Source organism: Astatotilapia calliptera, chromosome 19 (assembly GCF_964374335.1).
Source record: "Astatotilapia calliptera chromosome 19, fAstCal68.1, whole genome shotgun sequence".
NCBI lineage: Eukaryota > Metazoa > Chordata > Actinopteri > Cichliformes > Cichlidae > Astatotilapia > Astatotilapia calliptera.
In genome coordinates this window covers 7073120-7131122 of record NC_137440.1, presented here as the reverse complement: position 1 = coordinate 7131122, position 58003 = coordinate 7073120, and the positions used below count along the sequence as shown (strand labels likewise).

At 40.0% G+C, this 58003-nt stretch overlaps 2 protein-coding genes across 2 annotated transcripts; both read left to right on the top strand.

Annotated features, from left to right (window-relative positions):
• The first annotated feature begins 17168 nt into the window (after window positions 1-17168).
• On the top strand, window positions 17169-41672 carry LOC113012138 (uncharacterized). Its single transcript, XM_026152149.2, has 7 exons — window positions 17169-17523; window positions 23277-23323; window positions 24933-25043; window positions 25790-25903; window positions 26024-26177; window positions 27186-27346; window positions 27440-41672. Exons 1-7 carry the CDS (start codon window positions 17466-17468, stop codon window positions 41522-41524), a joined length of 14730 nt encoding a protein of 4909 aa, XP_026007934.2. The 5' UTR covers window positions 17169-17465; the 3' UTR covers window positions 41525-41672.
• A 2282-nt stretch (window positions 41673-43954) lies between these two features.
• On the top strand, window positions 43955-55874 carry LOC113012538 (protein LBH). The gene is made up of 4 exons (XM_026152808.2): window positions 43955-44158; window positions 51657-51735; window positions 53627-53801; window positions 54822-55874. Exons 2-4 carry the CDS (start codon window positions 51658-51660, stop codon window positions 54887-54889), a joined length of 321 nt encoding a protein of 106 aa, XP_026008593.1. The 5' UTR covers window positions 43955-44158; window position 51657; the 3' UTR covers window positions 54890-55874.
• Window positions 55875-58003: the final 2129 nt, after the last annotated feature.

Here is a 58003-nt window from a genome sequence, read left to right as displayed (position 1 = left end):
GACTCAGCACAAACGCACACACACTTACACACATTTGCACAATAAACCGCCTGTTCTGCTACAAAACAATGGGATGGACCAAAGAGCGATGGGCAGATAGAGCCAGTAGCACTTCATAATCTATTTTATTTTCTTTAATGCAAAAAAAAAAAAAAAAAAAAAAAAAAAAATCAACAATTTATGTGAGGTATGAGGTGCACAGTGGGACTGCATCTACAGTCTTCTCTTTTATTCTCCGCGCTTAAAATGCATAATGGAAAATGACTCAACCAGCAAAAGGCTGTAAGTTGTCCAAAAAGCTGTTAATGCTTGTATGTTAATTAGTTTATACTATCAACACAGCAAAACAGTAAGCTAATAAATAATTATTATTCAGTGACATTCAGATATTTTTTCAGAAAGAATGCGGTGTCTAGCGGTACATTCCTCATATTGTAATTTTACAGACGTATTAGTCCTATATGTTTTCACTGACTGCACATGCTCACTCTAGCAGAATATTATTATGAAGCTAACTGACTGCTATTTTTTACATCAAAGCTCATACACCAGATGATAACTTCAAAAGAAAAAAGTTCTCTATTCTACTTTGTGAATTATACTTTGTATCTAATATGTGAAAAAAGCTTTATTTTTCTCCAGGAGTCACATGGATCAGGACAATTTCAAATCATTTTATTTATACAGCACCCAATCACAACAACAGTCAAAGTGCTTTATATTGTAGGATAGACCCTACAATAATACGTACATAGAAAAACTCAACAATTATATGACCCCCTATGAGCAAGCACTTTGGTGACAGTGGGAAGGAAAAACTCCCCTTTAACAGGAAAAAGCCTCCAGCAGAACCAGGCTCAGGTTCAGACAATATAGTAAACATAAAAATGAAATTTAACTCTTTACAGAAGAAATGTAGGCTATCAGTTCTAAATGACATAAGCTGTGAAACAAAAACACGTGTGCCTTGCATATAATTTGGCCCCAAAATTCTCATCAACCACACGTTCCCTCTGGGAATAAGTGAAATAACTAGCACGTATGCTGCATCAGTCCTCTGCACTCTTGTGCACCGTCACGTTCTTTTGCCTTCTCCTTGCTACACCACCGCACATGGTTATTCCCCTTACTCTTCCATCAGCAGACCACTCTTCCAGTTTTGGGGTTACACTTCCTCCTGCTGCTGTGACTACTGGGATCACTGGGACCGCCCACCTCTGCTTTTCTATTTTCTTGTGCTCCTTCTAACTAATGTTGGTATTCCCTGGGGTCTTCCTTGTCAACCACCACTATGTCTGGTTTGTTGGCCAGCAGCTGCTTGTTTGTCTGGAACTCTCTCATTGTGTCTCCCATTGGTACTTGGGACCTTCTAGTCTATTTCTACCACAGATGCACCTGTGCACTACCTCAGCCACTTGGTTGGTTCTTTTAGTGTGTACAGTCCTAGCTTGTATCTTACATCCTACTACTTTGTACTGCATAGTCTCTGGGGCACCAACTTGGGTCCTGTTGGCTGTGGTAGACTCCTGTCTCTATGGATCTGGGGCTTACGGCCTGTTCTTGTGCTTTCATGATCAGAGTCTCTGTGCTGTCCTTTATACTGGCCTCTAGCAACTTCCTATATCTGTTAAATGTACATCCCATGCAGGGGCTTGGTCATAATGATAATTCTTTAAGCTTCTGTGTTCTTGGAGGAGCTCATTTTGGTGGGAGGGGGGATCTGTTAATATTTTCTTGATAAATTTATTGTTTAAAGCATAAAATGCCAGGAAGCAGTGAAAACACTTTGTTTTGACTAATAAACATTCGTAAATCACGTAACTGAAAGCAAAACAGCTAACTCTTAAGAATGGATAATGGAAAATGGATAGTTCTTTTGTTTGCAAAGTGACTTAAACATCCATACACATATTCAAAGACACACAATATGCATGCTTACACATAACACTGCATATTCTTAAACATATTTTTATTTTGGGTAGGAATGTGGGGGATCAGAGTAAATAAGTGATTCGTGTGCTCTGCTTGAGCAATACTTGTTTTGATTCAGCCTTAGTGTTCAGCAGAAGGGACAGACCCAAGTAAGTAAAGTAGTTACACAGGCTAAAGACCAGCCTGCTAAAACTGTATCAAAAAGCTCTTTTATTCAGCTCTAAGGATGTAAAGTAGGTTTGTTAGTCAAAGAAAATATTAGTACAATATTACTACAGCAATTGTTAGCAACTATTAACATTTAGCTACAAGCACCATTGTGCTTACAAAATCAGAGATGTGTGTTACATTGTTAAACCCATTAATAATTATCTCTAAGCAGTTTCAGAGAGTCGGTACTGTTGAACTAACGACTACCTTTTTTCAATAAGACCTTGATTTGGCTCAATACTTAAAGGGATACAGCTGCACATTACACATCTCTACTGCTCAGTCTAATCAGTGCAATGCATTCCACTGAGCAGGAAATGAATTATTTCTTAATGCACACGACATGACTTCATTCTCCAAACACATAAAATCTTAACTGTGGAAAGAAACATGGTCAAACTCCTGCTGTGTCATGCATGATATGGATTGGTATGGCGGTGAAAAAAAGTCAGATGGTTTCCTTTAAGTATTGTTATTTATAATATGATTTGTAATTAATTAGCAAATAGGATTTCTAGTATCTCAAAATATTATATATTGTCCTAATTTAGTATAATAATCAATGATTTAAAGTTCTATAATAGACTTTTAGCCAAGTCAACATTTTTATCTGTATCAAAGGTGAGCTGGCCACGACCATTTTATACAGATTTGCATTCTGAGAGCAGCATCTTAACTTTTCTAAAAGGAAAACAGTGACTGACATCTTTTTACTTGCCATTACCTCTGCAGGCGATTTGAAAAGGTTAAGCATTTTATGCCGTTATTGTTGACTGCATTCAGGTTTTATTGACAAAGAAAGCTAGACAGGTGCACAGAAAATGGTCCAAATAACTCTTTAACCGCCCCCTAAAGGGTGTAATGACTTCATTTTAACGAGTATAGTCTGAAAAATACTCAACCTGCAGTCACTTTTGTCACCATCTCTCACGTGCCTACTTTATGTTGGTCGGTGACACATGCTGGTAAAACCCCCCAAACATCTGTTATTTGAATGTGTCTCATCTACATGCGACCACTGGCAGACATGGTAATAGCTTCTACTCTGCCTTTAATTACCCACATTTATAATTCATTTGCAGCTAATTAAATTGAACTGAGTAGCGAGTAGCAGGCATGCATGCAGCACAGTATCACTCTTGTTCATAGACTTTGGTTGGTTTCCAGTCAAGACCTTCCATCTTCATCATTATTACTGTCATCATGTGAAAACCATGTAACTTGATTCTTATGGATTCTTATGTTGTAAATTTGAGAAATCCTACAGCTGTTGGTTTAATTAAAATTAAAATATCACAAGTTAAGCGGAAAACAAGTCAATTTAGAGCAAATAATCAAATAAGCGAGTCGCTGACTGAAAGAACATTAACTGGAAACTATTTAATTAACCCTTGAAAATACATCTTCAAACAAAATTACCCCAAATTTGCTTGATAATTTGATTTTTATTTTATTACTTTATAATTAAAAATGAAATAAAACAGCTGACTTGTGAGTTTGTAGTCTTGTAATCATGTTTGAACCTCAGGGCTTTCATGTTGTAGCAACAGTATTGATCAGGGCTTAAAGTAGTTTATGTTGGTTTATATTAACTAACCTCAAAAGGACTTCTGTCCGTGCTATTAACACAAAACTAATGAGATCTTTTACCTAGATTGTGGTAACAGTATGTCAAGTTTAATTTACTTCATTGTGAGTGTAAGTCATACATTTAAAAAAAAAAGTCAAACATAATTAATGACACTTAATGACACAACTCTTAAAAAATATAAATGTACACAATATCCAGTTACTACAACCAATACAGTTAGTAGAGACAAAAAGCAAATATTTCCATTTTAACCCTGGAGAACCCATGGGGTCAGATCCGACCCCATGGGTTCTCCAGGGTTAAATGTAAAACAAGTATAAGTATAATCACCTACAATTAACGTAAATAGTTGGGTAAATGTAAAACATCATAAACTGAAAATCCAACAATAAAGCTGTATTTCTTGATTTTTGTTTGTCGAAATGTAAATACTTTCTGGCAGGAGTCTTAGTGACTGACCGGGTCACTAACTTCTCCTTATTTCCCGCTTTTCAATTAGCTGGTCCACATGGTCTGAGGTCAAAACCTTTCCAAAAATGCCCTGTTACAAATCACCACAATCTGTGCTCTGTCTTACAGTCAGTATGTACTGGTAGTCTAGAAAAACAACATACCAGCAGCTAATTTGTTTCCCCGTGAAAAATGAATGGGGGTCTATTTATTGGGACGATACCCTTTCAAATGAATTTCTACTTAAACAGGAAAGGTCATGTTGCATCTTGGGCCTATGCTTGAATCAGCGCACTGTCCAGAGGACCTTGGCGAATAAGCAAACAAAGCGGAGTTTATCCTTCAGGGACATGAGGTTTGTGGACACATTCACATCGGTCTTCATCTGGAAAGAAGTCAAAAGTGAGGCATTACCAAGCGGGTCACAAGATTTCCGCTGTCACATACGGATACACTTGTTTCATCTCAGACTGGTCACCTGATTAGGTTTTAATGCTTTCCTGTTTTTGATTTTCTGTGATCGTTCAGTGAGTCGCTTTATTCATGTCACATTTGAAACCTTATGTATGTGTGTAAATGGATTTAAACCACATTTAAAAAAGAAAGTGGGGGAACGTTTCTTGAACAATGCATTTCAAAGGTACAGGTGCAAATAAAGGACAACGGGATGAAAACATCTGGAAAACAATTAGTCAATCAACAAACTAAAAGCAAACAAACAAACAAACTACTACATGTGATGCTGGCTTTCTCTGGTATCATCAGGTCTGCATTTCACACTAGCAACATGTTCTTCTCTGGGAACTGAAATGCACTCAGCTTTTCACAAAATTGCTCATTAACTGCATCAAATCCATAAGCACGGCTTCAAAACAAGAATTTGGCATCTTGAATGTGTCATGAGCCCAACAGAATGTGCTATTTTTATTTGTTTTAAATGTTTAAGATTCTAAAGTTGGTACATTTTCAACATTATCGCTTGAGTTTACTTGGAAATACTCTTTTAACTTGCACTTTAAAGCAGCCACAGTCATCAGCATATTAAGCTTATACTATACAAACAAATTTTGGGCCACTGTAACAAGGGCGGCTTTTTACGGCAGGATTTACAGTGAGGCATTTATTTGCCCATATAACTCTACAGCTATGACAATGACTCACACGTCAAGCCTTCTCACAGCACAAACAATCACTCCTTCTAATGACAATTGGCAGCCTTAAATACTCTCAGCTGTTAAGGACTAACCCATTATTTTACTGTCAGGTGAGTTCACCAAATTCTAACCTTCCACCAACATTCTACATCACACCATTTTATTAAATAAATATATACATGCACTTGACCATTTTCATATGATTAAATATTTTACATTTAAACTTACACCTTAACAATTATTTTAAAAACACCAACAACCCCATGCACAGAGATTCCCCCACACTCCCTTAACCCGTGGTTCTCCTGGAACCTTTAAATGGTGTCTGGATCCCTGGGGGGAAGCATTTGCCCAAACACCCTGGAGAGGGCACAGAAACAACAGGTGAGTAATCACATTTCAACGGCCACTTCTTTGCACCACCTTTACCTCTCGACTTTGCACACTTTCTCCCTAATGGTAAACCTTATTTGCTCCCAGTGTGGAGGTAAGCATCAACGACACAGCTCTCAGTTCTCACTCCTTCTTTATTCGTCTCCAACATCAACTGCGCATATCGCGCCACAAAACACAGGAACACACTTCCTCTACACTGGGTGTGAGTGGAGCCCTCTAGTGGTCCACCACACATGCCCCCCCCCGAACACCCAGCAGAACTAGTCCAGGACCCGGGGCTTAAGCAAACGGCCGGAGCGGCTGAACTGGGCGGGTGGGGAACTGACAGAGGGCAACCCAGCCCGGGAGCGAGGCTGGCACTGGCGGTCAGAAAAAGCTGAAGACGACTCGGACTCCGTTGATTTTGGGTCGCTCCTGGGGGAAAAAACAGAATCCATCAGCCCGGTGGCAGGTGGGCGGCCGCGGCGAGGGGCCTGGGCCGGGACCACCTGATCCTCTTGCATAACATGTGCAGGCTTAAGTCTGTCAACAGAGACAACTTCCTGCCGACCGCCAAAGTCCAAAACGAAATGTTTGTTGCCTGGTTTAAGAACCCTGTATGGCCCGTCATATGGTGGACGCAGCGGAGTCCTATGGGCATCGTGCCTGACGAAAACGAAACGAGCAGAGTCCAATGAACTCGGAACAAAGGTGTCAGGCAGGCAGTGGTGCACAGGACCAGGAACAGGAAATGAGTTTCTTGGGGGGCGAAAAGGCAACAAAGAGGTATCGAAACATGGGGGAGGGCTCTCAGGTAAGAATTCCCCGGGGACCCGGAGAGGCTGGCCGAGGACCAGTTCAGCCGGGGAAACCCCGAGGTCTTCTTTAACCGCGCTACGCAAACCCAGCAAAACCCACGGAAGACGGTCGACCCAGTCGCCACTTGTCAAGGAAGCACGGAGCGCGGCCTTAAGTGACCGGTGAAACCGTTCGCACATCCCATTAGCTTGCGGGTGGTATGCTGTGGTGCGGTGGACCTTGACTCCCAGGCCGTCAGCCATAGCAGACCAAAGCTCGGAAACAAACTGGGGGCCCCTGTCCGAGGTAATGTCAGCAGGGGGGCCGAAACGTGAAACCCACGTTGACAAAAATGCCCTGGCCACCGTCGCCGCTGTCGTGGACGCCAGGGGTACCGCCTCCGGCCACCTGGTTGTGCGGTCCACCACAGTCAAAAGGTGCGTGAAACCCTGTGACTGCGGCAAGGGACCAACCAGGTCCACATGAACGTGATCGAAACGCCTACCCGGGACACGGAAAGGTTCGAGGGGTGCCTGTGTGTGCCGGTGGATTTTCGAGCGTTGGCTTGGGATACAAACTGCCGCCCATTCTTTCACCGTCTTGCGAAGGCCCGGCCAAACAAACGTGGCGCTGACCAGCTTGACCGAGGCCCGGACGCCGGGATGAGAGAGGGCATGCACCGAGTCAAAAACACGACGACGCCACGAAAGGGGAACCACCGGGCGGGGGCGGCCGGTGGAAACGTCGCAAAGAAGGTGCGGACCGCCGTTCCACACCGGGGTGTCCTCCAGCACGAGGCCCGTTTTTGTTGACTGAAGGGCAAGGACGTCCGGGTCAGCACGTTGCTCGGCGGCCATGGCAGCGTAGTCGATGCCGACATACACCGGAGAAACCAACACACGTGAGAGACAGTCAGCGACGTGATTGGACTTACCAGCCACATGCTGAATGTCTGTGGTAAACTCAGAAATGGCCGCCAACTGGCGCTGCTGGCGTGCGCTCCATGGGTCAGAGACCTTGGACATCGCAAACGTCAAAGGTTTGTGGTCAACGTACGCAGCAAAGTTGCGACCCTCGAGGAAAAAACGAAAATGCCGTGTCGCGAGGTGCAGGGCCAGCAACTCCCTGTCAAAAACACTGTACTTGCGTTCAGCATCCCGGAGCGTACGACTGAAAAAGGCGAGCGGTTGCCAGAGACCTGAAACCCGCTGTTCCAACACTCCGCCCACTGCCACGTCCGAGGCGTCGGTGGTCAACGCGATCTCCGCCGACGGAAGCGGGTGGGCCAGCAGGGCGGCGTCAGCCAGCGCAGACTTGGCTGCGGAAAACGCACGGACGCGTTCAGGCAGCCAGTCAACCGGATCTTTGGCTGTTTTACCTTTTAAGGCAGCATAGAGTGGCTGTAGCAGGTGGGCAGCTCTGGGGAGAAAGCGGTTGTAAAAATTTATCATCCCCAAGAACTCCTGCAACGCTTTAACCGACGTGGGACGCGGGAAAGCCGAAACGGCCTGGACTCTGTCGGGCAACGGAACCACACCTTCAGCGGAAATGCGGTGCCCGAGGAAATCCAGAACAGGCAACCCAAACTGGCACTTGGAAGGATTGATGATCAGGCCGTGCGCTTCCAAACGCTGGAAAACCTGGCGCAGATGGGACTCGTGCTGGCTCACTGAGCAGCTGGCCACCAATATATCGTCCAGATAAACAAAAACGAACGGCAGCCCACGCAAAACGGAGTCCATCAGCCGCTGAAAGGTCTGGGCGGCACCTTTCAGGCCAAACGGCATGCGCAAAAACTCGAACAAGCCGAAGGGGGTAATGACAGCGGTTTTAGGAACGTCTTCGGGGCGCACGGGAACCTGGTGATACCCCCGCACCAAGTCAATTTTAGAAAAAATCGACGTTCCGGCGAGATTGGCAGAAAAATCCTGAATGTGGGGGATGGGGTAACGGTCATTCTCCGTGGCATTATTTAAACGGCGGAAATCTCCGCATGGCCGCCACCGACCGTCCGATTTGGGCACCATGTGAAGCGGAGAGGCCCATGCACTGTTCGAACGCTGTACAATGCCAAGGCGCTCCATGGCTGCAAACTCTTCCCGAGCGACGGACAGTTTCGCGGGGTCGAGGCGGCGCGCGCGCGCGCGAACACCGGGGGCCCGACCGTGGGAATATAATGCAGAGGTACAGGTACAGAGCTAGCAGCAACAACAAAGTTCCACTGGAAATCCTGGCCATGAAAACAAACAGTCACCAACCTTTCCCCAAACGTTTTGATGGGAGAGCCGTTAGCTGCAATGAGCTGCGGCCCACAGTTCGCTGCTAGTCCATCGGCAGCGGTAGGGGGAAGGAGGCTCTTCTGGGAGCCGGAGTCCACGAGAAAACGTCTCCCGGAGTGCGAGTCCTCTATGAAGAGCAGCCTTTCTGTATTGCCAGCGGTCGCGGCTGCTACGGCGCGCTGGCGGGTCCGTTTCCCTGGGCCGTGAAAGCGCAAGGCGGCAGGCAGCGACGCGCTCTGTCGCCAAAACGCTGATGGTAGAAACAGATGCTCTTTCCGCGGTGCCGGCGTGTAGCAATCCCTGCCGTCAGCAAGGGGGCGGATGCTCCGGGGGAGGCAGGTGGAGGCGTGGAAGGTGCCGCCGGCGTGTCCGTAGCCAGGGCGTGAACGTCGAAAGTGCGGCTAGCCAGGAGAATACGATCCGCTTCTTCAGCCAGGGAGCGATAATCCTTCGCAGGCAGAAGCGGAGAGTTCGCGAGGACAGCTCTCACGGCGGCCGGTAGTTGGCGAAGGAAGAGGTGCACGAAGAGGAAACCACCGTCATCCGGCCCGAGCAACGATAGCATGTTCTCCATTTGTGAACAAGGACTGGTAGTTTAGAGAAGTCCCAGTAAATGTAATTTGTTTTGCTTTTTTAAATGTATTTTTGCTGACCTACAGCTTCAGGCTGTTTACATAAAATCAATACTGAGTGTGAATGCTGAAGAGATTTCCAATAAAGTTGAATACTACAATCTGAGTGGTTCATCAGGTAGGGGTTCCTGCAGTTTGCCTGAACAGACAGTTAAACTGTACAGTGCGTAACAAATTTATTAGACTATAATCCAATAAAGCCACAGCTGCCCCAAATTAGCAGCACTGATAATTAGCAAAACCATGTTTATGCTTCTGTGATTATTAGTCCAGCAGTATGCATAAGGACTAAAATATATTCAGTGCTAAAGTATAACCATTGTTGTAATGCACTTATTTTAATAATAATAATAATGATAGTCATGACATTTACTTGCAGTCTTGAACAGGAAAAATAGTTTTAGTGGTCGGGCGTTATGGTTGATTAATTTATGACCAGTGTTGGTCAAGTTACTTGAAAAAAGTAATCAGTAACTAATTACTGATTACTTGAAAAAAGTAATCAGTAACTAATTACTGATTACTTCCCCCAAAAAGTAATCCCGTTACTTTACTGATTACTTATTTTCAAAAGTAATTAATTACTTAGTTACTTAGTTACTTTTAAAAACACGATTTACAACCTGAGCAGGTGATAAAGCGATAGAGCTTTCAGCCCAGTTCTACTTTTTCTACATAATCCATCATACAAAATGTAATCAAATGGAAAAGTCTTTTTAAAACTTGTTTTATTAGTTTTAATCTTTTAACTTTATGCATCAAGCAAAAATTTAATTCAACATTCTCTGAGTTGAATAAATTAGTTTAACATTTAAACCTATTTTCTGCACATTCCAGCACATAAAATAAAATATTTTTTGTCTTTACACTCACTCTTTCAAATAGATGCAAGTAAAACACAGCAGAAAAGAAATAAAGTCAAAGACTCAGCGGTCCTGTTGCTCTATTTTCACCTGTAAAGCAGGAGCAGGGTAGGCGGAGGTTTACCCTGGTGCAGGTGTGCCGCGGTCAGTTGAAGAATCCGCGAGTTTCTCTGTGAGTTTCCCATTACGTCTTAGCGCACTCGGTGCTTGTTTGGAAGTTTAGGGTTTTTTTCGCTGTAAAAAGAAGTTTTCTTCCCACACACGATGGACGCTAATGTTTTTGTCACTTTTTATGGAATCAAACTCAAAGTAAGGTCAGTACTTCCACGCTTTAAACGCTGCACGCTCATACTCTCTCCCACAATCGATATATGATCCATTGTTGATCTGCACACAGCTGTTGTCACTAACGTCGCACTCGCTTATGTCACTGTCGTGAGACATTCTCACAAAAAAATCACGGTTTTAGTAACGTGGTAACGCAGCGTTCCTACGGGAAAGTAACGGTAATCTAATTACCGTTTTTGCAATAGTAATCCCTTACTTTACTCGTTACTCGAAAAAAGTAATCAGATTACGCGTTACTGCCCATCTCTGTTGTTGACTAATTTATCGTTCCGTCTTTTGCTGCTAAAACCTGGCTGTCCTGTTGACCCCTGAAGATGTGCTGTGGTATCAACACCAAGATGCTAGCAACAGATCCTTTAAGTCCTGTAAGTTGTGAGATGAGCCTCCGTGGATCAGACTTGTTTGTCCAGCACGTCCCACAGATGCTTGCTTGGACTGAGATTTGGGGAATTCAGAGACCAAGTCAACACCGTGATTCATCAGACCAGACAATGGTCTGATCCCCTTATATTGGGAGTCAGCTGAAAAAAATGCAACACAAAAAATCAGCTGGACCAGGAATCAATGAGTCCCCTTGTACATTATAATGTTATGCTTAAAATAAGAATTGGGATGAATTGTAAAGGTGATTACCTGATGTGTTATGTAAAAAATGACATGGTCTGACTCTCATCTTTATGTCTCATGTAGCATACTTGAGATGTATACTAATACATATCTAGAAAATAGACAATAATCCTGAATGTGGGGGCTCATTTTCTTGGAAATGACAAAGAAGACTGCAGCTGTTTAGCTTGTGGTGAAGTTTTTTTTTCATCTTCTCTGCAACCAGAAATTGATTTAGGTTTGGAAATGTTTTTTTGAACCTGAGCCAAAGCTAAATGCTGTGTCATTTTGGCTGCTCATAGCCAAGAACACAGACTCGACTGTAGATTCAGATTTAAAGAATAAAAAAAAAGATAAAATGATGAAATAAAAAGAAACCTAAGCTACAATCAGGAAAGGGGAACTGTATCAGATACTTCCCTATTAAATTAGTTTTAGTGACCAGTGCTAAGTGGGATAAATTAATGGCAATTATTGTTGCTCAATCGATTCATTGCCATGTGAAGTAAATGCTTTCAAAGTGAGCAAAGATTAAGTCTGCACCTAAAAATATTTGTCCTGATACCTGATATCTTTGTTCCTTTGCTGGAGGAGACATGCCTATCCAGACCTGTAGACACTGGAAGCATGATCTGGAAAAATTACTGCAGTCTTCGTTTTCTACTTGTTTTTTCAAACTATTCCTTTTCAGCTATTTTGCACATATGTAAAGCTGAGTTCTTTGGCAATGCACATGAAAAATCACATATCTGACACAGGACCCGGACAACCTAAGAAACCTGATACCTGCACTGCCAGTCACACAATAGTGCTGCCTTGCATTTCTGTAATATTGATCTGACTGCTTGTTCCAACAAGGCTAATGCACCACTACCTTCACTCTCAGGTCCAAATGTCACTTAGTGTTGACGATCAAGCACAAAAGCACCCAAGCAAGGGGTAAACGCAGAAGTCCTTTGGTCATATTTGTATGATACTGGCCAGCAGGCAGGTGAAACGTCCAAAGAGTCCTCGTAAAAACCTGATGCTGACACAGGGGATGTGTGCAAATTGAGGGATGTCAACCTCTGACGCACTACCTGGGAAAATATATGACCACATTAGCAACAACCTCCTTCTCCTAAGGGTAAGGGTTTCTGGACAGCAGCCATGTCTTAATTGCCTCGTTTTAAAAAGCTCTTAACCTGTGTCTTCTACTGATGTAATATCTCAATCTTAATCACAAAAGGGACTCCTGTTTCAGTCTATATCAGGGTGCGACTTTGTGCTCTAATGGTTAACTGAACATCTGTCCTATGCTACAACCCCTCCCCAAAACAATGCAACACTAGCAAAAAACCAGGAAGTGTTTCTGCTATCTGATTTGTTCTATACAGTGGATAAGTGACATTAAATAACATCTTCATTATTTATTAATCTGGTGATTGTTTTCCAAATTTAATGACATAAGATGGTATGAAAAAGTGATAATGCCAAACTTTCCTTCAGCCTAAGGTGATTTATTACAACCTGCTATGAGCCACCAATCCAACATTTTTCACCTCAAAAAATGAATTATACCAGCGATAAAAATGCCATGATAGCATAACATCACAAAGTTGTTTAATAGCAACTGTGGACAAAGTAAGCAACTTAAAATTCAAACTACAGTTAGTTTTGTAAGAGTGAGATGTTTTTATATTGTCATTGATGCTTAGAAACATATAATCATGAGGGTCCAGTATAAAACGCTGCAATTGAAAAAAGAGAAGGGAGGGAGAGCTTTGCCGTGCTTACAAGATTACTACTACGCCGCACAACTGAAGCCCCTGGTAAACTGGTGTTCCCCAAACTATGAAGCTATATGGAAAAATATGGAAATTACACAATTAGACTTCCCATTACAGTCTCTTTTAGGAAATAAGAACCAAGCTGAAAAATTTTACAAAGATTTGAACCATTTGACCCGGTTCACCCTGAAACTATGGTTCAGGGTTGTGGGGAAACTACAAATAGAAAAGCAGGCTAAGACCTTGAATTGGATAGCTTATGACCCGGAGTTTGTACCTGCCAGGCTGGATGGGACCTTTAAACAGTGGACTCTGAGAGGAATTACTTCTTTTTGTTCACTAGCAACAAATGGGGGATTCCAAAGCTATAAAACCATCTCAGATACATACGGATTGGCAAAGCACGACTTCTTTAGATACTTGCAGGTCAGAGACTATTACAACAAGACGTTGCTAATCAGAGATGAAAACGAATACAACCTAATTCATATCTTTCAAGAGGCATACAAGAGAAATGACTCTAAAAAGATGGTCTCGAAAATATATGGTAGTATACAAACCATTTTCATGTCTTCTGGGCCTGCCCAAGGATTCAGCCATATTGGGGGGAGGTGGCCCTTGAGATAAACAAAATAATTGGGATTAAAATAGACTATTCATTTGATACGTTGTATCTTGGCAAATTGCCTACGGCACTCCCACATAAAGATATTTATTTATTGAAAATACTTTTGGCTGGCTGCATGAAGGCCATAACCCGTAGGTGGCTAAAGGCAGACCCTCCAACTCAGGCCCAATGGCGTGGGATAGTGGAAGAAATTTTTGGAATGGAAAGGCTTACCTTTGTCCTTAGACTCGAGCTCGAGAAATTTAAGAAGCTCTGGGAAAAATGGGTTGTGTACTCCCCTTTGTACTGAATAAATGAATATTACCATGATGTAAGTAGATGCTATTACTGGGGCGATCGTGGCTCAAGAGTTGGGAGTTCGTCTTGTAATCGGAAGGTTGCCGGTTCGAGCCCTGGCTTGGACAGTCTCGGTCGTTGTGTCCTTGGGCAAGACACTTCACCCGTTGCCTACTGGTGGCCCGGTGGCGCCAGTGTCCGGCAGCCTCGCCTCTGTCAGTGCGCCCCAGGGTGGCTGTGGCTACAATGTAGCTTGCCATCACCAGTGTGTGAATGTGTGTGTGAATGGGTGGATGACTGGATATGTAAAGCGCTTTGGGGTCCTTAGGGACTAGTTAGGCGCTATATAAATACAGGCCATTACTGGAACTGTGAATGTCTCCCATGCTGACCTTAAGTTTTGTATTCCCATACTGTAAAATGATAAATAAAAAGTTATAAAAAAAAGAAAAAAGAAACATATAATCATTGATGCTTAGAAACATAGAATCATTGATGCTTAGAAATATATAATCATCTGTATGCTGATAAAAAATCATATCCTTATTAGGTCTGATAAGATTCTGTGTGCACTTGTGTACCATGAGGTGAGAGGAAGCAGCCTCGACGTTATAATTTCCATTATAGCTTTAGGAAATACACTGCTCTGTTCTAAAAGCGCAGTTTCACAACATTAAATGTTCGACTGAGACATGACCTATTGCAAGTTCCTGTTCTTATCATTTAGCGAGACGCTTACTTCTGGTTTTCTGCATACCTCATACACACAGTTTAAGTTCATTGAAAGGTTGTATGTCTATGTATGGTATAGCTGGAAATACACACACACACATGCACCTGCACACACACCCCCGCACACAGAATATAGACACTGATGTTGTTCAGATATGCCTGCTTAAGAATGTCACATGTATTTGTAATTGCATATTGATGAATGATTGCTTGCTGACAATAAAAAGGGCTGTAGCGTAGGAATCAGTCGAAGTTGGCTAAGTACAGGTGAAGGCCTGGGCTGACTTCCCTCACGAGCCACAAAGCTCTTTGTCTTTGTGGCTCGCGAGGGAAGTCAGCCCGTGCAGTTATTGAGTGTCTCGTGTTCCAGCGGGGTTTGTCCCTAGATAAACCCAACAAGTTTCCTTCCTAATTTATGTAATTCTCATGCTTTTGCACTGTCATCCTTATAATTAATAACATGACAAATGATAAAGGGGGGCTTTATATTTCCAGAGCTCACATTTTTCAATCTTAAAACATTTTAGAAACATCAATCAGAGGATGCTCAAAGTCCTCCAAGAACAAGTTTTACATTGGTAGTTATTTTGAAGCATGAACCTCATTAGGTGCAATTCCAGTAGTCACCAGGACATAAGCGCTGCATGTATAGCATCACCAGTCTGATAAGAACTGGTTCAAAGGTTTGCCAGTTTGGCTCAAGATAAGGTTTTAAAAAGGATTTTCTCCTTTTCACTCTGCTTTTGTTTCCATGCATTTCAATTCCAGATTCTTACAGCCACATCTCATTCCTATCATTTCTGGAATGTGTGCTTAGTTATTATTATAAGTTGACTAGGGACTCGATGTTGTACAAAAATAAAATACAGAAAAGGTCTTGAGCCAATCCTTATTTATTTTCTAGAAAAATGGGAAACAGATGCAGCAGTTTATTGAAACGTGAAAATATACATGCAAATACAGTATGAAAGGCAAAAACAGAGTTTGTGAAATTCTAACGATCATGAAAGTGAATATTAGGTATGAGCAGCTTTATTTTTAGGCAGCTTTCTTGTCATTTCTTCTCATTTTCTTTTCAGCATGATACTTTTTTGCATTCATGATTTCATAAATTTTGACAAGATCCCAAACACCAAAATTTCAAGTTTGGATTTATCACTCCATAAGACCCGTTGTCACTGGTTTTCAGTGATTTACAGTTCTTGTATAATTTTGCATACCTTAGCCTTTTCTCAGTGTTTCCCTTCCTTTAAGACTGGCCTCATTTGAAGCTACACTTCAACTGAGGCCATTTCTGATGAGGCTTTAGTAAACAGTGGCTCGATCAACTACAGGTCCTGTGTCAGTGCTTTCCTGGATTTCTTTCCTTATATTGTTTTTCTAGGTGTCCTCTGTTTTTCTAGATTCCTCAGGACACACTGCACATAATGCCAAGTTTCCAGCTAATAGCTTTTTGGGAAAACTGTGTTACCTTTGATATCCTTCACAGATTCTACTAAAGAAATGGGAACAAATTGTGTTTTTATGACAGGCTGCAAGTAACAAAGTGTTTAAAGATACAATTTAAAATTGTTTCTTTGCTAAGTTGTCTGGCTAAAGGAGTGAGCCGAACAACAAGGAGTGCCATTAGGTGCCAGTTTTTATGCTCGAATGACTCATGGGTCAGTGCTAAGTGGCTTAATAAAAAAAATCCCCAAAACATTAATCTGAAAATAGTCAGTTACAATGAGTGGAAAGTATTTATAAAACCTTGAAAAAGATCAGAGAACTATTACTCAAGACCAGTGGAAAATATAAGAAATAAATTTAGATGTTTTTTATAATCGCTTTGTTGTTTGAATCAATTAAAGTCACACTACACAAACCAAGCCTCCGTATTTATTTGTGTTTGGATGTTCTGAGCAGACAGCTGGGACTTCCACTCAGCCTGACCCCTAGTGGTTGAACGATTTCTCAAGACCACTTTTAAAAAATAAGAAATAAAGTCTGTCTCCTTATAAGCAAAATATAAAGAAATGAGGTTTGACTCAGTGCTTTTGCACAATATTATACTAAGAAATCACAAGAAAAAAATAGCAGCTGCACAGCTAGTGATTGAATTTGTCTCATATTCAATTCTTAATTGAATTTATCACTTGAATAATCAGTCCTGTAAATGCCTCCTGTGATCTATTTACAGCTTGTTCCGACCTCTCATCCACAGTTTATCAGCCTGGCAGACCAACATGACAGACTTTGGCTACATGCTACTATGTTCTGCTTTAAACTCTACAGTTTCCTGTCCACAAAAAGGGGTTTTAATTCAGTTATGGCTTCCTGGCAACTGTATGACCCCCCCTGTTATTGCTGGAACCAGAAACTAACATCGTGATGGTCCTTGTCAGATTAGGCCAATCAATGACACACTGACCAGAGGACAGCGGAAAAAGAGAAAGAGGAAGAGGAGGAGTAGAAGGAGAAGGAGAACCGAGGGATGCGTGTGGATGTGTGTTTGTTGAGGGAGGGGGGCAGCTCCTCCCATAATTAAGTTAGTGTGCTGCGCTGGAGGTCCATGTTTACGGGGCAGACGAAGTAGTTTCCTTCACTCTGTGGAGACTGCAGGAGAAGCTCTCTCACTCTCTTCTGTCTCTGGTTATTTCTGCAACTCATCCCTCACTGCGCTGCGACTGGCTGACCTACACGAGGACAAGACGGGGGGTGAAGAAGCAGCAGCAACACCTGCCTAATCCTTCACTGCTGCCGCCATCCCTCCGTCCGTTCCCGCCTCCTGCCCAGTCTTGGACCTCGTCTCCGCCGATCTCTCCGCCACCCCCGCTGCCATCATGTGCGACTGTTTCCACCTGGCCTTTCCCAACTGGCACGCTGCCTCCTCTGGGACGAGTGGGTATCGTTATCTTTACGCTCTCTGCTCTCCTCCCCCCCTTGTTTTTTCTCCGTATGACTTAGCCCGTTCTCCCCAGAGCAATTCGCCGATTGAGCAGCAGGGTTCAGTAGTGCAGTGGGAGAGATTTTGTTTGCGTGCGTGCGTGTGATGGAGAGAGGCAGTGAGCGAGTGTAAGGCGGTTGGTGCTGATGCTGAGCTGTGTTGCTGACCTGCAGTGAGTGCTGGGTGTGTCTGCAGAGCGCAGGGGAGTGTTTGAAGATGTCATCATCGAGAGGATGTCAGGCAGCTCTGCGTTTCTCTCCTGCTCTGTTTGAAGCGCAGCCTGAAAGGCAAACAGACCTGATATTTTTACCGTGGCAGTTCAGCAAATCAGGGTTAAAAATAGAAACATGACAACTTAGACTGAAATAAAAAAACGAACAAACACTGAAATGTGTACAAAAAACATGCCCAAAATTCCCAGGAATATCTGTGATGAAAAATGAATCCAACAGCTCTGTATAATTTAATCTTGCATCCTTTTTCCTACTAACTTTGTTACCATTTGGAGTTTAAATGAACCAGATATAAATTTGTTTGGGTCAGGGTTAGTGGGCTTGGACCATATATAGTTTATGTGCACATGTGAAATATTTTTAAATTAACATTTTGTAGGAAATAACCCTGTTACACATTTGCAACATGTATGAGTCATTCTGTGTTTTGAGTTGAGTGGATGTTTTCTGGTGCACGGACTTTCTTCTTAAAATGTGCCTTACAAGCATAATTAGGGAAGGTGTTCTTACCAAGGCTGCAAAAAGTCAAACAGTGTAATGAGTTTCAGCAACATAAAAGGCTGATCAGATATTCAGGGTCAGGAGAAAACGATAAGCACGCTTATCTGAAGTTTCTATCGGCCTAATTATGAAAAATGTGTTTATAATAAACAGGAAATCTGTGTTTTTCATTAGTGGACATCCACGATTACACGGTGAAGACATTCCTTACTGTCTTGAAAAATGATGAGTTAAGGGCTCAGCTGATGCTTGCTGTAAAAAGGAGCATGAAACATCACATTACTGCTCCCCCTTTCTATTTCCCACAGTTCTCCTCATTTACTTCCATCTCTACTCTGAATTAAATCTCCCTCAAAATGATGCGAGGTTTGTTTTGCTTTGAGAAGCTTCAGGCAACGCTCAAGGTCAAAGAGAGAGAGAAATAAAAAAAGAGAGACAGGGAGGAAGTTATCCGGATAAGTGGCTGATCAACAAGACACTGGAAGCCAAAACGAACAATCCTGATCCATTATGGAGTATCACGCCTGAGTTGGACAAATTCATTTTTAATATGTGTGGACTGTTCCCATGTTTATTTTTGTTTAACAGCATGTCGTGGGAACACGGGCAGATTAGGATGCAAATTCCAGAGCTGTGACGAAACTCGCTGTAAGTTTGAAGCAGATTAATAGATTGAAAGCATGCGCTTTGGAGTCTCATGTTAATATAATCCATGCAGAAAATCTAATTCAGCTTTTTTTCCCTCCCTTGACTAAAATCCTATTATATTTTGGATCCCAGCAAACTGCTTCCAACTAAAAGGAGCTTGTGTCTGACTGTTGCACAGGAAAAAAACAAACAAAAACGGAGAGGAATCCAAATCCACGAGCACAAATAATGAGCTGTATTACTTTATATTAGTTTACTGAAGACTTCAGGGAGCTTTTAAAACAGGAAACACAAAGTAGAGCAGAGGGTGGTTATGTAAGAGATGAGCTGAGGACAATACAACACGATACAGTTAGGATTTGCAATGCAATTCTACAGTTTAGATTTTTGTTTACGATCTTATTTGAATCTTTACCCACATAAACAAGAATATGTAGGTTTATATGCCATTGCATTGCATTATTTAGTTTAAGTGCTCACACATCAGTGTTGCTTGAAAGCAGACACGCCGGCCTGAGCCCGCAGAGATCAGCCACACCCAAATCCAGCACCAAATCATGCAGGTTCTGCACCACAAACGGCTTACTCATCTATGGAGGGTGCTTTGAATCTGAAAAATATAATAGAAAGTCAGATTGAAACATTAGGCTTTGCTTTCCTCTAACTTCTGATAAGTCAAACAAAAAATAAAAACTGTGCTCTCTGATTTTATTTTGACATGTTTAGTTGCAAATGTTCGGTGAATATGTGGGAAAGGAGTTTCTAAGAGTGCAGTGCCCGTAGCAGAGGCGGGAATAAAGAACATCCACCTTAAGTGGTGAATAACATAAGGAATGTATCAATCTGTCATTTCAGTCCCCCCGTAGTGTACAATGCACAAACACATCGCACACCATCCACAGTGAGTTACAGTTTTAACTGTGGATGAAAATCCAGATCAAATACTCCACAACACCATCACTGTGTTTCTGTATAATAACAGCACCAGGGTCTAGCCATGCTGGCACCTAAAGGCTGTATATTAAGGATGTAAGTTAAGGATGTGTATAAAGCTTACTTCTAGTGTAACACATGATGCTCACAAAGACAATTAGATGATGATGCTAAGCAAGCATCCTCTGTTTACCATCCCAGTTTTACATGTTTGTGTGCTATCATCTGTTGATTAGCACTACAATCAAACTGCAGTCAAGGTTAAAAGGCAGTCCTTCTATTAGCTGTTCAGAAAGTATCAGACCTAAACTGGTTGCCCGATGATGGATGGCACTAGATGGAAACTTCAGGTACTGCAAAACTTAAAATTAGCTGTGCCACAGCAATGGGAGCTCTTTTATGTCTTTACCCAAAAATCTGTTTACAGAGGCTTCAGTGATTAATGGATCTTTAATGTGTTTGTGCTTAGGTTTGTTTACAGAAAAGACTCAATAAGAACTTATCAAGAATCTACTTAGTAACTCTTTTAACTACTTTAACTAATTCTTCTGATTTGTCAGTTTTTTTTTTAACCCACAGCTCTGACCAAACTGAACTTACACCTTGCAGTTTAATACTTATCACTGTTATTAATTTATTTACAATTTCTACCTGCGTAATGTGCTCTTACATATTTACAGAATTGTGATTTTTTTGTATACATCATGCAGTGTCAATAAACAAATCTTAATCTTCAGTATCTATTTCGTAGCTCTTCGATGATTAGCAATGAAACGTAAATTAAGTTTATTAAAGTACAAATGGTCTACATAGAGTTAGTGCATTACATATTCTCAAAATCTCCTTTTTTCTCTGAGTAACATGCAAAGAGTTAAATCTCTGAACCAAAGTTGTCTTGGGGGTTCTTGGAAAACAATATAGAGTGACACAACTTGAGGAAAGGTGTGACTGCGACCTTAAAGTGTCCCGCCTCCTTTGTCCGTCTTAGGCTGAAGAAATCATTTTATCCACTTCAGCAGCCACACTCACACCAGGAATGGTTAAGAGCAGTTTGGAGCTTTTCTTACTGACACAGTTTACGTTCAGGAGTTCAGCAAACAGCAGCTTAAGGTAGGTCAGCTGCTTGCTGTAACATCATGGGAAAATCTTTACTATTTTTGCCAGTCAGACCTGGTCTGAAAGAGAAGGATGTTGATGAGTGCATGAGAAGGATTCTTCTCTTTCACTCGCTATTTCAGGTAATGGTGTAGGCGGCTGTAAGGACTCTCACATTTTTATGTTTTTTAACATGTCTAGACTGTGTTGTGCTCACTCACTGAGTTCACAGAGAAAATCTTTTGAGATGAATAGATATATGTTGATAAATGTCCTCTTATGCTATTTCTAATCACATGAATCCACAATGACTTTATCAGACGTGAAAAAAAGCTGAGCTGGATTGTCTTTTCATTGCTCTTAAACTGTCTTGAAGGCTTAACCTTGAGGCAGCAACACATCCTGATGCAGTAAGAGGTTTTTAAACCATCACTCTCTTGCCCGAACTTTCTTCTAATGCACTTACACAGGCTGTGAGAGCTCTTCACATGACATACATTACTGTAATGCAGCGGGTGGGGTGTCAGTGTGATGGTGAGTTGAGAAACTATATGGATCTACCATATACACAGGCCAAATGTTGCACATATTTCTGTTATTTTAAGTCATTCTGTTTTTCATTGATGGCTTTAAAAGAAAACTTACTACAATAATTTGTTTTTGCTTCAAATAAGACTTTTGCTTGTAAATTACGATGCGGTGTTTGCACTAATGAAGTTGACACTTTCATTATGGTTTTTTGAGCTCCAAATTTAGCCACAGTTTAGTGTTTTTTGAGGTTTTGTCCTGCAACATATCAGCTATGCCCAAATAAAACACCTAAAGCACCTAGACCAGCGTTATTCCTGCAATGAAAATGATTTGTTTGTCCATGTAGCATTAATTTATTCAACTTTAAGTTCTACTGACAGTACTTTTTTTTTATCAGTACTTATATTTTTTAGTCAACAATACTATAAAACTACAGAAATCATACTGTATGCCTGTGTAATTCTCCACTCGACAAGCCTTGTTTTAAATGTACAACATCCCTGAAACAAAGGAACTCTCAAAATAACGTTAACGAATGGTTTATTTAAAAAGGAATTAACTTGAATAGAGCAGGTAATAATTATAATCTGGTAACTTGATTAATTTGGAGTCAGACTTTCCCTTTTTGGCAGCCTTGATGGGCTAAGCTGAGAGGTTGCAAAGTCCAATCTGTGGGTCAATACAGTGGATCACTTAACAGAGGCAGCAGCTCCCTGGAGGGAATTATTGCCAGGAAGAACTCTAAATAGTCTAATCATCGGCTCCAGAGTCTCCGAGCCTCAAAACAACTGCCAGGGGTCAGACTGGGTGGAAGTCTTATGCTTTGTCTTTGTGCAAATCATTTCTGTATTTTTTTTTATTCATACAACAAAAGGATTATAAAACACAAGTGTGAGCTACTTTTACATGGTGTCGTTTTCATACGAATAGAGGACAGAGGACAAAGGACAGTGATCCCTCTTGAATCATCCCTATTTTTTTATATTTTTCATTTTTATGTTTTTATATCTGAACATTTTCAGGGGCGTGTCTTTTAATTGTCTTTTAACATGTCTTTTAAAGCCACTTAACACTGACCTATGACTTATTCAATTATGAAAAGGGACCCAACTCAAGAGATGAACCAGTGTCTTGATACTTAGCAAAGAATCAGTTCTTTAGGCACTTTGTTACAAAAACACATCATGTTTTTCTGACACCTGTCAGAGGATATTTCAAGCTATGTTTAAGAGTAAAGGTGGTCATCCCAAATATTCATATGCATTAGGATTGTACACACATCTGTTTTTTCCTTTTATACTGTATTTCCAATATATGTTTATACAAGTTTCAATGGATCTCTGCAGCTATTTCACATGTTCCTATCAAAATGTAAAGAAATGAAAGGTGGCTCAAGACTTTTGCACATTACTGTATAATCTGCTACAATTAAATAAATTTCAATATCATGAATCGTGTTCAGTGCATTTTATTTGCTGTTTTTGTAAACGGAGGAGTGTGATTTTTTTGCCAGGTGCCTTTTTGCATGACATATTTGAGGTTTTGTAGTAACAGGACAGACTTTGTTTAGCTGCTGTGTGACCGGACTAAAATCACTTAATGCGATTTTCTATTTATTTAGGGATTAATATGCAAAATATTTACGCAATAAACTTGTGCATGCAGAAAATGAAGCATTAGAGGTCAACAGTTTACGTTTAAAGTATTGCAATACACAGATGTCATATCAGATACTATGTTGTTGTGGTTTTTTTTTTTCTGAACAGGACCTGGGCGACGGTTGCAAGGCCCAGAGCCTGCCACAGAGGACTCAGTAAGTGAATTTACTGTGACACAAAGTGACATGCTTGTTTTTTCTTCATTTCATTTCTTTGTTAGTTACTGTAAGTTTTGTGCTGTGACTTCATTTCATTCATTATTAATTTGAGCCATCTGCAGCTGGTGATATTGTCCACTTTAGTGCAGCTTTATATAATGATGTTGATTTTTTCAACATGAATACCGACATCTTTCCATGTGTCAGTATTCCTTCAAATTTTTGAAACCGGAGGGAAAAACTGTCACAACATAACATAACATAACATAACATAACATAACATAACATAACATAACATAACATAACATGAGGGCATTATATTGTGTAAGTAAATGTGTCACTGTGAATGAGTGACAAGGGAGTAGGTGGTCCTACTGGGTCATCAACACTGTGGAATAATAACATTAAAGCTGTTAAATCAATAGTTCATATACTTCAGACTATAAAATTTTACATTTACAGATGTGTGTATTATGTCCTTACTGTTTTTGTCCTGTTTTTATATTTTTCTTTTCATTTTAATCCCCTTTTCCATATTTAGCACATTTTCACCAACAAACAGCTGAAATGTTTCATTCCATAGAAGGAAATCTACTGTACGTTCTCAACGTTGTCATATGTTTTTAGGATTTTGTATTATACAGTGACAACAGACTGTATGAAGTAACGCGTCTAGATCACCAAAGTGATCAACAGTTCAGTTTCTGTTTGAAGGCGGTCACATATTCCTGTGCCTTAAAACTGGATCCACCATGTTTGATTGATAGATTATGATGTTGATGTTGGAGTCTGAGCTAATAAATACTGAACAACAGTTATTTTAACTTTACAGCAAAGCAAATAGAGACAAGACTTAGTGCTAATGGAGACTTTGCACAGATAGGCAAATAACAACAACCCATTACAACTTACACTTTTTATCAGAGAAGAAATTTGTACAAATCAGTGTATAGTATTTATACAGATTGGCTGACTAATATTTGTGCTGCACTGAAAAATGATCACATCAGTCTAATATAAACAAGGCTGTCACCGATCATGGGCTAGCAGCTGAAAAACAACAACTTTTGGTTAATTCTGGTTTGGATGATGGATGATGAAAATGAGAATCTACACTTCATTCTCACACACACACACACACACACACACACACACACACACACACACACACACACACACACACACACACACACACACACACACACACACACACACACACACACACACACACAAGTACACATGCACACAGTATTTTGCTCAAAGTGTTGGCCTGACAGACTAGCCAACGCTGCCATCTCAGGAAACACACCAATAATGTGACAGTTTTTAAATGCCAAATAGCTAAACACCCAGTCAGTGATGCTTTTGGCTAAACAAGGTGCTATCGCACTATCTGGGATCCAATTTTCCTCCATATCTTTTTTTTTTGTTGTTTATGCTGCAGGTGCAGCTGCATGAGTTTTAATAAGAAAACATTTTATATGCAGCTCAAGAAAATAGATGCTTTCTAGGCTTGATAATATCCAAATGAAATGATATGAAATTTCTTAGGGGTGATGATGAAAACAGGTTTGTTTTCATGTTTACTGACCTTATGTCCATGCAGATGTGTGATGAGCCATCTCAGTTCGCAGAGAGTGAGAGACCACGCCCACAAGGGTCATCTCCAGTTGAGGAGTATCCTGAGACTGAAAAATACAGTGACAGTGATAAAGAGGTACAGAGAAACACCACACATATTTTAAGTTACGTGTGCGCTTCATGTTTTAAGGTCCTACAACATCACTCGATCCCATATGAGTAAGCACTTGGCATGAACCAAGCTCAGCCCCCCCCCCCCCCCCCCCCCCAAACTTTTAGCTTGTTTAGTCTTGAAAATCCAGTTAAGACAATAGAACAGAACATTGTTTACAATACAACCATGTCCAAAAAAATCAGGCTTCTCTGGCAGAAATAACTGGCTTTCTTTTAATTCTTCACCTCAGCTGGGAAATTATAACGCTGCTACTTCACTGCATGTAAACTCACAGTTATTGAATAGTCTGCGTGTAAGTCAACGGTCTATTTTTCAGGCCAAAAAATAAATGAAGTTAGAAAAACAAACTTGTGACTGAAAGAAAGAAGTTTGTGTATTCGACTCAGTTATACTCACACGGCTGCATGTCCTGAAATGACAAAAAAAAAAGGTGAAACTGAAGAAGACTGTTTCTGGACAGCATCCACATGAAAATGTAGAAACTGTGAAAGATAACATTGTGTTTTTATTAGTTGTTCTATTACTTACTTTCTATTACTTATTTCTCTTTACAGATTTGTGTGCTAATGTGTGGTCCAAGATGAGCTCTGCATTGTATAATATTGCAATAACTTGGCTACTCCCCTGTATAAATGAATGTACCCCCCTGATCTGAGTATTATAAGATTACTTTTTAAACCCCTTTGCTCCTCTTAAACTCCTTTTAGTGTGAAGCAGAGCATGACCCACGCCACAAAGGTGGGACTGGAAAGAAAACTAAAAAGTCTGGGCTTGGGTCCATGTTTGAAAAGCGCTCTACTCCAAAGATGAGTAAACTCAAGGTGAGACATTTCTAGCTTTTCCTCTGTGTACTGCATTTGTAAATCCTTTCAAGCTATGCAACTGCAGAAAAAAAAATCAGTGCTAAAGGTAAAATGACTGTCCTTTTTTTGCACTGGCAGGAAGCTGAGAGCCCTGAATCTGAGGTGATAGTGAAAACGGCCAAAGATGGATGTGCAGAGGGTCTCATTTATGGTGGAGGGGGAAAAGAAGGGATTTTCATTAAGGAAGTAGTGCCAGAGTCACCAGCCTCCAAAAATCTAAAACTGAAAGAAGGTAAACCTGCGGCTAAAAATTTGTCTCATTAAAATTATTATAGGTTTAAAGTCTCTATATTATTACATTACATTACTATGTATTATTACATTCTGTATTCTACTTGATTTTATGTTATGCTATTGTAGAATTTTTAATTTGCAATATTCAATTGACAATTACACTGCTCAAAAAATTAAAGGAACACTTTTAATAAGAGTAAAACATCAAGTCAGTCAAACTGCTGGGATACTGACGTGGTCAGATATGTAGCAGAGGGGCTTGCTAATCAGTTTCAGCTGCTTTGGTGCTAATGAAATCAACAACAGGTACACTAGAAGGGCAATGGTGCGACAAAACAGGAATGTTTTACAGGTTGAGGCAACCGAGATCCTGGGTTCCTCCTTGTAGGCAATGGTACCTGGAGGATGAATGAATTGATACCATTGACTGGTTCCTACACTCATCTGACCTAAATTCAACAGAACACCTCTGGGATGTTATGTTTCGGTCCATACAATGCTACCCCGTTGTAGGAACCTGGTAATGCCTTGGTCCAGATTTGGAAGGAGATCCCCCAGGACACCATCTGTTGTCTCACTGGAAGCATTGCCTGAATTTGTCATGCATGAATTCAAGCACAAAATGACACCCAACTACAACTGGCTGTCATTTTGAGCTGCTGCAATGAAATTTTGGCAAAATGGACTAGTCTGCTTTTTGAATTCAGCCCCCTGTAAGTTGATAATTTTTATTTCAATCAAATGATGAGGCCATTCATTCCTAACACATTACCCAGTTCTTATCAGCGTCGATATCCAGCATGATTTTTTTCCTCCCATTGAGATCTTATGTGTTTTCAAAGTGTTACTATAATTTTTTTAGCACTGTACGTTGAACACAAGCAAATGTTAATGTTATTCTTTATTTGATTTTTTTATTGAACACTTCAATTTTTATCAACTAAAAATGGGACTTAAAAGTCTGCTCATCAAAGTCCTTTTGAAATATTTTGTCTTGTCTACACAGGTGATCAGATTTTGAGTGCCACTGTGTATTTTGACAACATGTCATATGAGGATGCCATTCAGATTCTGGAGCATGCTCAGGCATATAAACTGAAGCTTTGCTTGAAGCGCAAGCCAGAGATCACAGAGACCGAACCAGCCATCGAATCTGACGTTATACCTGTAACTATTCTCAAAGTTGTCTGCTCAAACTCTTTGTTAGTTATTTTTATTTGTTAGTAACGACTTACCTTTAATTTTTATGCTTCTTAACAGGAAGAAGACCTCCACACTCCACAGATGAGAGAACAAGGAAAAACTAAAAGACGCGGAGAAGCTCGCATTTCGTGGCCCAAGTTTTCATCCTTTGGAAAAGGGCGAAAATCACGTTTTACAAGGTCTCACAGTTCCTCAGAGGCTGAGGAACAAAGAAAGCTTGAACTCAGCCCAACAACAAGCGACACAGAGTCACCAATAAAAACTCAGGATGCTCTCAAATACAAGAAAAAGCATAAAATAAAACTACCTGGTCTGACAAAGAGAGGCCGGATAAGTTCATCTGAGGAGCAGGACACAGATGTGCAAACTGGACAGATCAGTGGTGACACTCACCACACACAAGAATCTGATATGCTTTCACCTGAGTGCCTTGAAAGCCCCTCAGGAGAAATGCCTGAAGCCTATGTGAAAAAAGATCTGAAAGTAATGAAAGATGTGCAACTTGAAGAAACCAATCTAACGGTCCGTGAAGCTCAACCTATTCAACATAAGGTGGAACTTATCAGTATAGATAGCACTTTGAAAACAGCAGATTTAACTGTGGCTCTAGCAGATCAAGAAAGCCGCTCTCTTATCAAGTCCCCTGAGGGGAAAAAAAAGAAGAAAGAAAGGTCTGAATTAAAAATGAAAATTCTGGGGAAGGATAAATCACACAAGAAAGAAGCAAAAGCAAAATCGTCACCAAAAAGGCTAAAAACACTAGGGGCAAGTTTTGACTTAGCTGATCATCCTGAAAATGAAAAATCTGACTTAATCCCAAACTTTGAGTCACACACAGAAGAAATCCAAGAAAAACACGAAGACAGAAGAACAGGGGAAACTGTCAAACTGACGAAACTCAGTTTGGGTGACGTTGGTGCTGAGGAAATCACAGATGATCCTTATAAGAGACTGGCAAAAAGCAGTGATTTCAGAACCCAACTTCCCAAACGGGAAGAGATTGAGATACCAGGTATGGAGGATAAGTCTGTGAAGACGAGAGCAAAAAGAATTAAAGAACCTAAGGTAAATTATACAGGACAGAATGGAGAATTTCAAGCGGAAACTGTGCAACTGTCAATTGATGTTGACAGTGTGAAAGAGGCAGTTTCTAAATTGCCTGGATATAAGCTGCCTAAAGTTGATACATCTGGCATGCCTATTCCAGAAGAAATTACTGTGATAGATGCAAATGCTCAAAGAATATCAGTGAAAACGCCTACAAAAGTGGTAGACACCAAAACAAAGCATGGAGCAAGTCTTACAAAGTTTGACACAACTTCTTCTCTAGAAATTTCCAAGACTACAGTTAAGCTGTCACAGATCACAACCGGGCAATTAACCTCAGAGGATCTTTTAACTGAAACAACAGTAAAAACTTATAAGGAACATGAAACTAAGAAAAAACAAAGCAGCAAAGAGATTAAAACTGGGACCTATAAAAGAGAAGATATTATAATACCAGGAAAGGAAAGTTTAGAGAAAGTATCTAGTCTTCAGGCACATGTGGCTGATGAAACACGAGGAACAGAGGGTATCAACTCTGAATATGAATCAGATAAGAAATCAAAGAAGGCAAAGATGACAGTGCCTAGCTTTGGGATAGCAAAGCCAGACATAAGAATCCCTAATATTGGAATTGTCTTGCCAAAACAAAATATCTTTCAGCAAAAAGGGGACACAACAAAAGGAGAAAAAGCTGAATTCCTCCGAGAAGTAACGACATCAAAAGATGAAATTAAAAAAGAAAAGGGGCAGAGTGAAGGAGTTGTATGTGAGGTTGTGATTCCTGAACTCGATAGCATTGAATACATTGACTCAGTAGATGGTTCACCAGCCAAAAAGGACAATGGCATTAGGCTTACAGGTTTTGATGTAAATCTTGAGTCAAAAACAAACGTGGATATTTCCCTGGCAAAAAGTGCAGAAACTGAAGAGCATGCAGTTAAATTGCCTCAATTTGGAGCTATTACTACATACATCAGTGTAAATGTGCCCGATGGAGATAAGCCTATAAACACTGATGAAGCTGAGACAAAAACTCTTGAAAGAGAGGGAAAGGGTAGCAAGTTTAAAGTGCCAAATGTTGGTATCTCCATGCCAAGGGCGAAAGGAATAAAAACGGATTCAAGTCTATCAAAGAAAGGTGTAGCTGTGACACCACCGCCTGAGACCGACGTTACACTTGGAAGTGTAGATGTTTGTATTGCAGAACGAATAATGGAGGCAGAAAAATATGACCAGGAAATAAAACATCCTCGGGCAGAAGGTGATTTTGATAGGCAAGGAGGCAAGTTCAAGATGCCAAAGTTAGGAATTGCAATGCCGAAAATAAAAGGGTCTGAATTTGACTTCAGTGCATCAGAGAAAAATGAAGATATGAAACTGTCAGAAACAAAACGGAAGGTGAAACCCTCTGATGCCGAAATTAGAGCTCCTGAAATGAAAGTTGTAGAAAAGTATGTAGACGAATCACCATCAAAATTTAAGATGCCAACGTTCAAGCTACCTAAATTTGGATCTCCTGTGGCCAACACCAGTCATGAAGTACATGATAAATTAAAAGACATTGAAATTTGTGAAACACAGCTGAAATCAACTGAAGGTGTCAATGTTAACATTCCAACACCAAATACTGATATTGTGGGATCATCTATTGATGTGAAAACAGTTGATGTCAAACCACAGACTGGAATTAAAACTAAAATCGATGTAAGTCTTGGGAGTGCAGAAGCTTTCTTTCCCCAGGAAAAGACTGGAGATGAAACCGAAGTACATGAAAGCAAGTTCAAATTGCCAAAATTTGGAATAACAATGCCAAAAGTAAAAGGACCAGAAGTTGATTTTAACTTATTGAAGAGAGATGTAGATGAAACACTTGAAGAAGCCAAAACTGATGCTGAACGTAAAAAACCCTCTGCTCAAATGGAAACCGAAGATCCTGATATTGAAGATCTGACAAAGGACAATGAGAACTCACTTTCAAAATTTAAGATGCCCACATTCAAACTACCAAAATTTGGAGTTGGTATCCCAAGTGCCACAACAGAAATACCTGATTTGGACACAGGTATCAAAATAGAAGGTGCTGATATTAGTATCCCTGAACAGGTTCTTGAAGTTAACATAGCAGCACCCAGCATTGAATTAAAAGAACATGAAGGCAAAGGAAGTAAGTTCAAATTGCCAAGTCTTGGATTTTCTGTCCCTCAAACAAAAGGACCGGACTTTGATTTAAATTCTTCAAAGAAAAGCATAGATATTACTCTTCCAGAAGCTGAAGTCAAACTCCCTGATGTTGAAGTTGAAAAAAATTCTGCTGAGGTTGAAATGAAAATTGAGACTAAGGAAAAAAAAGAATCACTATCAAAGGTTAAGATGCCAACATTCCACTTACCAAAACTTGGCATTGGTATCACAAGTGCAACAGCAAAAGTACCGGATATGGACAAATGTATCAAAATAGATGGTGCTGATATTAGTATCCCCGAAGAGGTTCTTGAAGTTAACATAGCAGCACCCAGCACTGAATTGAAAGAGCCTTCAATCTCCTTGAAAACCAGTGGATATGAACATGAAGTAAAAGGAAGTAAGTTCAAACTGCCAAGTCTTGGATTTTCTGTCCATCAAGACAAAGCGCCTGACATTGATTTAAGCTCATCAAAGCAAGACGTACATATTACACTTCCAGAAGCTACAGCTGAAGTCAAGCTCCATGATGTTGAAGTAGAGAAACCTTCTGTTGAAACTGAAATTGAAGCTCCTGAGTTCAAAGTTGAGACAAAAGACAAGAAAGGATCACCATCAAAGTTTAAGATGCCAACATTCCAATTACCCAAATTTGGCATTGGTATCACAAGTGCAACAGCAGAGGTACCGGATATGGAGAAAGGTATCAAAATAGAAGGTGCTGATATTGAGATTCCTGAAGAGGTTCTTGAAGTTAACATTGCAGCACCCAGCACTGAATTGAAAGAACTTCCAATCTCCTTGGAAACCAGTGAATCTGAATATGATGGAAAAGGAAGTAAGTTCAAGCTGCCAAGTCTTGGATTGTCTGTCCCAAAAAGAAAAGGGCCTGACACTGATTTAAGCTTATCAAAGAAAGATGTAGATGTTACACTTCCAGAAGCTAAAGCTAAAGTCACACTCCCTGATATGGAAGTGGAAACTGAAGCTCCTGAGTTCAAAGTTGAGACAAAAGACAAAAAAGGATCACCATCAAAGTTTAAGATGCCAACATTCAAATTACCCAAATTTGGTGCCCGTGACACAAGTGCAACAGCAGAGGTACCGGATATGGACAAAGGCATAAAAATAGATGGTGGTGATATTAGTATCCCTGAAGAGGTTCTTGAAGTTAACATAGCAGCACCCAGCACTGAATTCAAAGAACCTTCACTCACCCTGAAAACTACAGGAGCTGAACGTGAAGGCAAAGGAAGTAAGTTCAAACTGCCAAGTCTTGGATTGTCTGTCCCTGAAACCAAAGTACCTGACATTGATTTAAGCTTATCGAAGAAAGACGTAGATGTTACATATCCAGAAGCCAAAGCTGAAGCCAAACTCCCTGATTTTGAAGTAGAGAAACCTTCTGTTGAAGTGGAAACTGAAGCTCCTGAGTTCAAAGTTGAGACAAAAGATAAAAAAGGATCACCATCAAAATTTAAGATGCCTACATTCAAATTACCCAAATTTGGCATTGGTATCCCAAGTGCCACAGCAAAAGTACCTGATTTGGACACAGATGTTAAAGTAGATGGTGGTGATATTAGTATCCCTGAGGAGGTTCTTGAAGTCAACATTGCAGCACCCAGCACTGAATTCAAAGAACCTTCACTCACCCTGAAAACTGCAGGAGCTGAACATGAAGGCAAAGGAAGTAAGTTCAAACTGCCAAGTCTTGGATTGTCTGTCCCTCAAGCCAAGGGACCTGACATTGATTTAAGTTTATCAGAGAAAGACGTAGAAGTTACACTTCCAGAAGCCAACGCTGAAGTCAAACTCCGTGATGTTGAAATTGAAAAATCTTCTGTTGAAGTGGAAATTGAAGCCCCTGAGATAAAGATTGAAACAAAGGGAAAGAAAGGATCACCATCAAAGTTTAAGATGCCAACATTCCAACTGCCAAAATTTGGAGTGGGTATCACAAGTACAACAGCAGAGGTACCGGATATGGACAAAGGCATAAAAATAGATGGTGCTGATATTGAGATTCCTGAAGAGGTTCTTGAAGTTAACATAGCAGCACCCAGCACTGAATTCAAAGAACCTTCACTCACCCTGAAAACTACAGGAGCTGAACATGAAGGAAAAGGAAGTAAGTTCAAACTGCCAAGTCTTGGATTGTCTGTCCCAAAAACAAAAGGGTCTGACATTGATTTAAGCTTATCGAAGAAAGACGTAAAAGTTACACTTCAAGAAGATAAAGCTGAAGTCAAACTCCCTGATGTTGAAGTAGAGAAACCTTCTGTTGAAGTGGAAATTGAAGCTCCTGAGATAAAGATTGAAACAAAGGGAAAGAAAGGATCACCATCAAAGTTTAAGATGCCAACATTCCAAATTCCAAAATTTGGAGTGGGTGTCACAAGTGCAACAGCAGAGGTACCGGATATGGACAAAGGCATAAAAATAGATGGTGCTGATATTAAGATTCCTGAAGAGGTTCTTGAAGTTGGCGTTGCAGCACCCAGCACTGAATTAAAAGAACCTTCAATCTCCTTGAAAACCAGTGGATATGAACATGAAGGAAAAGGAAGTAAGTTCACACTGCCAAGTCTTGGATTGTCTGTCCCAAAAACCAAAGGGCCTGACATTGATTTAAGCTTATCGAAGAAAGACGTGCATGTTACACTTCCAGAAGCCAAAGCTGAAGTCAAACTCCCTGATGTTGAAGTAGAGAAACCTTCTGTTGAAGTGGAAATTGAAGCTCCTGAGTTCAAAGTTGAGACAAAAGATAAAAAAGGATCACCATCAAAATTTAAGATGCCTACATTCAAATTACCCAGATTTGGCATTGGTATCCCAAGTGGTACAGCAAAAGTACCTGATTTGGACACAGATGTTAAAGTAGAAGGAGCTGATATTAGTATACCTAAAGAGGTTCTTGAAGTTAACATAGCAGCACCCAGCACTGAATTAAAAGAACCTTCACTCACCCTGAAAACTACAGGAGCTGAACATGAAGGAAAAGGAAGTAAGTTCAAACTGCCAAGTCTTGGATTGTCTGTCCCTCAAGCCAAAGGACCAGATATCAATTTAAGTTTATCAAAGAAAGATGTAGATATTACACTTCCAGAAGCCAAAGCTGAAGTCAAGCTCCCTGATGTTGAAGTTGAAAAACCTTCTGTTGAAGTGGAAATTGAAGCTCCTGAGATAAAGATTGAAACAAAGGGAAAGAAAGGATCACCATCAAAGTTTAAGATGCCAACATTCCAATTGCCAAAATTTGGAGTGGGTGTCACAAGTGCAACAGCAGAGGTACCGGATATGGACAAAGGCATAAAAATAGATGGTGCTGATATTGAGATTCCTGAAGAGGTTCTTGAAGTTAACATTGCAGCACCCAGCACTGAATTAAAAGAACCTTCAATCTCCTTGAAAACCAGTGGATCTGAACATGAAGGAAAAGGAAGTAAGTTCAAACTGCCAAGTCTTGGATTGTCTGTCACAAAAACCAAAGGGCCTGACATTGATTTAAGCTTATCAAAGAAAGATGTAGATGCTGCACTTCCAGAAGCTAAAGCTGAAATCAAACTCCCTGATGTTGAAGTAGAGAAACCTTCTGTTGAAGTGGAAATTGAAGCTCCTGAGTTCAAAGTTGAGACAAAAGACAAAAAAGGATCACCATCAAAGTTTAAGATGCCTACATTCAAATTACCCAGATTTGGCATTGGTATCCCAAGTGCCACAGCAAAAGTACCTGATTTGGACACGGATGTTAAAGTAGATGGTGGTGATATGAGTATCCCTGAAGAGGTTCTTAAAGTTAACATAGCAGCACCCAGCACTGAATTCAAAGAACCTTCACTCACCCTGAAAACTACAGGAGCTGAACATGAAGGAAAAGGAAGTAAGTTCAAACTGCCAAGTCTTGGATTGTCTGTCCCTCAAGCCAAAGGACCAGATATCAATTTAAGTTTATCAAAGAAAGATGTTGATGTTACACTTCCAGAAGCCAAAGCTGAAGTCAAACTCCGTGATGTTGAAATTGAAAAACCTTCTGTTGAAGTGGAAATTGAAGCTCCTGAGATAAAGATTGAAACAAAGGGAAAGAAAGGATCACCATCAAAGTTTAAGATGCCAACATTCCAAATTCCAAAATTTGGAGTGGGTGTCACAAGTGCAACAGCAGAGGTACCGGATATGGACAAAGGCATAAAAATAGATGGTGCTGATATTGAGATTCCTGAAGAGGTTCTTGAAGTTGGCGTTGCAGCACCCAGCACTGAATTAAAAGAACCTTCAATCTCCTTGAAAACCAGTGGATCTGAACATGAAGGAAAAGGAAGTAAGTTCAAACTGCCAAGTCTTGGATTGTCTGTCACAAAAACCAAAGGGCCTGACATTGATTTAAGCTTAACGAAGAAAGATGTAGATGCTGCACTTCCAGAAGCTAAAGCTGAAGTCAAACTCCCTGATGTTGAAGTAGAGAAACCTTCTGTTGAAATTGAAGCTCCTGAGTTCAAAGTTGAGACAAAAGATAAAAAAGGATCACCATCAAAATTTAAGATGCCTACATTCAAATTACCCAGATTTGGCATTGGTATCCCAAGTGGTACAGCAAAAGTACCTGATTTGGACACAGATGTTAAAGTAGATGGTGGTGATATTAGTATCCCTGAAGAGGTTCTTGAAGTCAACATAGCAGCACCCAGCACTGAATTCAAAGAACCTTCACTCACCCTGAAAACTGCAGGAGCTGAACATGAAGGAAAAGGAAGTAAGTTCAAACTGCCAAGTCTTGGATTGTCTGTCCCTCAAGCCAAAGGACCAGATATCGATTTAAGTTTATCGAAGAAAGATGTTGATGTTACACTTCCAGAAGCCAAAGCTGAAGTCAAACTCCGTGATGTTGAAATTGAAAAACCTTGTGTTGAAGTGGAAATTGAAGCTCCTGAGATAAAGACAGAAACAAAGAGAAAGAAAGAATCACCATCAAAGTTTAAGATGCCAACATTCCAAATTCCAAAATTTGGAGTGGGTGTCACAAGTGCAACAGCAGAGGTACCGGATATGGACAAAGGCATAAAAATAGATGGTGCTGATACTAAGATTCCTGAAGAGGTTCTTGAAGTTGGCGTTGCAACACCCAGCACTGAATTAAAAGAACCTTCAATCTCCTTGAAAACCAGTGGATATGAACATGAAGTAAAAGGAAGTAAGTTCAAACTGCCAAGTCTTGGATTGTCTGTCCCTCAAGCCAAAGGACCAGATATCAATTTAAGTTTATCAAAGAAAGATGTAGATATTACACTTCCAGAAGCCAAAGCTGAAGTCAAGCTCCCTGATGTTGAAGTTGAAAAACCTTCTGTTGAAGTGGAAATTGAAGCTCCTGAGATAAAGATTGAAACAAAGGGAAAGAAAGGATCACCATCAAAGTTTAAGATGCCAACATTCCAATTGCCAAAATTTGGAGTGGGTGTCACAAGTGCAACAGCAGAGGTACCGGATATGGACAAAGGCATAAAAATAGATGGTGCTGATATTGAGATTCCTGAAGAGGTTCTTGAAGTTAACATTGCAGCACCCAGCACTGAATTAAAAGAACCTTCAATCTCCTTGAAAACCAGTGGATCTGAACATGAAGGAAAAGGAAGTAAGTTCAAACTGCCAAGTCTTGGATTGTCTGTCACAAAAACCAAAGGGCCTGACATTGATTTAAGCTTATCAAAGAAAGATGTAGATGCTGCACTTCCAGAAGCTAAAGCTGAAATCAAACTCCCTGATGTTGAAGTAGAGAAACCTTCTGTTGAAGTGGAAATTGAAGCTCCTGAGTTCAAAGTTGAGACAAAAGACAAAAAAGGATCACCATCAAAGTTTAAGATGCCTACATTCAAATTACCCAGATTTGGCATTGGTATCCCAAGTGCCACAGCAAAAGTACCTGATTTGGACACGGATGTTAAAGTAGATGGTGGTGATATGAGTATCCCTGAAGAGGTTCTTAAAGTTAACATAGCAGCACCCAGCACTGAATTCAAAGAACCTTCACTCACCCTGAAAACTACAGGAGCTGAACATGAAGGAAAAGGAAGTAAGTTCAAACTGCCAAGTCTTGGATTGTCTGTCCCTCAAGCCAAAGGACCAGATATCAATTTAAGTTTATCAAAGAAAGATGTTGATGTTACACTTCCAGAAGCCAAAGCTGAAGTCAAACTCCGTGATGTTGAAATTGAAAAACCTTCTGTTGAAGTGGAAATTGAAGCTCCTGAGATAAAGATTGAAACAAAGGGAAAGAAAGGATCACCATCAAAGTTTAAGATGCCAACATTCCAAATTCCAAAATTTGGAGTGGGTGTCACAAGTGCAACAGCAGAGGTACCGGATATGGACAAAGGCATAAAAATAGATGGTGCTGATATTGAGATTCCTGAAGAGGTTCTTGAAGTTGGCGTTGCAGCACTCAGCACTGAATTAAAAGAACCTTCAATCTCCTTGAAAACCAGTGGATCTGAACATGAAGGAAAAGGAAGTAAGTTCAAACTGCCAAGTCTTGGATTGTCTGTCGCAAAAACCAAAGGGCCTGACATTGATTTAAGCTTATCGAAGAAAGATGTAGATGCTGCACTTCCAGAAGCTAAAGCTGAAGTCAAACTCCCTGATGTTGAAGTAGAGAAACCTTCTGTTGAAATTGAAGCTCCTGAGTTCAAAGTTGAGACAAAAGATAAAAAAGGATCACCATCAAAATTTAAGATGCCTACATTCAAATTACCCAGATTTGGCATTGGTATCCCAAGTGGTACAGCAAAAGTACCTGATTTGGACACGGATGTTAAAGTAGATGGTGGTGATATTAGTATCCCTGAAGAGGTTCTTGAAGTCAACATTGCAGCACCCAGCACTGAATTCAAAGAACCTTCACTCACCCTGAAAACTGCAGGAGCTGAACATGAAGGAAAAGGAAGTAAGTTCAAACTGCCAAGTCTTGGATTGTCTGTCCCTCAAACAAAAGGGCCTGACATTGATTTAAGTTTATCAAAGAAAGATGTAGATGTTACACTTCCAGAAGCCAAAGCTGAAGTCAAACTCCGTGATGTTGAAATTGAAAAACCTTGTGTTGAAGTGGAAATTGAAGCTCCTGAGATAAAGACAGAAACAAAGGGAAAGAAAGGATCACCATCAAAGTTTAAGATGCCAACATTCCAAATTCCAAAATTTGGAGTGGGTGTCACAAGTGCAACAGCAGAGGTACCGGATATGGACAAAGGCATAAAAATAGATGGTGCTGATATTAAGATTCCTGAAGAGGTTCTTGAAGTTGGCGTTGCAGCACCCAGCACTGAATTAAAAGAACCTTCAATCTCCTTGAAAACCAGTGGATATGAACATGAAGTAAAAGGAAGTAAGTTCACACTGCCAAGTCTTGGATTGTCTGTCGCAAAAACCAAAGGGCCTGACATTGATTTAAGCTTATCGAAGAAAGATGTGCATGTTACACTTCCAGAAGCCAAAGCTGAAGTCAAACTCCCTGATGTTGAAGTAGAGAAACCTTCTGTTGAAGTGGAAATTGAAGCTCCTGAGTTCAAAGTTGAGACAAAAGATAAAAAAGGATCACCATCAAAATTTAAGATGCCTACATTCAAATTACCCAGATTTGGCATTGGTATCCCAAGTGGTACAGCAAAAGTACCTGATTTGGACACGGATGTTAAAGTAGATGGTGGTGATATTAGTATCCCTGAAGAGGTTCTTGAAGTCAACATTGCAGCACCCAGCACTGAATTCAAAGAACCTTCACTCACCCTGAAAACTGCAGGAGCTGAACATGAAGGAAAAGGAAGTAAGTTCAAACTGCCAAGTCTTGGATTGTCTGTCCCTCAAACAAAAGGGCCTGACATTGATTTAAGTTTATCAAAGAAAGATGTAGATGTTACACTTCCAGAAGCCAAAGCTGAAGTCAAGCTCCCTGATGTTGAAATTGAAAAACCTTCTGTTGAAGTTGGAATTGAAGCTCCTGAGATAAAGATTGAAACAAAGGGAAAGAAAGGATCACCATCAAAGTTTAAGATGCCAACATTCCAAATTCCAAAATTTGGAGTTGGTGTCACAAGTTCAACAGCAGAGGCACCGGATATGGACAAAGGTATGAAAATAGATGGTGCTGATATTGAGATTCCTGAAGAGGTTCTTGAAGTTGGCGTTGCAGTACCCAGCACTGAATTAAAAGAACCTTCAATCTCCTTGAAAACCAGTGGATATGAACATGAAGTAAAAGGAAGTAAGTTCAAACTGCCAAGTCTTGGATTGTCTTTCCCTCAAACAAAAGGGCCTGACATTGATTTAAGCTTATCGAAGAAAGATGTAGATGTTACAGTTCCAAAAGCCAAAGCTGACAAAGCTGGTAAGGCCCCTGAGGAAGACATCAGCATTGATGTTCCCGGAGTTGATGTCATACTACCAGAAGTCAAAACAGATGTACATCTTCCAGATACCGACCTTAAAGAATCCTCACATATTATCATAGAGGGGGGAACCGATACAAACCTTGAGGCTAAATTGAAAAAGCCAAGATTTTCATTGCCAAAATTTTCATTTTCCAAGCAAAGTGTAAAAGACCCTGAAGTCGATATCAGTCTCCCAAAAACTGATGTTATTTTTCTGCAAGGTGATATAGTCAAACAACCTGACAATGAGTTCAGTATGGAAGTAAGTGATGTGAATAAAGGAATTAAAATTGATGCAGCACCCGGCATTGACTCTGAAGGTTTAGCTGTAGATGTGAAAGCTAAAGGAGGTGAGATATCTGGAAGCAAGTTTAAAATGGCAAATCTGGCCATCTCAATGACCAAAGTTAAAAGTCCTGAAACAGATTTAAGTTTATCAAAGAAAGATGTTGATATTTCCTTACCAGAGGTAACAGCTGACATCAAACTACTCCATATTGAAGGCAAAGAAACTGAGGGTTCTACTTCATTACCAGAAACACCTACAATTGAGGCCGAAGTCAAGTCAAAACGACCAAGTTGGACATTTCCAAAATTTTCCTTTTCAAGGACAGCCGATAAGGCCCCAGCTATTGATGTCAAAATTGAAACACCCAAAGCTGAGATTATATCAAGCAAAACAGAAGTCTGTCTAGCAGAAGCTGAAATCAAAGGACCTTCAATGGAAGAACCACCTGCTGAAGAAACTGAAACAAACTTGAAAAAACCTAAATTTTCACTTCCGAGATTTTCTTTTTCAAAGTCAAGTATTAAAGAATCGGAGTTAAGTGATGAGCTTCCACAAGCTGATGTTTCTGTTTCAGAGGGAGAAATAAAAGTTAAACAACCTGAAATGGAAATTAAAGCTCCTGAGAAAGAAGCTGGGCAAGGAAGCCCATTTAAGTTCCCAAATTTAGGCATTGTACAAACAAAACCAAAAGGACCTGAAGTGGATTTAAAATCATCAATAAACAATGTTGACAGCAAACGGCCAGAAATAAAAGCAGAGGTCAAAATCTCAGAAGAAGTCAAACAATCTTCATCTAGTTTGGGAATCAAGTCTTCTGAGACAAAAGCAAAATCAAAAGATGCTGAAGGATCCCCTTTAAAAGAAAAAATTTCACCACTGAAAATGCCAAAATTTAGCAGTGCTTCCTTTGACGTTACCATGGAAGCACCCAAAACAGGAAAAGTAATTGACATTCATGGATCTAAACCTAAGGAGGATATTTCTGTCACCGACAAAGATTCGATTGTTAATATTAAAATGGATTATTCCAAAGGTATAATATCAGAATCCGAAACACCCAAGACTGAGACTGATGTTGTGGGTCTTCCATCACCAAGTAAATTCAAACTACCATCTTTTAAAATGCCCAGGCTTAGCTTCTCAAAGTCTAAACCTGAAGAGGAACAGCTTCCTGCTGAAATAGAAGATAAAGAAGCTCAACTGGAAATGGAAGTTGAAACAAAAGGAGAAAGTAAATCACCAAAAATGATTCTGACATCATTTGGTGAGATCCTAAAGACTATTGATGTTGAATTTGATGTTCCAAAAGCAGACCAAGTTGAAGAAAATCTTGTAGTCTCAAAAGAAGTTCAAGAAATAGGCGAACATGCTGGAAAGCAATTAGAAGCAAAGGAAAAAGGAGCAAGTACCATACAAGATATTTCCAAGAGTCCCGAGAGGACAGGTTGGTTTAAATTTCCTAAGTTTGGCCTGTCTTCCCCTTCAGAAGCCCCCAGTGCTCCTGAGAAATGTGAACAAAAGGATGAAAAGAGTCCAGTAGGGGGAATGGGGGACGAGGAAATTAGCCCCACCTTTTCTGTCCAATCATCGGATGCCTTCGCTGATATAAGTTCTGCAGTCACAAGTGAGCATGTTGGCCCATCCATATCTTCCCCAACAAAGGTAACTGTCAAATATTCTGATCCAAATGTTGCTACTGAGCTTGAAGAGACACACAGTAACATCTTTACTTCGGCCACGAGGACTGAACTGATCTCAGTTCAGCCTAACTTACCGGAGAAAATCACTATTCTGTCCTCTGGAATATCATCGTCATCAGAAGACACGTGCAGATTGGAATCGAGAAAACTACACGTCATTACAACAAATATACAAGCAACCCCAGAAGCACAGCATGCCCAGTTACTAACTGATATTGAAGCTGAATTAGCTGAAGGCCTTCCCTTAAAATCAGAAGCTAATGAAACTACATCATGGACTGTGGAAGGCTCAGACAGTGGCAACAGAGCGGTGTTTGAGAGGCACTTAGTGACGAAAACCTCAACTGAAAGAAGTGAAAGCAGAGAGACAATTGTTATAACCAAACAAATTACTCATGTATTTGACTCTTCTGAGCCCATCTCTGGTGAGACAGCGTCATCTATACAGCGACTGAGAGACTCTGTGCACTCTGAGAAAATGAGGTTCTTTGACGATGCTGAGAAGTGAGGCAACTGGAAATAATTCATGTGTAAAGATACTATTTCTCTTTGCCTAGACCTGAATGTCAGAGGAGACAAGTGAATGAAAACATGCTGGAAACTGGGAAAGGAAGTTAGCATGTTTAACTTACCGATCACAGAGAACAATCTGTCAGTGTTCAGGCATTACAACATGATGGTGATGTGCTGTGCTATGATGCTGACCTACAAAAAAAATATGCATTCCTGTAATTCACGCTGACAGTCTGTTGAAGATACTAACAATGTGTATAACTGTGTCCTTACTTCAAATTGTAGCAAGGCCTTAGCAAATATCCTTGCTCAAGATGCAGAATGTTTGACTTTTGCTTACCAAAATCTCTAAAACTCATTTTGCAGTTTTTCACTATTGACTAATTTACTTGTGTGTGTACTTTACAAAATGATAATCACCAGTGCCGTCAACTAAAATTTCTGACTGTTTGAGACTGATGCAAAAATCAATTTATTTTACTGACATTCCAAATTGTGTTTACAGTAATTTCACTATAACGCTTACAGTATATACAAACTACAATAGCATAATGCAGTTAAGATAGAACAAAGAATATGTACGTATTGCACCAAGATACTGTTGTCGCTGTAGCTAAAATGTAAAGAGACAATAGCAATGCAAAGCTGAAATGAAAAGCGTATGATCAAACAGAGCAAATGTACTGCTAAAACTATATTTTTTATTAATACTTTGCTACTTTGAACCTAATTTGCCACACTAGAAATCTGTCTGGACTCTGTTTTCTTTCCATATCTCTGTACAAAGTGGGGCTATTGAACCGGCTATATAAATAGCTTTTAATGACCTTTGAAATTTTATTGGATAACTGCTCGTGTTTGTATTCTGATAGGCTTTAACTTAACTTGTTTGCAAAGTTATAGACAATAAATGCTATTATATCCAAAACTATGTTTGTGTGTGTGTTTGTGTGTCTATAGTGAAATTAATAAAAAGCACAGTTTTCAATCTGTAGTCAATATGTCTGCACACTAGATGGAGACAAAGTTCATAACTATGGTAACATATCATCACGAATATGCTTCATGTTATATACAGATAATTCACAGTTTACTGTGTGAATAAGTCCCTGTGCACAGTGTGAAACTTCTGTGTTAGCTTAACTACAGATTTCCTTGTTATGGCCTTTTTTACAGCAATTGAAATTCCTTCACAAACCTCATTTAAATATCATGAAATATACAGAACAAGAAAAAAAAGCTTCTTCCACTCCAACTTTGAAAATGTAAAACGTATCAGTATACCTTACAATTACACCATAGCGTGCCAACTATCAAGCACTCACTCGTTGTCTACGCTCACCGAATTGTTATGTGCTGCCTTCAAGAGCGTCCCGTCACTTCCTTCTTTCTTCCGGAAACGATGTTAAAATTATTGCTGGTGCAGGTTTCTCGCGTCCTGTGTTTCACAGAGAAACTGCATGTGTATAAAATTAGACCCTAATCACACATTGGCCATAAATGTGTCTCACAGCATCAAAATATTCATCAACTCTAATTAAAACATAGTTTGTCAAATGGAAATATCCAACAGACTCTTGTAGGAAATTTGAAACGAATGTGTCTTGCAAGTCGTTTTTCTTTGTCATCTAAGAAACATCAACTACACGTATGTGGACATGTGTATCAATAATATGTACATCATAAAGTTGTTTCCAAATTTATTTTAAAACCATGTTCTTTTAAAAGAACTTACTGGTGTCTATCTTTCATCTAGACACTGAACCTATTTGCAGTGACTATTTAAGTCTCAGAAACATTAAACCATCTACATCAGGAATGCCAAACTTATTTTATATCCTGGGTGTCTCAAACATAATAAATATAGCAGAGAGTAAAAAAGGGTAAAAACCCTTTCTGCTATTTTATCTAATATTTAACTACTACGGCAATGCATGGCGATGGGGGACATCTGCATCAATAGGAAAAGCTGTTAAACTATAATACAGTTAAGTTCAATCTCTTTGACATTTTCCAAAAGCTTTCCAGTTGCTTGGATTGGAGTCTTTCCCTGGCTGATTCTGGCCCGTGGGCCTTATGTTTGGCATCCCTAATTTTGATACCCCCCCCCCCCCCCCCCCCCATCCCCACCCAAAAACAAAACAAAAACAAAAAGCTACACATTCTGTGGAATAATACTAATTTTGGGTATTTTAAAAGTTATTATTATCATTATTATTATTATTATTACTTAGATACAGTAGTTATTTATTGCTATTCAGTTATTTTCAGGAATGTAATAACCAAAAAATAGAACCATAAAATGTAAAGCAGAGGTGCCCACGTACTTTTTGACATACAGTCTTGAACGAGATTCTCTCGATAGCCCGCCTTTTCCCGACAGGCTTTGAAGGCAGCACTAGCTCCGCTTCAATGCGCAGGCTCTGAACACTTGACTGCGAGTGGTAACTTTACCACAGAGCCTTGCGTGCCCCTCCGCCTGTCGCCCACAACAGTCAGCATCATCATCGTCATCATCATCATCACCATCATCATCATCAGCAGCAGCATCAGGAGCAATATCAGTGTGATGAGGCAGCTGAGGACGGAGAGCCTCCTGCTCTGAGACACTGGATCAGCCTGCAGACAGGTACGAAGCTTTCATCCGCATTTTAGCCAACTTGGACGCGTTAAGCCCCATTCATTCTTTATTTCCTTACTAGAAGTAGCTTAATTCACTTTTCCTAAAAGTAACTAAATTACTGTTTATGTAACTAATCTAAAGTGCACCTCGGAGGTTTAGGAAAATCACAAAACCTGTTTTGCAGAGACTTTCTGAACTGGAGTTTGGGGTTGCGGGCAGAAAAGCGCAAATCAGCCCGTTTCCGTGTAGGACGAGCTGTTTTAATCGTGTAAATCTACTACCTACCTGTTGTATATCATGCAGATGAACCTCTGCTCCAATACAGCACAATGTGTATATTTTAAATACCAGTTTTATTTAAATAATAATAATAATAATAATAATAATATTAATAACAATAATTAAAGCATCAGCTGAGTGCGCCTTAAAAACTAGAACAGGAAATGTGAATTAGGGCAGCAAACACTGGAGAAATCACATTGATTTCCAACTGAAACTGAGCAGTGGAATGTTTTTAGTAAGCTGTATGAGAGAGAGAGAGAGAGAGAGAGAGAGAGAGCATCACTATTTTTGACCGCGGGTTGGATTTTTCCTCTTTCCTTGGGTTGTGAAAACTTGCTGGATTTCTGCAGCAAACCTGCATTTGAGGAGGTGCTGCTGCTTCTGGCTCTGATTTAATAGCAGAAATGGAAAAGGTGTTTGAAGTGAAGCTGGCGCGATGAGAGAGGAGAGCGCGGAGAAGCCATTCCACCTTAATACACCTTTATATCTGCAAAAATGAAATTGTGGAGTTCAAGTGACTGCTGCTGAACAGCCTCTGGGAAAAGACAGTTTGGACAGTCTTCACCACGATGAATCTACTGATGGACATGAGCGAGAGGAATTTTTATCCCTGACATCAGACGTATCCGTTTCACCCAAAATGTAAATGGAAATGATAAAACAGGAGACAGTGGCTCTTGTCTTTCTTAAGATGTTGGGTCTAGTCCACATTGAAATCAGGCATTTAAAATATACTAGGAGGTGGGAACATCAGGCTCCAAACCTTATTCTGTTATTTTAACGCTAATGAAGAGGATTTCTTTCTGGAGTAGAGGCTCACTGAGCCTTCCAAGTGACGAAATCTACATAACTGCTACATGAAATGCAGCATCCTACCCAATGTGGTGACGGTGAGGTAGAGCCAGCCGGTAGGAGATTGAGCCATTATTAGTAGAGAATAGTAAAAAATCCTGAAACTGAGAACAAACGCGAGACTTGGGGAAAATTACAAAATTATCCTTTTTTTAATGCAGTCTGTTGCTTTACATTTCTTTTACGGTTGTATTCATGTGCACTGGTAACAATTGTGGCAATAGTCATTATGTAATGGGGTTGTCATCCATCCATACCTGTATCCATCTTTTCCCATTTTTTTGTCTTGAAAGCCATAAAGGAATCTTTATTTGCGACCACCCCTATGTGGACTTACCTGATGAAAATTTGGTGGTCAGAGGTTTTTTTTAACCTTACAAAATATATTTTTCATATAAGTAACAGCAACGAAATTTCACACTGACTGACTGAGAGTGTAAAACAAAGTGACATTTTACATCCAAAAGGTCAAAGGTCAATTCTGAACAGAGACAGATGAAAACTGCATCTTGACTTTTTGGTGGAAGTACACAACCATCATGTAGTAATGATACTGTTGATGCCGCCTGCAGAATGGTGCCATTTTTACTTGACAGAATTGCAATAGCTGGTAGTGACTTTGCAAATCCAGATTTTTCTAAATCCATCCATTCATCTATTTTCTGCTGCTCATCTGAGTCTGGGATGAGGGGGCAGGAGTCTAAGGAGAGAAACCCTGACCTCCCTCTCACCAGTCACCTCCTCCAGCTCATGCAGAGGAAGTCACTGAGATGTTCCCAAGCCAACCAAGGGGTATAAAATCTTCAGTGTGTCCCTAGGTCTGCCCTGGAGCCTCTTCCTGGAGAGGTCATGCTGGAACACCTTGTGTAGGAGGCATCCAAGAGGCATCCTAGTCAGATGTGCTAACCCACCTCAACTGGCTCCTTTTGATGTGGAACAGTAGCATCTCTACTCTTGAGTCCCTTCAGAATGAACTCCTCACCCTATCGCTAAAGGATAGCCTAGCCAGCTTTCGGAGGAAACTGTTCCACTTGTATGCACTTGTATCTACAGTTTCATTCTTTGAGTCACGACCCAGAGCTCTTGACCGTAGTTGAGAGTAGGAACGTAGATCGACTGGTAAATCGAACTTTCTTTTCACGCTAAGCTCTCACTTCACCACAACGAAGCGGTCCATCGCCTACATTGATTGAGACATGGCACAATGACACTCATGAACAAGACCCACCTGGGGTAGCAACGTATTCTTGACCCAGAGTGGATGGTCCACCCTTTTCCTACTAAAATTCATGGCTTCAGACTCTGAAGTGCTAATTCTTATTCTTGTTGCAGCAAACTACACCAGTGTGTTTGCTGCAACAAACACACTGGTGTTTGTTGCAATTTGAAATGACATTTGTCAGCCCTTTTATAATAATTGACCATACAGAAAATAGTTTATACAGAATTTATACAGAAAAAACAGAAACTGTTTTTTCTGTATAAAGGCAGCAGAGTCACATCATCTGCAAAAAGTAGAAAAGAGATCCTGCAACCACCAAAGGGGAGACCCTCTCTTACATGGCCTAGAAACTTTGTCTATAAACATTATGAACAGAATCAGTGACAAAGGGCAGCTCTGGAGGAGTCCAACACAAACAAGAATGATCCTGAACTGTTGTTGCCAATATGGACCAAACTCTCACTGTGGTTGTACAGCAACCTAATGGGCTGTAACAATGGGTCAGATACCCCATCCTTCCAAAGTAGCCCCACAGGATCCCCAGGAGAATTCGCTCTCCAAGTCCACAATGTGCATGTAGACTGGTTAGGCAAATTCCCATCAACCTTTAATATCCTACAGAAGATAAAGAGCTGGTAAAAGATTTTTCTACACCTAGGAAATTCTGGACTAATTCCTTTAAGTAAATGATCTGGATAAATCTTAGACCTTTATGATTTTTGTGGCAAGAATTAAACTTGCACCCCACTCAAGACAATTATTATTTCCAGTAATGACGTAATAGTAAAAAAATACCTTAATTCTTTCATTTAAACAGTCTAACCAGCTATCCAGAAACATTTAGATTTACTGTCATCTATGATGAGGAAATGCACTAAATAGATTTTTTGCTTGACTCGTGATAATAGTGACTTTTTTGCATAATCAAAAGTTTTTCTTATATTTCTGTTTATTAGTAAGGCAACATATCACTGCAGCTCCATCTCCAACAGAGGCAGTAAAATCAGAACATATTAATACTGCTTAATTTTATAGATTAAAACTTTCTTGTATTTAAATAATGTAAATCACATCAAATATTTAGAAATAAACTTTAATTTTAGCCCTAATTGTTTCTTAATACTTGTTTTTTTCTTTTGTTGCATAAATTGAAAAGCATCTTAACAGTTCATGTCTCTGCTGAGGCAGAAGTGAGGTAGCTTCCTGTGAACAAAGACATTAACACATGGATAATCCTGTTCAGACCTAATGACTCAAATAAGAAATAATTATTCCGCTACCAAAAAAAAGGCATGACTGAAGCGTCACGCCTGGCAGCAACATTTAAATTCTTGTGTCTGTTACGCTTCACATCCCTGCAGAGTGAGTGCACTTCTCGAAACAAGATCAGACTGAAATCATGCGCAGAGATCCACAGGCCTCTCCAGTTGATACCTAGAGAGCAACACAGCTTTTTTTTTTGGTTTTTTAACATAAGACTGACTGGAGTGACCGCACAGATTCCCTCCAGAGGAACAATAGGAGCCTCAGAGGAGGAATAAAGGCTGCATTGTCTCTTCACGGAAACGATGATGAAGGGCAGCAGCAATTCCAGGTTTAACAGAGAAGTCTCACAAACTGCACAACCCCGTCCTGATGGTGGTAATTGCTGCATAACGGCACACATGAATACCCCCAAATCAGCCCTCAGCCTTGTGTGCAAAGTGCACTACTCAGACAATCAGAGGAATAAAATCTCAATTGCTCGTCCCCATGGCAACAGGAACTGCCGGTCTGATTGTATGGAAAGTGGTGTTTCTGATAACTTATCACACGTAAAGTCTGCCCTTCACCACCAACCAGAACGCTGTACTTGGATGTTATTAAATGGATAAGGAGTGATGTCTTAATATCTCCATAAAAACAGAATCAGGCTTGCATTATAGTCTGTAATCAGGTGTTTCAACTTAACAAAATCATAGATGCGGCAGAGGTGAAGGGTGGTATAATTTTGCATTGTGGTCTGCTGCTCATAACAGCGGTTAAACCAGATATAACATATGTATAAGTATCAAATTCCAGCTTTCGGAGCTTGATTGTAAGTTTTAGCTCATTGCTCGTCTGGCTACAGCTTTTCTGGTTTGGTTCATGCTCACTGCACTCAAAGCACCAATTTTGCTGTGGCCTTTGCCATCCTGGTGTTTTGAAACTAGAAGTATTGAGCGAGGGGTGGATCTGACTCAGTAACCAGGTGACACTGCGCACTCTTATGTTATTGACTTTTCAAGGTAGCCTAACCTGCTTTGCCATCTGTTCTGTTCTAAATGGGGCCATTAAAACAAAGAGAGCATCATATTCTGGTAAGAAAGAACTGAACACATGAAAACATGTTGGTAGCTGGTTGATGCAGTTATAAGTAGTAGTGTTGAAGCGGTGTGTGGTGAATACTAAACATCAGTCTTCATTTCTCCTGTTTTTGGACCATACCTCCAAAAGGTTCTGCTGAAGCCGTCGTTAACCTCCTAACATCCTAACGTTTTATTGAGAAGACGACGAGATGGGAAGTCATTTTTTTGTTGAACCCTTGCAGGGGAAGAAAATACTTCTTTTACACCCCTCTTACAAAATAAGGAACTAACTGTGCTATCTTGAAATAGTTTACACCGCTGAATCATAAGGCTTACATTCAAACTATGCCACTGTAGCAGAACTTTCACTCGTAGTGTTTTTGGCCCAACAGTTGTGAAGTATTGGTAGGCCAAAATATTTATAATGGAATATATTGGGTAGTTTCTTGCAGTAGAGTTACTAATACTTGCAATATTGCAAGTATAAAAACAGGTATACTCTAAACAAACCTGGCTTATCAGAGTTATTACTCCTTGACTCCATGACAGTGAAGAAAAAGAAACTCACCTCAGGGTTAGGGGAGAGAGCTAGTTTAATGAACTGGTAAAGTACACTGGATAAATATTAAACACCTGCTTTTCAGAGCTACCTTTTCCTTCACTTAAACACATTATTTATTGTTTTTAAATAATAGATGTTTATCTTGTGTTCTATTAATTGAAGCAGAATAGCTGTACCATGTTATTATGGGGAGCATATTACAATTTTATCATCATACTTATATTACAAGTTACTCCTACACCTGGTGTCCTAGTGTTAATCAAATTTAATTAGACACACTATATAGATAAAAGTACTTGGCCACCTACATATTAAACTTACAAGAGCTGCACAGTGATGGAAACCCATGTCATGAAGCTCCCAGCACACAGTTTTTGTGCTGATGTTAATGTCAGAGGAGGTTTGGAATACTCTGAAGTGCTGTCAGCCTTCGAGTGTTGAGATGACAGAGTGTTGGCAACTGTTACATATTAAGCACCTCTGTGACTTTACATGGTCTGACATGAGTCGCTGAGGTTCCTAAACACCTGCACTTTGCAATAATACCACTAAGAGCTGATTGTAGAATATCTGGGAGGGGAAACAATTATTAACTGACCCAGAAATGTAACTTTGTTCATCTAGTCGAGAAACATTTCCTCACTCATCCAAGTGACTTCTTCATACTTAGCTGACTGCACCTTTACCCACCTTATCAGCAGTAAATTTGCATAATGACCAAAACTAGCATGATGGGCTGTGACGTCAGTGACTTGATCAGTTATATAAAAATCGTCATGACTATAGATTAATGGCCATTAGTGCCATTCAAAGAGAGTCAGGGAATGGCTGCAGTCACAGCACTGTAAGACGGTAAAAGATGTATCCTTAGGTTCCCGGCTCTGTTCAGAGACGATCTTTCCCTTTTCACATGAATGGATCCCTTGACCTCCTGCTCGAACTGGGAACTGGTCTTTAGGTATAAATAGAGTCGTTGCCTGACAAGGTATCTCTTCTGTGTTGTGCCATCTGCTTAGCCAGAGTTTGTTTAATCCTCCAATCCCCCTAGCACTTGACAGCATACATTATATTACTGTTTGTACCCCGGGAACCCAATCCTTGGGGTGCACATATTTTTGGTGTTTCTGTTTTAGGGTTAGAAAGCCACAGAGATGCGTTGTATTGAAAAAAGTGCATCTCAGCTTTTCTAATATGCCTGACTCATAAGTGGTCACTAAAGGCTTTTGTTTAGGTGGCAACAGTTGTCCTTGTTCTCTTCTGGCTTGCCTGGAACATTCTTTAGGTGCCTTGCCAGCTTTGACGACTACCCAGCTGGGATACCCACATTTACAAAGGGCCTTTTTGATATGATGCTCTTTCGCTTCCTTGGCTTCCGTTTGTGTGGCGATGGTGTTTGCTCTGTTTTGTTGTGTCCTGATGAAACCCAGTTTGCTCTTCGGTGGATTACGAGAGTCAAACCCTAACTCCTAATACAGTTACATTCGTTCACGGCACACATCAACTTTCAAATATCCTGCAATAGTGATGGGAACTTCACAGTCTAAGAAAGCTAACCTTTTATTTTCTTATCCTCCTTCATATATACTAAGTCAAGTTCCTGGTGAACTTGAAGTGTTAATCAGTGAATTGTGGTTAGGGAATGATGCTAGTTTTGGTCATTATTCAAATGTACTGTTTATAAAGCTGGAGAAAGCTGCAGTCAGTTGAAACTGAGGAAGTCATTTGCATGCGTGACGAAATGCCACTGAAAACGCTACATGAAACCTCCATAGCCGTTGTTTTAGAAATAAAACATGTTGGTCCTAGTTTACCAGAAGTACGGAAAGTACATCAGACTGTATTGGATAGTGTTATACATGTTACACATCGAGTTGCTAGTCAGCCGTTGCTGTCAGCCTTCATTGTTGAGCATTTGTTAATCACCACTGCCTGACTTTTTTTTAGTGTTTGTGACCATTAACACTAATTGCCCATTACTGTTAGCCAGTTAGTGCCAGAAATAGGGGCGAATCAACCTAGAACAAACTTCTGTATTACCAGAAACACTGTTAGTCCTATTAGTCCTATAAATAATCTCCTAAGCTAAAATTCGACATAAGTAACTATCGTGAAAAATGCCGTTTTAACGCAGAGGGTGCAAGTAAAATCAGAGAACCTTGAACAGACAGTGTGTCACATAACCCAGCTTAAGACAAAAAAAGGAAGGAAAGAGCAGAGAAACAAAGTGAAGACAGTTTATTGACTTGTGATTTTCTCCAGGATGACTGAGGTGATGAACTCTCTGGAGCCGGGGACAGAGGACTTCAGCGGGGGAGGAGCAGGAGGAGATCAGGCCACAGTATCCTTTGCTTTGTGTGTGCGAATATGTGCAATTAGACAATTTCAAACCAGTCTCGTTTCATTTGAGCAGAAAGCAGAAAGCAGAAAGCATACAGCGGTGAGTCACAGAAGTGATGAGCAACCATAAAATGCTGGTTGATATGACAAAGGTCATTAGCTGGACTCAGTGCTGCTTTGAACAAATGGTAAATGGCGTATCCAACAAATGGACAGCTAAATTATTGACTGTATAATATCAACAGTTTAAATAACATATTTTGTCATAATGTGTTTCATTAACTATTACTTGTGGTTAGATTTATGGCTGAGTCAGTGAATACATGTTATTAGCTCCTCCCTGTGTTATTTAAATTACTAGCCATATTAGCAGCATAGCTAATAACAATGTTTGTTTGATCCACATTGAAATATCTGAAAAGTAATACATGAAGTCCCACGAAGAAGTTACACACTAAATATGAACATTACACCCTTTCAAATACCTAGAGAATGGCTAATTTATTCCACTGGAAATAAAAAAAAAAAAAAAAAGAGGCGCCACCTTTTTTGTTTCAAGTTCAGACGCTGTCATCAAGACGTCACCTTTTGGTTTGTTGACCATTTTGGAACCACGTTGTTTTTGTATGTAGATGTTTTTCTTTTTGATCTTTTTATTTTTAAGTTAAGTCATAGGAGAGGTTAGACCTGAGAAGTTGTCATTTAAGGCCAGCACTAGCTAACTAGCTGTGTTAGCTAGCTAGAGCAATATTAAACGGCATGCTGACAATGGATAAATAAAGCATGTTTAAAATTATCAACTCTTTAGACTGTCTTTTAGCAAAACTCAACTGAACAAGAAAAAACAACATCCATACCCCTAATTATTCATCACTTTAGGCCTTAATATCATTTAAATGCATTTAGTTGTCAGAAAGGGGGGAGATTAGCTGTAAACCCGTTTCAGACATCTCCGTTAATCTGATGATGAATGTGTCGAGTTCACGTGTGGATGAGCACCCTGGTCAGCTTTCCATTCTGGACCTGCAAACATTAATCCTTCACTTTCCGCACAACACAAGCCTGAATGAACGCTGTTAAGTTTGAGGTTAGGTGGTTAGGTGCAAACAGGATTGCAACTGCACATGTTGCATTCTTTCTGAATTTCTATAAATTGCCCAGATCGCTAGAAGACTGACTGTCTTTGAAGCCTTTTGAAATAAAAAAAGAAACAACAATTTTTTTGGCAGAAGATATCTGCTGTGCTAGTTGTGGTTAAAAATAAACTAAACAGTTTATAAGTTATAGCTTAATAATTTTGTCTGATGCATTTCCTAAGAACTCTCTAAGTATAGGATTAAAGTATCAAGAGTAGATCAAGTAAAATATAGCCATGACACATTTATGTAAAAAATAGCCTGTATCTGAATGACTGAAGGCCAACACTTGAATAGACTAACAGCTGTTCAGTGGCATTTGAGAAACTGCAGTTTTGGCAGTTTTGCATTGCAAGTGGAAGAAAACCTCAAAGACCTGCTGGCTCTTTAGAAGAACCAGTGTTACAATGTTACAGGGTTGCTTTTCTATTCGTGCATTGGCGTTACCAGGTAACCAATTCCTTGTTTTCTCTAAGCCAGACGACCAGTCAGAGCAGACTGACCTTCATCTACCATTTACCATTCATCATGTTTTTTATGTTAAATCCAAGCATGTACCTATGAAACTTCAACTGAGTGTCATGCAAAGACTTTACACGAAGTCTGTCTCAAATCTTCCATCTGATGCAGACAGTTTCTGTTTTTTTAATCCAATTTTTACCGCATTATTGTTCTTTCACATGTGGTACCCACAGTGACCTTTTCATCCCCACAAATATGAAGCCCTCGTTTTAACCTTACATAAACTTTAAACAGATCTTCCCAGATACCCATGAAAGGTATCCAAAGTTGTCCAAGAGGCTTCCCTCTATAGTCGTGGAGCCAACAGACGGAAGTGAGGTGGAGAGTGGAGAACTCCGCTGGCCCCCGGATGATCCGAGCTCTGCAGACGCCCAGACTGAGAGAAAGCGTACGGATGAGCAAACTGAAGGTGAAAAGGAAAGAGAAACTAACATTGCCTTGGCTTTTTGGCACAGTTAGATTCGAAGTGGTCTGATAAGAAGTTGTGTAAATAAAAGTCACATGCACGTAATTAGAAGACCAGAAGGTATTTGGCTGTTGGCAAAAGTGTACATATACTGAAACTTCACTTAAAGAAAAGTACCACTACAACAAATTGAAATGACTCCAAGTCAAAATGAAAGTTGTCATTTAATATCCTACTCAGGTCAATCATAGTGTGACAGCAGTATTTTTACACCTTACTGAGGTGCCAAAAGTACAAATACACCAAATATATATAAGTTAAAGATTCTTCAACTTATATATAGCACTGAAGGGCATATAGCCCTACAAGCAGCTGAGACATGTGAGTTATTTGCATAGTTTCCCCTGACTTGCCTTAAGAAATGAACATCAGTTGCTTATAGCATCACTATAAAAGGTTACTTCCTGTAATGGCTTCCTGTCATTGGTTCTTTATGCTAAGTGTACACTTTGCAGTCATTCCTACTTCATGAGCAGAACAAAAATGAGGAAACACTCAAGAGCAGACATGCAGTGATATGCGCCACCATAATATCGTGATTATATGCATCAGTGAGGTGAAAAACGAATGCCGTTATCGACTCTGTCTTATCAGCTGGCTCCTGGACAAAGCATGAAGTCATACAATTCAGGATAACAGCACATTTTTTCCACTTACAGCGAGTCATTTGAAGGGATAGTTTTTTACCTCAGTTTATGCCACTGAGTATGGACCTACCTCTGGTTGGTTACCTCTTGTCAGTAGCACTTGATGTTGTAAAATGAAAGCAGAAGAGCAGCATTAAACCTCATGGCGATGACAAGACTACATGTGTTCCAGGCTGCTGGCGAGCGCACCATAGCGATAGTAATCCTCTCATCTAATTCTATCTTAAACCTTTAGCTTCAAATGCACAGAAACACAGAAATGAAAGTAGCCTGTTAGAAAAACTGATGAAAAATCCTCTATGTGTTTTTTTTCCAGATGAGGAGCAGTCCAGTGAAGGTGGAGCTGAAGAAGCTTCAGGAGTGGAAATGCAGGACTCCAACTGAACAAACTCGCTTCCTGTGATATAAACTGTTACTATGAGTGTATCCAGACTTGGAATGAATGAAAACGAGTCAGATAGAGGAGTGCAATGTGCGGATAGAAAGATCAGAGAGACAGAGTAGGAAGGGTAGAAAACAGATTCCCAAACCCCAGCTCACGGGCTTGGAGCCAGTTACTTCAGCACCTTAAGAATAAAGACGCCGAAGGCGCTTTTTTGTTTTTTTGTTTTTCCCCAAATCTGTATCTTTCCATTACATCTGTAATGATGGAGCTTGTTTTGACATGTGTAAACTAAGATTTATGGGGACAAAGATGGCATGTTGAAGCATTTTTCAAGAAAAAAAAGTTTTGGCAATAGGTTTTAATTTGAGAATTCCCAGGTCTAAAATGACTGTTTTGACATTTCCAGCTTTGTAAATATAGATTTTGAATTAAGTTAACAAATTTCCTCTCTCTGGCTCCAAGCCCTCACCATCCAGATGCCCACAGAATCATCTGCACATGTGATCTGGACAGATGTTTCTAAATGCTGTATTAAGTATTTAGCTCATGTGTGCCATACTACTACTAATAAAGGTAGCTACTGTATTTACATTTAGGTGCAGATTACATCACTGTTTGTTCGGTGCCGACTGCTGTAGTTTGGGTGATCTTGGTCTCACTATTAACTTTGTAATATTAGCTTTGAGTATTTGAGAATTTCACAACAGATCCATTGCTTTATTAGATGTTACAATATTCATTAAAATATTAAAGTATGTAATCACTGTCTTCTTAGTTTTAAAGGGAATGTAACTGTTGTTTTATTTAAGATATTGGAGCAATATGGTCCCAAGAAATCAAAGGCAGTCCATTTTGTTACAGACTACAGAAGTAAAAAGAACCAGTGTATTTTAGATGTGTGTTGCTTGTCACAGGCATATTTTTTAAAAATACTGGAAGCCTAAATTATTGCACAAGTAATAAACCTTTTGAAATGTTCTTTAATTTGTGGTCCCAGTGGTTTTACTGCTTATGGGGAAAGTGAAGTTTACGTTACTTTCTCAAAAATATTTATGCATTTTTGAAATGTAAGATGTTTTTGATAGATCTAGATGACCTTTTGCATCCCTGCACAAAGTCTCTCAGCTCAAAGTTAAATTGATGGAAAGAGGAAAGTAGAAGGAGGAAAAAGCACAAAAGGTTTCAACAGATATAATTGGTTGTCAGATTCAACTCTCCATCTCTCTGTGTGGATATGATGCAGGTCTCCCAAAACGAGCGAATTGCTGCTCCTTGGACTCTTGCTGTCTGGATTTTCCCCACTACATTAGTGGAGACTGCAAGCTGGCAGATGCTCTTGTAACATGGTTTACAGTCAAAAACACCTGTGAGTCTGGGCCCAACTCCCTATCAGATGACTGTATACCCATTACCTCTTCCTATTTCCACTTTATGCTCGCTGTTTTTATTTAGAACTGGCAATACTTAAAGTTCAACTAAATCCCACTTAAGGGGATACAGTTGTTTTATAGAATTGAAGTTTTTTGTTGGTTGAGCAGCCCTAGGAAGTACACTATTAATAGTGCAGACTTACACTGGATACATTGTTACAAGAATACATTTTTGGTCATACTCATAAAAAACGGAACAACCAGCAAACAAGAGCAGTCCCAAGACTGTGTGTCTTGAGCAAGGCTAAAAATTCTCTCTGGATCATGCAGGAACTGACACACTGGATCAAGAAGGATAACCGGATTCTGCATAGTTTGTGATACTTTTGTGGGATACAGTGTCTCTCTTTTTTATTGTCAGTTTGAGATGTATTTCTGAAAGAAATGACCATGACCATAAATCAAAGTAAAATATGAGCATACTAGCTAGTCATTCTATCCAAAACGGTACTAGGCATGCAACAACATCAAAGCAACAAGGTGTGCAGTTCCCTGGGGACTTCCTCAGTCAATACTTACCCGGAGGTAGTCTCCAGAAATGTTCTTTTGTGTTCTACATTACTGCTGAAAAAGTCTCTAGTGCCTCAAGACAATTTAGGATCCAAAAGTGCTACCTGCAGCACAACAAAAACCATTTAAATGGTAGGTAGAAGACATGAAAAATCCCCTCTAAAGCTAGGTTTAAGTTTATGTAAACCCTGATTTAATGCCTTCGTCATGACACATACCGTGGAGAGGGAAAACTGTGGTAAATCCAGTTGCCCTCTTGCTTGATGTTGCACACATTTCTCTCTTGTGTATTTCTTTGTGGGCCTCTGCTTCCCTTTTGCAAGACGTGGCAAAACCCAAAGCAAGATCAAAAAGACCTTTGCAGTGTTGGATTTACAAAGGCTTCCTTTGACTGTGCTTTTTTGACACAGAGCGTTCGATGCCTGTCAGCAATTTCAGTGTTGTTCAAAACTGTGAAGCAATAAACTGGTAGGTGAAAGCCTCACATTTCTGTTTCTCAAGAAACCAGAGTGTCAAACTCTGCGAAGAACAACACCATCAAGGCTTTGCAGGTACATTGTACTTATGCCCCAGTTCATCTGAACACAATAATAAAGGAGGCAAAACTAAGATAAACAAGAAGGAGAGGTGCCAAACCACAATGTGACTAAAAATGATTAAATGAAAACAGGAAATCAACAGAAACCCAACATCATGACGATATTTCACTAAGGTGCAAAAGTACGTGAATGTCAAGGATTAGCAGTAAATATGAACGTGTTAAATTCAGATGAAGGTTTAGGTTGTATATAAAAAATTCAAAAGAAGGAAGAATATTTTTTTTGGCACCTGTATGTGCAGATGGGTATGGTGATTGGGATTCGGTCAGTCAGAATTTATCCAGCTCCTTATTTTCCAAAGAAATAGAAAGCAGAGGTGAATAGCGCAAATTTAGTAAGAACAGCTGCATTAGTAGCCAGAATGCCACTTTGAGACACCACTGTGGGCTCTGCTGTGGACATTTTGTTGCTTTTTGCTGATTAAGAAAATGCATTATTCCAAATATTAAATGAATTTTATTGCAGCTCTAAAAATCTCAATCTTGAGAGTGACTTGGAAAAAACAGTAGCTATAAAACTGCACATTGACTTTATTAAGTCATAGAAAGTTTTTGTGTAGCTCTGCAGTGTTTAT

What these genes read in the sequence shown, in the direction of transcription:
- LOC113012138 (XM_026152149.2), top strand. Translation starts at nt 17,466, where the DNA reads ATGTGCGACTGTTTCCACCTGGCCTTTCCCAACTGGCACGCTGCCTCC. An exon ending in ACAGTGACAGTGATAAAGAG is followed by an intron (nt 25,044 to 25,789) that starts GTACAGAGAAAC and finishes AACTCCTTTTAG; the next exon opens with TGTGAAGCAGAGCATGACCC. An exon ending in AAATCTAAAACTGAAAGAAG is followed by an intron (nt 26,178 to 27,185) that starts GTAAACCTGCGG and finishes TTGTCTACACAG; the next exon opens with GTGATCAGATTTTGAGTGCC.
- LOC113012538 (XM_026152808.2), top strand. Translation starts at nt 51,658, where the DNA reads ATGACTGAGGTGATGAACTCTCTGGAGCCGGGGACAGAGGACTTCAGC. An exon ending in CAGGAGGAGATCAGGCCACA is followed by an intron (nt 51,736 to 53,626) that starts GTATCCTTTGCT and finishes AACTTTAAACAG; the next exon opens with ATCTTCCCAGATACCCATGA. An exon ending in TACGGATGAGCAAACTGAAG is followed by an intron (nt 53,802 to 54,821) that starts GTGAAAAGGAAA and finishes TTTTTTTTCCAG; the next exon opens with ATGAGGAGCAGTCCAGTGAA.